Source organism: Ixodes scapularis, unplaced genomic scaffold (assembly GCF_016920785.2).
Source record: "Ixodes scapularis isolate PalLabHiFi unplaced genomic scaffold, ASM1692078v2 PGA_scaffold3__209_contigs__length_174095766, whole genome shotgun sequence".
In the NCBI taxonomy this organism is placed as follows: domain Eukaryota; kingdom Metazoa; phylum Arthropoda; class Arachnida; order Ixodida; family Ixodidae; genus Ixodes; species Ixodes scapularis.
The window spans coordinates 83,961,004-84,033,092 of NW_024609868.1; the positions used below are offsets into that span (position 1 = coordinate 83,961,004).

Below are 72,089 nucleotides of genomic sequence, written 5' to 3' on the forward strand. Positions count from 1 at the left end.
ATTAAATCTATAGATAAATTCAGATTCTTTATTTTTTCGATCTCTTTCGATTTCGATTTCGATTTCGAAAGGATCATTGCCGTCTTTTTTTATGGATATTTAATTGAGATCTTCTAATCGGTACCGCACTGTTTTTTTTTTTTTTTTTCTTCTCGCTTCATCGTTTAATGTGACACGAGCAAATGCGTAACATTGGGCCTCTCATTGGCTTCACATGACACCAGGTATAGTTGGGTTATACCCAACCACATGTCCCAAAAACTGGTTTTTTGATAAGAATGGCAGTAATAATATTATATTTAATTATTTCCATAGTATTTATTGCATTGGTATCGAGATATATTAAACTTTTAAGCGAGAATTTAGTTGAGTAGGCACCCGCTAAACGGTAAGCATTTTTCCAATTAACTTCTTTTTTCCGGCCGTTTTTTCTTTGATTGAAAGAAAAGGAGAACGAAGTCTTCTCACTTGACTGACGAAGAGCCTACCAGGCCCGAAACGTTTCACTGATCACTTTTTTGGCAACCTCCTCGGCTAACTCCTTTAAGAGCTATTATTGTGTTGAGCATATTTCTCTCGAGTGCCGTCTTTTGTTCCCAGGTGCTGTTCCGTATATATATATATATATATATATATATATATATACATCCATATATATATATGGGGAATTTTCAATGCAGTTTGGGCGCGCTGACCATACAAATATGTAGGCGCGACCTGCGTAAATGTGTTAGTTAGAGACCGGAAAACACGGTAATCCGTTGTAGCGTCACTTGTGCAAACGCCTCGCACCCATAACTTTATTAGCAACCTATTGCTAAGATTGTCCGCTCTCATATGGATGTAGCTTGGACATTGCAAATCGACTGCCTTATACCAGCGACGAACTATCGGTACCTTTGGCCGATTACTAGCCCTGTAGAAATAAAGCAGGTGTCAATGAAGCCCCTTGCTCCCACCCCTCTCGGTTGTACGTACGTAAAAACATTCAGAGGCCTGACCCATGCCCTGCGCCGCATATTCAGACTGACGACATCTATTTAACGTTGTCTAGTCGGTGACCCCCAGGCTAAGGATTTAGTTTGTGAATATCGGTTTAATGAGCTCTTGTCCTTTATACGAGAGCGTACACTGTGCATGCTCTACTGGCCGTATGACAGTGGAGACATAATTAATTGCCGCATATTTCGAGCCAGACGAACTTCCAGCTATAAAGCGGCTATTCTCGCTACTTTTTCCAGCTGCTTCTTTTTTGGGGCGAAGCTGCGCAAATCCGTTATGAGGGCGAGTACCCCGGGGTCAAACGAGTCAAAGATTGTGCGCACCACTGCTGTGTTTACGGCAGTGGCGTCACAAGGGGGGGAGGGGGGGGGGGGGAGGCACAGCCCGGGTGCAACCCTCAGGAAATGCAGCTGGGCAGTGACAGGGGGGGGGGGGGGGGGGGGGGTTGCGGTGGGGTACCGCCCCGAGTGCCGCTAACCCTAGTGACGCCACTGGTTTACGGGCATTCGCAAATACGGCAAATGCTCACCCATAGTTATGCCTACATACGTCTATGCCGGCGGCAAACATAAGTGCCGTCGGAAATTCCCCATCAAGCAGCAAGAGTCAGTCAAGCATTCGATGTAAAGTTTGCAGTGATGCCGCTATCTTTGTGGACGGCTAATGGAGAACGGCTTTCGGAAAATTTTCTTCTTCCTTCCTGCCTCGTTGCACATCGTCTATCGTACTTTAGAACGAGACACAGTCCAAGGCGTCCAGCAAGCCGAGTCACTTTCGCCGCTCCGCATGAACCCCCCTCCGGGAGAAAGAACGGACGGCGACGGACGCGCGCCCAAGCCGCACCTCGCGCCGATCCCTAGAGCGCTCGTCTTCGCTCGCTTCCTGGTTGCAGCAGCAGCCCAGCGGCGGCCGTCGCCGCGGCCGCGAATGAAGGTGAAACCCGGCGTAGCGGCTTGCTTGCTGCACGAGCAGCGAGAGTCCGTCTCGGGGCTCACGTTTTTATCCGACACCCAGCCACGCACGCACGCACAGACACGCGCGCTCACTCACTCACGGAGGATCGTCGGCGAGCGAATTTGAACGAGCGGCCGCGTCCATCAGCCTATTTCCCGAGGCGCCTTGGAAACCAGGCCAACGGGGAAGAGCCTCCGCTGGGGCCTCTCCGAAGACGTTGTTCCTCCTCGGACTAGTCTGGCCGTCTCACTGGTCTCACGGCCAAGGTCAGAAGGCAACGACCCTTCGACAGCTCCGCGGCGTGTAAAGCTCTCTCTGGGCGTCCAGGCAGCAACAACGCGGCAGTCGGAGGGGAAAGCCGAACCCGTCCCCCGTCAAATAGTCCTGCAACAGCTCGTTCTGACGCATACGATGGAGCGCAGCAAACAACACGAGCCACCCCAGCCAGTCCAGTGCTACGAACCTGTCACGTGACTACGCTTTCAACGCGTCGCCGCGGTCCTCGTGGAGGGCACGTGACAATCACACGGCACCTTATTGATCCCCGTTGCCCGTAGCGTCCTTTGAGGTTCAGCGTGACGTGAAACAAAGCACAGCGATAACAACGCCAGCAACTTTCGTTCTCAGCTTATTAGTAGTCGTATTTACGGCTGGCGATTTAGATTGTACGCGTCGTGTTCGGTTCTTCGGACTCCCCGGGGAGAGGGCTCCCGTAGTGGCTAGGTGTTTGGGCGCGGTCAAAGGGTGACGACCCCTCTGTCTGTCATGGACTACGGGAACGCCCAGGGACGGCCAAGGGGCCACGGTTTGCCATACTTTCGTTGCTTTTGTGCCGCGCCGTTAGCTGCTCCATGAAGGAGCACTGCTAGGGTGCTTGTTGGAGAGATTCAGCGAGAGTTCACCATGAGGAATCCGATGGCGGTTGGATAAAAGGCACTCTCAGTCTCTCTCTCTCTCTCTCGGGTTACGGAGGCGGTGTGTTAGGACGTTGTATACGGAGAGCGGTTATCAGGTACGGGGATAATCGTTCTAAAAAAAGCCTCTCGCGCGACGCACTACGTTTCGGTACCCTGGGTGCTTACTCTTGTCAACCGAACACGTATTGGGCTCACTTTTTCCTCGATGAAAGGAGATGCGAGGAGGTCTTCAGAGACAATTTGAGCTTTTCTTTCAGAGTCCCTTATCAACTTCTTAAACGAGATCATCTTCACGATAACTTTCAAAACATTGTCACCACGGAGCAAGCTGTGAAGCGGTCATCCAGCATTTTCCCTCATAGGTCTCGCTTCACAGTATCTTTTTCTATTCCTAATCTCGATTTGAACAATGATCACCAAGCTTTATTTTGCCGGAGAGGGTGAAAGCTCTTTTCATATTTTTTCTTTTTTAAATGATAACCGGAAGGCACGCCGAAATGTTTATTTCTTTATTTCCTGACGCTGTGCGATTATCTGGAAAATATTGCCGTTTCTCAAGGTATTCTGACCTAGAAAGTGTAAAAGTCATGGAACGCTGCAGGCCTTCAGAGCGGACTATGTAGGAGATGGTACTATAAAAACAATCACCATATTATGACAGAGCCCCTATGTGTCGGCGCAAAGTTATGCACAAGAAAAAACAACTATTACGGCCCTGTTCCATATGACGGAGACAAGCGAATGCACTGTTTTATTTAAAGGCTCGAATTTATTTACAATCGCCACACTGTCTCTTTCTCTCGAATACAGACGGGAAGACACACGTTACAGAAAAAAGGCGGAGTTCAAAAGCGTTTATGAAACATTTTAAAAGAACTACGATTGTCCCCATCCAAAATGCACCCCGTGAAGGAAAGTTAAGAGAGAGTCCTTGCCTGCCAGACACGAGGTCCCGAGAGCCACGCAGGCGCGAGAAATCCTCGGACAGCACGTCCGCTTCCTCTCACGGTCACCAGGCGAGTCTTCTTCCCAAAACGGGGTAAAACGCAAATACCTCCACTGCCAGCGATCGGTACCGCTTCCGAGAACATACTAGGCTACCGGCTGAGAGGCTGCAGAGCGAGAGGTGGCTCATTTCCGCACGCACGAGTCGTACGCGCGGAGACATTTTTGCGTAATTTTTCACAACTGAAGAGAATAAGTGGTGCTTTTTTTATGTATTTTATTATTTTTCAAAACTTCCGGTTTGAAAAATACTACTACGCTGCTACCGGGTTCAGTCATATGATCCCTTTTTGGCTTCGACACACCTGCCTTCTGTCGTTCTAAATCCATCCTGCGGGTGTGTGTATATATATATAATTATTATTAATAATATTATTAATATTGTTATTATTATTCAAGTTAGGACAAGAGTGAGGTGCATATTTTTGTTTATCTCAGTTTAGCATTAATAATAATTCTTAAAGCGCAACTCTTAGGCCCTCTTTTCCGTGTATAGCGGCGTCGGCGTCGGCGTGGCCTCGGCGTAACCACGCGCTTTGCATTATGAGACGTGACAGACCCATACACCAATTCGATTCCCTCCTAAATTTCGCGAAGAAACAAAATTGGTGTGTATAGGTCTATCCCATAATGCACAATAATGCTCACATCCTAAAATGCTTAACTTAGCGGGGAAACGGAATTGGCGTTGAGGTCACGTGACGTCAATTTTCCAGCTAAATATAACGGGGAAACTCTAACGTCATGTGACGTGACGGGCTACGACTTCACGAAATGCGTCTTCACAAAATGCGACTTAAAATCCGGAGCAACTAGTCAAAGTACGTTTCACGTTAAAACAAACGAACACCGCGCGCGTTGCATTACGGAGCTTCCACCGTACCCTCCTCGCAGTCTCTAACGTATACTCTAAAAAGAAAAATCTAGATATTAGTATCTAAATACTTATCTGTCAAATTCTCTACCACGGTATATCACAAAATCAAAATACCTCAAACTGCGCTCTAATCTCGTATTCTGGACGAAACGCAAACGTTTGTAATTTTTTTTTTATCTCGCATCTTGTTTGTATTCTTCGGTTTTTTATGTTATTTTCCTTCCGAAGAGTGTACAGACTAAATCCTAACGGTTTTTAGAACCATATAATATCTACAAATTGTAGACTTGGTGTTATCGCTAGCATTCCATTCCAATAGCTGTTTAAGCTTTTTACTCTCGAACTTGAATGTGTTAAGTTTTAACAATACATGAATTAAGTTCAAAAATTTGGTCGAGTATCAATACGCTGGCCGACATAAGAAGAAGATATATCAGAATGAACGTTTTCCTCTTATGAAACACCTGAAGATGAACCTCCTGAGTTCAGCTTTGTAAAAAGCTCATGGAGATCAGTTTTTGCTTTGTAATTTATCTTTGAACGAGTACAAGAACAAAGACAGAGATAGGTATACCACGCGTAGGCACATACTATTTGCTTTGACTTCATCTTCGTTCATTTTAGACAGAGTGATTAAAATGTTTTAATCTCCATTTTTGCTACCAGAAACATCAGGTAGGTCTGTCTCCCAAATATACCTTATTATATATATGCTGATTAGGACTTCCTTCGTGTAATCCTTATTCACTTTGACGGCGGGCTTAATGTTTGGAATTTAGATAAAACAGTGAAGATCGTCCTTGTGCAGCACTCAGTGGCTAAGTCGAATATCTGGACGCTAACCTTCCCCGTACGGTAGAAATGTCACAATATTTACGCTCCAAAGTCAGTAGGGAGTTTTGTCCAATTTCACAGCCGTATAATTTGATGCTTTGGGAATCGATCTGGAATTACCGTCACGCTGACAGAATTGACTATTTGAAGCTGGCATTTCTCCCGACTGAGGTATACGACTTGACAAAATCTTGACGCATATTCAGCCGCAACACACCACACGCGAAGCAGGAGCAGTAATCGTGGAGGTGCAAGCTGTTTGGTCTTGTCTCATTGGCAGTATCTAATTTTGTAACCACATTTCAACTGTATGTTATTTCTAGCTTGACTTACTTTCTTTTCAGCTCTTATTGTTGTAATCTTCTCTTGAGCGCCGACAGGAATTTCCGTGGAGTCGTGCATAGTCCGCCGCCAGGAAATCTTTTCTTAATGTTCCTGATCACATCATGCTTGGAAACATCGCTTGGGCACAAACATGAGTTTAACCTACTGGCACAGCACGCGAAGTATGCAGCCAGGCGTGCGTAGGAAACTTGGCCGAAGCACGTTAGTACACCTCATCGCAGCAGCGCTGTGAGGGGGCAAGGTCGACTTTAGTATAAATCCACGTCGAGATGCTTCTTCACAGAGTGAAAACGTTCATTTCGGTATTGGTTTAGAGCGCAGCTCTTAGGCGCCTGTGTCCGGGATCAGAGGCGACGCCGTCGGCGTCGCCGCGCGTTGCATTATGGGATGTCTCCCATAATTGCGTCACGTGTGACGTCACGAGGGCGCAATTTCCACTCAAAACTTGGCGGGAAATATTTCCGCTAGATTTAGCAAGAGAAATTTTCCCGAGTTGAGTGGCGTCACGTGTGACGTCACGAGGGTAAAATTTCCCCTCTCTAGACCGCCACGCGGAGCGGCTCTGTTTACCAACACGGCCGGAAGGCAGCGCATGCGCGGAAGCTATGTGGGCAAAAGCGGCCCGGCTCTCCGTGTTTTCGACATTGCGTTGTGTGGCGTGCGCTCATTGTTGACGTTGTAGGGACGCTTTTAGCTTTATATGTGCGTCGTATTTCCTGACAGCGTACATCGTATGCTATGCCCGACTATTTGAGATCGCTACCCGAGTCTGAACGGCAGCGGTATCGAGACAGACTGTGCGGAACGGCGTTGCCTTCGAGGATCCGTACGCCGTGAAGAAGGCCTGCTGGAGTTCCGTCGTGAAATTGCTGCCACCGACGTCGATGGCTCACGTCGTCGTTTATTTAGTTTTTCCGCCAAACAAGTTCACGGCTGACACGGTGCAGGCGCACAAGTTTCTCGAGGCCTACGATTACTTCGTGTCGGTTTCCGCACTGTTGGCGGGACCAGCAGACGGTGCGTCTGCGGAAGTGTATTTATTAATTGATTAAAAAAATACACACACGTTTTCAAGTCAAGGAATGATATTTTGCCTACCCTCATGACCACAAGGCATGGCAAGCAGTAACGCTTTGTCCGTTCTGCAGTCTTGACGGTAACACGTCACAAGCAACGGCGTTACCAGGAACGTGTTACTTTTTTTCAGTAATGTAGTAACCTACTTGTTACTTTTTCGGCACAGTAACGGGTAACGTTCATACGTCCCTATTTCAAGTAACGTAGTTACGTTACTCGTTACTACTTCCCAAGTAACTTCAATTGTTTCCCTGTTTTTAGGCGTGAAGCCATGTGAATTTTGAGTTTTCTGCGTTTTTTCTCGTGAGTATTTAGGTGAAACCGTAAAAAGAGATAAAGTAATTATGTTCAGTTTCTGCATGAACGTAATGTTACTTGATATATGAGCTTATGCATACCTGTATCGTCAAAACAGTAAAACGTATTAAATCATAATTTAAAAAGCAACGCAGAAGTAACATGCATTTACTTTATATTGGTAGCGCTAACGCGTTCCCTTTATTTTTTGGTAACGTAGCTAGGTAACGCGTACACTTTATTCGCAAGCCGTGTTGTCGGTAACGCGTTACAAGTAACGGCGTTACCGGTAACGCGTTATTTTTTACGGTAACGTAGTACGGTACTCGTTACTTTTTTAAATAGAGTAACGGGTAACGGTACTCAGGTTACTTATTTCGAGTAGCGGGTTACGAAGTTACATTACTTGTTACTTCTTCCCAAGACTTAAAAAAATTACGCTTAATTGTTTTTCATGTTTTTAAAGGTAATGTCCGGTCAAATTTTGTAATCGAGAAAACAATTGAATATTATTGTTATTGCCTCGAGACCCCATCGGACGTGCAATATCTGAATATTTATATGCCCATCTGCATGAGTAATTTAATTTATACTGCTCCAATCGCACTCTAGCGTAAACGCTGTTTTCGGTGGCAACATTGGAGCACTGACGTCACACAACACCCAAAGCGGGCATTTCTGTCTCTTCGTTTACCTGCGAGTGAACGCCTCAGCGTGCTTCGTTTTTGTTGTTGTGTTCGAATTGTTTCGTGGTACGGTGAGATTTTTGTTGCGCGGTTGGGTGCCACAACCACCGGGCAGCACATGCGAGCCAAGACGTGACGTTCCACACTTTTCCGCGAGACGTGTAGTGGCAAACAATGTGGATCGTCGCCGTGCGTAAGGATTGGGTTCCCGTGAAGATCGAGATCCCGCTTGTGCAGCAATCATCTCACAGAACAGAGCTACGAGCTGAGCTCTAAGGGGACAGAAGACTCGTAAGCTGCGGTGTGATGCTGAGCCAACGATATTAAACTACGTCCATTCACTCCTCGCCCAAATCGAATCAACCGATTCAATTACGCAGCGAAACCGAAACTAACAGCTAGACCACCTGGAAACTGTACCAGAAGTTGTATTTAGCACGCGTGCAGTCAAATTCTGTTTGACCCGCATGTGAAAATAGAGCGTGGCTACGATTCACCAAGCTCGTCCAAGTCAAGTGACGACATGCACTTAAACGATTTGCCTTTTGCTTTCGACCCGCGGACATCGCCTCTGAGGGAACGACCGGCAGCCTCATCACCGATCCAGTGGATCCGCCAAAATGTGTACCCAGATGCCGCTTCGTGTACCTAGTTGCCGCTTCAGAGGCGAAATCCGCATCCTTTGCTTTGCAAGCGCTCCTAGTTCGATCGGTGACCGTCGCAATTGTGTTTGCGGGAAACGGCATACGTTTGCTCGAAGCTTAAGGCTCTTTTTGAATAATATCCCGTCAAAAGGCGTGACTTTTTTTGCGCAAGCTTGGTAACCGCATTAGAAGAACCGTACTTCAGTAGGGTACGGCCTAGGAGACTAAATAATTCGAAACAAAATACAAGACATCCATCGTCCAACGCTTGTTATCCCGACCATCCGACAAACGTTTGCGTTTTGTGACGTCACGCAGCAGCTATGGATGTCAGCCATTGACACTGGCGAAATTTGGGGTGCAGTTTCGTGCATACGCTCATGAAAGGTTTAATTAATAACGGGAGATCATATATCAAAATATTAATGACATTTGTATACATGAAGGCTGCCTCAACGTAACGAGCGCAAAAACTTAAGTACTTGCGGTTTCGACCGGACAATCCCTTTAAGCGCCAAGCCATGTAAATTTTTGAGTTTTTTGCGTTTTTGTTTTGCGTTTTTTCTTCTGGCTACTTAGGTGAAACCACAGAAACGGTAAAGTAAATATGTTCAGTTTTTTCATGAACATTATGTCTCTTGAAATATGGCGCTTATGCATATTTGTACCGTTAAAACAGTAAAACGTGTTAATTCATAACTAACAAAAAGCGTAAACATAACGTGCGTTGCTTTTTTTCAGTAACCTGCTCCTTTTATTTTGAGGTAACTTATTTGCAAGTAACGGCAGTGTCGGGCTCAACTGCGCATGTACGGAGCTCCTGACACTGATGGAGCGCGTGGTTGGAGGAGGAAAGGCCATCACGTCGTGCTCAAGCCGCTTGCTCAAGATGTCGCACCCGGCGGCGGAACATCTGGTAACGACGCAACACCGAGCAGCGGAGCAAACCTCGAGGACTGGCGGTGATGACCTCAACCACACACACGCCGGGGAACGCTGGTCTAGTTTTCGGGTTTTCGGAGGTGCTATGTGTATCGTTCTATTATGAGCGCCTACAGATGATGGACTGTACGCCAAGATGAAATAGGAACGACTGACTCGTCGTCGTCTTTTATTTCCGCACCACGAGGCTGTCCTCGTGGTACATTCTCTTTTCTCTGCACTTAAAAAAATGTAAAATTAAAATCACACAAACACGCTAGATTGATGCAATTGCCTCCTGCACGCTGCAGGAGGCAATAGACCGATCTCACCAGCCAGTTTGACTACGCCACCGCTGCCGCAAAGCATCCAGGGAACTTTAGTCTTTCTGCACGTGCGACAACCTCGCTGGATCTCTGCGCTTGAGGAGCACGAGACAGCACGAGCCCTTTCGCGCACTCCCGTTTGCCTCCTGTGAACTAAAGTTATGGTGGCGTCATGCATGCGCCAAACGTTCGGTGAGATCGGTCTATACACCTTTTCCGTCTAATCTCGACCCAGCGCGCAACGTGCATAGCCTCGACTCGGCGACTCGGCGCACAGCGGGAATAGTTCTTCCGGTTCTAACACTTCCGGTATGCGGGAGCAGGCCCAGCCGGCTGGCAAGATGCTGAAGTGGTGCGTGTTAAATCGGTTTTGAAGCCCTTGACAGCGAAGTGAGCTCTAATAAGGTGGGTTAATACGTCGATGTATCATGTCCGCGCATATTTGGTCATCGGGCTGCCACTGCGCAGTCGTTGGCCGCAGCAGCAATTTCCGAAAAAGGAAGATAGCACGCGACAAATTGTGCACCGGACACAAGAAGTCGCAAAGCGAATGCGGCTGTAACGAATACACTTTGCATCGCTTCCCGCTGATATCAGCGGGGAAGCGATGCAATATCGGCACATAAAAAAAGCAAACAGGCAGTATAGAAACGGACATCTACAAGTGCAGTAATAGGCCTCGAAAAGTCAAATGTAGAACGAATTTTGCAGCTTGTGGTGCAAATGTAAGACCCTGGGTGTAATGGTTGTTATTGGCTACTCAAGTTTTGTTTTCCATTCCGTTCATTCCTACGAGGATGTGTACTATAATTGTGTGTGTTGCTCGGTAGCGACGCCTGTTAAAATACGTTAATGAAAACAATACGAAAAGAGGGCGCAAAACCGTCGTCGCCCTCCCCCCTCCCCCTTTCACCCCCATCCCCTGAATAGTTCCGACGCATCTGGGCATCGTACGAAGTGAAGATGTCCCGGTAACTAGCGATCGTACCTCAACGGTGCACCATAACAATAAACCGTTCGGCCCGCGTCGCCAACTCCCATTGTGAGTATTTCTACGATTAAACGATGATACTTCTATGCCCAGGGTCGCCCCCGCTCGCGCATAGAAACCCTCCGTTAGTCATTCGCAGAAGGCTGTCATTTTTCACAAACAACAACACGTGAAGAGTAAACACTGGTAAACGTCCTCAGGAAAAGTGAACATGCCTCCGATTTCGATTACCGGCACGCTGGCGACGAACCTCTCGGCGCTGTTGACGCAACAGCGGGCGCCATGAAAGCGAATAAATACGCCAGAACCAACGTTACTAAAACACTCAGTTGGGAAACTCCCATAGAGACAGCTTTGAAAAAGCGGCCCCAATCTGTCTCCGAGCACCGAGCTAATGACGAACACAACGCCACCATTTCTCCCGCCGCGGCCACTCGAGGAAGTGCACGTGACATCCATTTTGGCTCTAAGAACAGATACAGCGGTGGAGGTTACAGGGGTGCCACCACCGTCGCCCCGGCGGACGCGCCGCGTTCAATTACCGAAGTCAAAATGCACCTAGGGCGGGACGCGCTACCTGAAAGGCCGGCTGAGGCATGGTTGAATAAAAACAATATTAATTGTGCCGCAAAACCCTGCAAACTAAAGATTTTAAAAACATAACGCGCCCCTTTTTTGTACTAAACTCCAATAAATTTTATACAAAAAGAGTCTTTTTTTATTTGTTTTTACGCAAAAACAGCTTTCAAAAAGCTCAAGCTGACCACAGTACCGACAAATGATAAAGAGTGGCGCTGTTGTCGCATTTAGCTCGGTCTCGGTGGACGCCAGCGGCCCAGGTTCCGACGGCGAGTTTCCCAACTGAGTGTTTTAGTAACGTTGGCCAGAACGGAAGAATAATTCACACTTTCAATAACAAACAAATTAGGAACTCACTAAAGGGAAAACAATGAAAACGCGATGCACGGGATCAATGGGGACAACGCGGGAGCTAGGAACAACGCTGCTCTCCGCATACCAAAATGGGCGCACAACAACCGTACGCCAGACGGCGCGGCTGTCGCTGCAACACGCAAGATGGCGACGACTACGCGGAAAAGGTGTATTGCCTCCTGCAGAACGGGATCGCTTGCTGTCGCTGCCTGCAGGCTGCCCAGGGTTTGGCTGCCTACCAGTGTTGAAAACACTGCATTAGCATGCGTTTCGACGCCGGTCGTGTCGTCTTCTGCTTGGAAATCACAGGAAACTCGGGAGAGCGTGTCCGCGCGATCACCATGCTTCTTTCCGGTGACGAACTGTAAATCAAATTCGAACTTAAGCAAACGAAGAAATAGTCTTTGCAACCTTGGTAACAGGTCGCCTAGTTTTTTTTTTTTTTTTTTTTTGCAAGAGCGATCAAAGGCTGACGGTCAGTTTCAACGAATATTTTTCTTCCGAGTATGAATCAGATAAATCTTTCGCAAATCTTTTGCCTGTTGCGTTCGAACAACGGATGGGTATTGACTAGATTTTTCTTAACAGGGGCTTGTCTACTCAACTCTCTCCCCTCCTCCTTTCCACCACCACTTTCCGTCGCCCCTTCCTCTTTCTAACACATCCGACCCTTCTGCCCTTAGGATTTTTAAAAGGTTAATATACCTTGCAGTAAATCCAACTTGCGAAACTACCCTTCTGCCAATTCGAGTGCGTGTATGTGTGTGGAATTCCTCGTGCAGGGGGGAAATACAACACAAAAAGGGGAACTCTGATTATGCGCATAAAAAGAGAACATTATTGGTAAATGTAATGAAAAAATAAGAAAAAATTGTGTTTCTTTTTCTCATAACGCAGGCTCAAGTTATGGCTAAACTGACTTTTCTTATATTGAAAAAAATATATATATCTAAATTATTTTGTGAAAATAAACTAAACTAATACGGTACCAGTTGATAGCACATGTATAGGCCTACAGCTATATAACATGAGGACCAGTCAATCTGCATATCGCAGCTTTTTTCCACGGGTCCCACCATCACAATCGATAGAAATAAATTTATTATTATTATTATTATTAATAATTAAAATGTATAATTATTCCTAAGATATAAGGCTCTAAATATTCCACCAAAACATCAAAGATGCAATGTTTTTTCTATTTTTTTTATTTCTAGAATTAAATATGCTAAAACGGTTTAGTTTAAAAGGAATAAATATGCCACCAATTATACATTTTCAATAAAATTACTGTGAGTGTTTTTTTTCATTTTTAGCTGTTTATAAATAACCTACAGAACTGGGTGGGACAATCAAGCAGCGTAAACGTAGCATTTCACCTTGCTCCACTTCAAAAGTTTTGTGGATAAAAATGTTTTTTTTTTTTAGAAGTCTTAAAAGTGCGCTTGTTCATTACAGAAATGGGTGTTATAATATACATTTTATAGACAAATCAAGATACCCACCCCAACACGCGTGTTCGATTTCAGATAAAACCTTGATACTAATAAAAAAAAGTCCTAGAAGCAGCGCTTCCTCTTAAAAAATGCCGGGTGTGGTTTTTTTCTTTTTTACACTTCTTGCTTCGGAATTTGTTATTCTGCGCTTTTATTGGCAAACACATCGGTCTTTTTCGTGACAACCACGAGTACCAAGAAGGTAAGAAGCTTCTGGAGGCGACGCGACGCCACCACAGGTAAAGCCAGAAGAGCAGAGGGACGCACCCCAACGATGGCCAAAACCACAGCTGTTTTGACCACTCTCTGTTGCACCCGAGAGCGACCAAAACAGCTGTGCATGGTTGTAGTCATCAGTGGGGGCGCGTCCCTCCACACTTTTGGCTTCACCTCTGGTGGAGTCATGTCACCTCAAGGAGCTTCCTACCTCCATTCTGCAATACAGTGAGGGAACTGGGCAAATGACAAGGCTCAGAACACGTTTAAACCTAAGAAGAAAAAAAGGTATTGGCTGTGGCACTGAGCATGATGAAGCTTGATGCTTGGGGGCCACAGCGCAGACTGTTCCTTTTCAGGGTCTGAAGCTCTTTTTTACTCTTGTCATTCGCTTGGCCTCCTGTTTAGCTCACCGTTACTAGATCAACTCAGTTATGGAACTTCCCATAGACGCTGTACATCGGAGGGGGTCCGAAACCGTGTTCTATTTTTTTGCAGCTAGGTGGCGCTGGCGGCGCATTATTCCACGCGTTTTCGTCTGCTGCTGCTCCGCGGCTGCTTGCGAGTCCCGACTCCTCTCGAGTTTCAGCATGGTTTTTGGTTAATTTTTGCCTTTTCGCCAGTAAAAATTACAATTTGAGCTTGAAAAGTGCTACGACCGTTTTGGCATACGCTTTGCATTATTGTAAAATGCTGCTGCCTTAGCTGTGCTGACAGTGCGAAGCGTTTCGAACAACCCAAATTCGTCGGTGATCAGTCAATCAGGGCAAGTGTGTACATAATGTAACAGTAGATGTGTCGATGACACATCTACTGTTACATTTTGAATTTTTGAACAATTTGAAAGTCGTCTGCTACTGTCAGAAAAAGCGCTACGAACATCCGTAAGCTCAGTAAGCCAGATGCAACGAGGTAGAGGGGCTTAGAGCGATAAACCGGGGTTCCGGTCTGCACTCGAAAGTGACCCCCATAAGGCGGCTGCCATTGTACGCAAATTTGACCACACGTCACATGACCAAACCAAATACGTGACGTCACAGGAAAGATGGCAGCGCCCATGCAGCGGCTGGCCCCAGCTGGGCCGGAGCTTGTCGGATGCTTTGTTGGTTGTCGTTCGTCTCGGCGAGTTGATTTCAGACACGGAAGCCGTCATATGAGGCTGGTCGAAAGCGAGTTCAGAGTTCAGCGTGGTGTTTGACGTAGGTATAACGTGAAAATACGGAGGAACGGTGTGCATTTCGCTGGTGACCGTGTGCATTTCGCTGGTGACCGACCGGGATATTGCCACGGAAGAGACAATCTGCCCTATGTTGCTCAAACCTCGGATTGATTCGGATACCGCTAGGATAAAATTTAAGGCGACGTTTCTGTGCTCTCATTGACCATCGGAATGTTCGAGGTTTGCAGTGAAGCGTGTGCAATATATTTGGATACACAGTTTAGCGACGGAAATTGCGTGAGTCGTGCTTGGCAGTGTGCAATCGTGGTGCAGCTTCGATCAAATGACTGAGGGCTCACTTCGTTTGTGCGGCGCACCGGAAGGCTGCCTTGAAGCTGGTAGTTCCCGTGCCGTTCTGAATGATGCTGTGCTGCTTACAGATTGTTCCGGCGTAGAGGTGCACTTTCACGGAGCACAGGTGTGCGGCGCACCGAAGAGCTGCCTTCAAGCTGGTAGTTCCTGTGCCATGCTTTAGGTGATGCTGTGCTGCTTCCGAAATTGTTGCAGTTGGTATTGATCCCACTGGTCTGTCGCACGTTTCGTCAACACAAACGTTTCATCCACACTCGTTACCCGAATTGTAAGCTGTCCGGACATTTCATCGAGCGTGTTACGTACCCAGCTCACGCCGCTTTGTGGCAACAGTCTGCAGTGGCTCATTACCAGAAAAGTGGTCCCACACCCATTTCAGTTCAGTTCGTCCACGGCAGTCGCCGAACCCCGAAGGAGAGGATTTATTCGGACAGAATGCCACTAAAGCAATGCAGCTTCTTCAGTGGTCAGGATAGATTCTCTTCTGCGAGTTTTGTTATACAGTCACGGATCCTTGTTCCAGTCCTATTTTCTATCAATATTCACTATTCTGGGACACTGCAGGTCATGCTCAGCTGTAATCGTATGTTCTGGTGGAGGTGCTGGGCACCCATAGCCCTTCACTCTGTGTGAACCCGGCGGCTCTTCAGCCGAGTTACCCGATAATGGGACACGGCTGGCGGACTATCCTGCGTCTTATACCCCCGTCGAGCCGTAAGCAAAGTCCTGACCCGAGCCTGGCAGAACAACCGCAAGACGACCGAATACCACAAGGAGTAACCTCAGAAATACACCACGAAGCACCTGAAATCCGAGCCAGTTGCTGCTACCAGGAAAAACCACCGGAATTTGGTCTCCTGTCAGAAAATCCGAAGCTGACTAAGCCAACAATGACAAACCTGTAGCAGCAAACCGTGTCCCCTCCCACCATTGTTTGCATGCCCGTCGCAAATCACACTCCGACGCTTTTTCACGCAAGCTGTATGAAGACGTCAAGGACTGGATTGAACAAAATGACAGTGTCGTCCGCCACATTGGGTGGACAGACAACCAGCTCCTCCAGAACCTATACTTCTCGTGTAGGAAACTGCCGGCGCTGGTCTGAGAACCATGGATCCTCCTTAACGTCATGGGAAGTTTGCAAGATCGAGCTGAAGAGCGCACTCGTCAGCCAACATCAACGAGAGAGAGCCGCATTCTTGATTCTGTCCAGGACACTGCCTCAACGAGAGCGCCACCGCACTCGTGGAGGATGTTTTGCGATTGATCGAGCGCCCACGCCCACGCCGACCTTGATGCTTCAGAAGACAAGAACCTAAGAATCCCATGCCCCTCACGTGAGGGACAACACCTTCGGCAGCCTTGTCCGCAACCCCCAACAATAGTCGAAGTGTTCATATCACCGAGGCTTCCAACATGGAATGTGCACTGCATGCCCGAGCCTGCCACTATGAACAACTTCCCGGCGTCTCGACACTCGAGTTGTCCAGCTACTACTTCGACGCCAGCCTGCCAGGCATCCAAGACATCATCCACGACGTTGTCTGGGAGGAGATCAGGAAGCTACTTCCTGCCATCAGTTGCCCGGCTTTTATTTTGATTGCCGAGATTGTTTCGGAACAAGTTTGACAGGTATTTCAACCGAGACTTCTGCGAGCGAAGCGGCATCTGACAAACAAAGGGCAACTTACGCCACAATGGCACGACGACCGCCACCGGCTACCCCTGAGTATTCAATGCCAATTCAATGAGACACTCTAACGCCGAAGCATTCCCGACATCGTGTGTAGGTCTGTGCTCAACAATGTACACCAAGGAAAACTTAGGTGATGCGAATGTGCGACCGAAAACCACTTTGCTACCACTGCATGAAGCTGATCTTTTCTACCAAAGCAGCCCGTACCAATGAATTGGTCTGCGAGGGTTCGTGCCAAACAACCCTCGATTACGTCTCGAGGAGCGACCGCGGGAGATTAAGGATTACCTTCGGCGACCGTTGTACCTGATGCCGAAGGTGCTGAATCGAAGATTCTGAATCCCTGATTACCCCGAAGCTCCTCATGTCCATCACCTCAACAAGAGGTAAGCACGACAAAGCAGGTGAGCGGCGATGCAGTAACAGTGGATTTGGTGTCTCTTGTCGTCCAAGGACAATACCTAAAAATTTGCTGACACCAATTTCCTGTGTCCACTCCACGAAGCACACAATTTCCAACTTTGAGGGAGAATGCCCCTGAGTGACTTGAAGGAATAGAATGGTTGGTTGCTCTCAAAAGTGAACTGCAAGCATCACCAGACTTGGATAGCAAACAAAAATTGTTGCCAGCTATCAAGTCAACGGTATAGCAAAAGGCACAGCCACGTAAGCAATACATGCCCGAGCTTGCTGCATTGATGCCGAAAACTACCAGGAAAATTTTCGGATTAGAAGCTAGCCTTGCAGCTTCAGTGCATCAGACGTCAGTGGCCGCACATGACGTCTGATTACAAGACAGCATCACTCGGTCAAAGTTGCCACTCGACCAAACTGAACACCGACGTGCCAGGAGCGTCATCCGACAACAAGGTCCACAGGTACTACGACTAAATGCCTGACACGAGACTGTCGCAGAAAGAACTCGTTATGGAACCATTTCCTAAGAATCAATAATTATGTAATCAAGTGGAAATAAACATATTTGATACACTAACCAGATAAACATATTTCCGCTTGCCTTCATGCCTTGAGAGTCTACACACCGAGAATTGTGTTCACTGCACGCTCTGGACCTTACGAGGACACTCGCATCTCTGACCCTTCAATATTAATTAAGGGGTCATACCAGACTGGCAGACTTCTTGCAAGGGGCTGCACTAGTTCAACCTTTCCTGAACATGTGGTGCATCCGAAAACCAACTCCAGTGATGTGAAATGTTATTTATTAATTTATTCCTTCCAGGGGCCTTCGTAGGCATTGCAGAGAGGATACTTACAACTACACACATGATAATAGCATTAAAGCACACTGCTGTAACTTGTTAATTGGAAAAACAAACACACCTCTGAGCATATAGTTTAATAGTATGTGTTGATGCATTGTTATATAGCATGACACTTCCTATATGTATGACACAATAGACCCTTTGCAGAACCTTATCAAGCAACACAACTGTCACCATTTTTTTCGGTGTAAAACACACGAATGGGCCCCAGTTCACGTCAAACGCTAATGCAGCATTCGAGTTCAATAGGTGCTGAGCCGAATTCACAGGGATGGCGGACGTAACATTCTTGTCGAACAAATGCCCAAAGTATGAAAGCCTGGGGTAATTACAGTAGTAGCTACTGTAATTTGTTTCATCAGAATTTGGCAGACGGCAAAGGCTACGGTCTCGGTGAGTCAATACACACATTGGAGAGAGGCACATGACAACATATCACCAGAGTGCTCGTCTGCACAGATTTGTCACACACCTTCGCTCCGTCTCTCTGATTCGCTCGAGGGGGCTGTGGCGGTTGGCCTTTTCCAAGTTACGGTGATGCGAAGTATAGACAGCCCACACTTTTAAAAAGAGTCTATTGAAGAGACCGAAAGGAATGGTAGTCAACATTTTTCAACAAGACTGCTCTCCAGGCAAGGGATGAACACAAATATGAATCATCTTATCCAGGTAATTAGAACAATTAAATAATTGACCGACTAATACAATGCACTCTTGATGGAAAAGAGTATAGCTGCAATAAATCCTACAAAACAGAAAAAATGCGCAGTTAATCTATGCATGCACCAAAACAGTTGCTCTTATAGCAAGTCGAATAGCTTTGAAGCAGGTGCCTGCAACGATTTATTCTTCCCCGTACTCAATAAAACGCCATCCTCGTAGCTGAAAATAAGGGTGCACTTCGCACTCACACACACAAAAAAAAGGAAGAAAAGCGATCGAATGTAGAATCGTGGATTAGCACAAACGAATCGCAGGAGCTTCCTCGCTAAAAGTTGCTATGGTTGTTTGGTGACGGAGGGCTGAAACAACTTCCCTTAGGCCCTAACGCGACGTATACATTTCGCGTAGATTCTCAGATATTTCAACGTTCAAACAAAGCTGTCATGTCTCGTTAATACGGACGCCTCCGTTCCCCAGAAAAATCGTCCATAATGTGAATCGTCTATAATAACGAATCAAGGTCAAAAACACAAACATTAGGTAATAATTGTTAAAAAAAGCATTGTTCATTTCGCCAAAGAACGAGGAGATATGAGTTTGCACTGGCGCTTTCGATCCCACTTGAGTGTCCAAAAAGCGCAACACTTCGGCCACTTGAAGTGCACGTTCTCCGTCCCCCTCCTGCTCAAGGTAGGCGATCGCTGTCTCCAAGCCACGGCGAGCTTCACATCGAGTAACGGTTGGTCTCTCTTCTTCATCGGCTGTTTCTGTCGGCGCAAAGTTTTCGACAAGTTGATGGCCCTGTTGAGCGGATTCACCGACAAGCTCCATGATCTGCTCGTCGCTCATAGGCTCCCAGCTGTTAGTCTCTTCGTCTATATCCAAGAATGCCGATGCCTCTTCATCTGGGTTTTTCTCCCCGATCGAGTTGTCGAAGAGCTTCACGAAGGGCCGCAAGCGGAAGTTCATCCATCGGATCCTCCACCTCCATAGCAGAGCTGTTAACAAGAATACCTGCGTGACGCCAGCAGTTCACAATGGTTTGAGGCCTCACCGCGTCCCACGCCCTCTTCAGCTTTTGAAGGCACCACCTCAAGTCAACAGTTTGCGGTTCGTTGTCTTCCGCGCAAGCGATGTAGTGCCGCACAAGTTCACCTCTGTAGTGTGCCTTAACCGCGCGAATAATTCCTGCGTCCAAGGGCTGTATTTTGGCAGTCATTTTGGGTGGAAAGAACTTCAAGGTAAGGTTTTCATAGTCCGCACGAACAGAATGGCATGATGCGTTATCAACCAACAAAACAGCCCTCCTCTTCTCAGCCTTCAAGAAGTGGTCGAATTTTGCCAAGAAGATTTCAAACATCTTTCCTGTCATCCATGCTTTCTTGTTGCAATTTTAAGAGCATGATACATGTTCGGGTCAAATGTCTTTCCAAAACATCGTGGTCGCTCCACTTTTGCCACGACATGGGCTTCCACTTGTGGGTGCCGCTCGCGTTGCACAAGAACCCCACCGTTATTTTCTCTTTGCTTCGCTTGTTTCCAGCCACAGGTTCGGATGCCAGAGTCGAAGATGGGCCCAACTTGTAAAAAAAGCCAGTCTCGTCGAAGTTGTAAATATCATCTGGAGAATACTGAGCAAGAAATTCCGCAAGCTGTTTCCGAGCACTGGCAACAGCGGCTGTATCCACGCTTCCACTCTCTCCATGAATACGGTGGCTTGAAATTCCATGCCTTCTCTTAAACCTGCTGAGCCAACCCCTTGACTAGTTCAGGTCATGAATGTCTGCATAAAGACGTGAAGATTGCAGACATTAAAATAAAACCACTGAAGAGAGAACAGTTATTTTAACGTAGATGCGTAATTGCACAAGAACGAGCAACTAGAAAAATCATTAGAAGAAACAACATTTTTGGGGACGAGTGCGTAACATTTTGAGAAAACATTTTTAACTCAGTGCTTAAAAAGATACGCTCAGAACTCACTTACCCATCGTTGTGCCGAACTCCTTCGCCTTTTCTTGCAGCATCTCGTCGCTGACGGCGGCCCCTCTGGAGCGTACCAGATGTTGACGGCCTCCTCCAACTTCTCAAACTTTGGGGGTCGCTGCCGGCAGGAACTGGAGCTGGCTGTGGGAACGCTCATCCATTTCTTTGATTCTTTTAGAATTGCGTGAACTGTCGATTTTCCGAGATCAACGCCAAGGTTTTTTCCGCTCCACTCTTTCACGTACTGAACAGACGCTGAAGGCGTTTCAATTTTGAATTTGCATATCTCCTTTTTCAGCTGAGCAGAAAGCTCTGTCCGTTTACGCTTAACACCTGTCATCGTCTCTACCTCCGAAATGACAGGAGAAGCGTCCAGCCTTGCCTCTTGCCTCTTATGCACAACGAATGTGATTCATCACGTATGCCAACCCGGAAGGAGATTGCATACGTTTAAGCTTGAAAGACTAGAAACAAAAAAAAAACAAAAAACGACCACCTTCAGGCGCGCAGGTCTTATCTCAAGGGCGGAGGACAATAGTGAATTCCGGGTACAAACTGTGACCTCTACGATTCACTAGCCTTTTCTTCTGTCGGGTATGTGGACTCGCCTTCAAAGTAACCAGACGGGGAACAAAAAGGCAATGGTGAATTCCGAGAAGTACAAACTGGGGTCACTAATATTTTTTTTTTCGTGGACACGTGTCCATATTAACGGGACAAAAATGCCTGTATTTTCCCGTTTCGTCCCCAAAATAGCCGTCCATAGTCCGGACTGCGGGTTTCTGTATTAACGGGACAGAATTGCATGGCGGGAGACCGGTCGCCGAAAATTTCGTCCATATTGCGGGGTGTCCCGATTAACGGGGTTCATATTAACGAGACATGACTGTAATAGAATGCGAAAATTTCATGTTAAAAGCACTCGAAGTTCTATCGGTCCTCGGACACATCCCGGAATCCGAGCACCGGTACGGCGATGCAGAGCTGATGCTGTCTCACAGGCGTTAATATCCAGATGATCCAGAGTGATCTTGCACAAAAAACGGTATAAAGTCTCATTCCTTCCTATTTTCACATTATACCTGCGTCAGCGAGCACGAAGAAGCCCGAAGTCGTCGGAAAGCAGCTGCACATCACGGCTACCGCGCACCGAACAAACTCGCATTCGCCAGCTCTGGGCGCTGCCATCTTACCTGTGACGTCACGGCTCTCGAGAGGTCACGTGACGAGTGGTCACATTTGCGTAAAATATGGCGGCAACCGGGGGGGTGCCACTTCCGAACTTCCGGTTTATCACTCTAAGCTTCTCTACCTCGTTGGCCAGATGCAACGGGGGTAGAGGGGCTTAGAGTGATAAACCGGAAGTTCGGAAGTGGCACCCCCCCGGTTGCCGCCATATTTTACGCAAATGTGACCACTCGTCACGTGACCTCCCAAGAGCCGTGACGTCACAGGTAAGATGGCAGCGCCCAGAGCTGGCGGATGCGAGTTTGTTCTGAGCGCGGTAGCCGTGATGTGCAGCTGCTTTCCGATGACTTCGGGCTTCTTCGTGCTCGCTGACGCAGGTATAATGTGAAAATAGGAAGGAATGAGACTTTATACCGTTTTTGCGCAAGATCGCTCTGGATCATCTGGATATTAACGCCTGTGAGACAGCATCAGCTCTGCATCGCCGTACCGGTGCTTGGATTCCGGGATGTGTCCGAGGATCGATAGAAATTTGAGTGCTTTTAACATGAAATTTTCGCATTCTCTTAGCTTTGTTTGAACGTTGAATTATCTAAGAATCTACGCGAAATGTATACGTGGCGTTAGGGCCTAAGGGAAGTTGTTTCAGCCCTCCGTCACCGAACAACCATAGCAACTTTTAGCGAGGAAGCTCCTGCGATTTTAACCTTTTGTGCTAATCCACGATTCTACATTCGATCGCTTTTCTTCCCCTTTTTTTTGTGTGTGTGTGAGTGCGAAGTGCACCCTTATTTTCAGCTACGAGGTTGGCGTTTTATTGAGTATGGGGAAGAATAAATCGTTGCAGGCACCTGCTTCAAAGCTATTCGACTTGCTATAAGAACAACTGTTTTGGTGCATGCATAGATTAACTGCGCATTTTTTCTGTTTTGTAGGATTTATTGCAGCTATACTCTTTTCCATCAAGAGTGCATTGTATTAGTCGGTCAATTATTTAATTGTTCTAATTACCTGGATAAGATGATTCATATTTGTGTTCATCCCTTGCCTGGAGAGCAGTCTTGTTGAAAAATGTTGACTACCATTCCTTTCGGTCTCTTCAATAGACTCTTTTTAAAAGTGTGGGCTGTCTATACTTCGCATCACCGTAACTTGGAAAAGGCCAACCGCCACAGCCCCCTCGAGCCAATCAGAGAGACGGAGCGAAGGTGTGTGACAAATCTGTGCAGACGAGCACTCTGGTGATATGCTGTCATGTGCCTCTCTCCAATGTGTGTATTGACTCACCGAGACCGTAGCCTTTGCCGTCTGCCAAATTTTGATGAAACAAATTACAGTAGCTACTACTGTAATTACCCCAGGCTTTCATACTTTGGGTATTTGTTCGACAAGAATGTTATGTCCGCCATCCCTGTGAATTCGGCTCAGCACCTATTGGACTCAAATGCTGCATTGGCGTTCGACGTGAACTGGGGCCCATTCGTGTGCTTTGCGCCGAAAAAAACGGTGACGGTTGTGTTGCTTGATAAGGTTCTGCAAAGGGTCTATTGCGTCATACATATAGGAAGTGTCATGCTATATAACAATGCATCAACACATACTATTAAACTATATGCTCAGAGGTGTGTTTGTTTTTCCAGTTAACAAGTTACAGCAGTGTGCTTTAATGCTATTATCATGTGTGTAGTTTTAAGTACCCTCTCTGCAATGCCTACGAAGGCCCCTGGAAGGAGTAAGTTAATAAATAACATTTTCACATCACTGAAGTTTGTTTTCGGATGCACCACATGTTCAGAAAAGCTTGATTGAGTGCAGCCCCTTGCAAGAAGTCTGCCAGTCTGGTATGACCCCTTAATTTATATTGAAGGGTCAGAGAAGCGAGTGTCCTCGTAAGGTCCAGAGCGTGCAATGGACACAATTCTCGGTGTGTCGACTCTCAAGGCACGAAGGCAAGCGGAAATATGTTTATCTGGTTAGTGTATCAAATATGTTTATTTCCACTTGATTACAAAATTATTGATTCTTAGTAAATGGTTCCATAACGAGTTCTTCCTGCGACAGTCTCGTGTCAGGCGTTCAGTCGTAGTACCTGTGGACCTTGTTGTCGGATGACGCTCCTGGCACGTCGGTGTTCAGTTTGGTCGAGTGGCAACTTTGACCGACTGATGCTGTCTTGTAATCATACGTCATGTGCACTGAAGCTGCAGGGCTGGCTTCTAATCCGAAAATTTTCCTGGTAGTTTTCGGCATCAATGTAGCAAGTTCGGGCATGTATTGCTTACGTGGCTGTGCCTTTTGCTGTACCGTTGACTTGAAAGCTGGCAACAATTTTTGTTTGCTATCCAAGTCTGGAGATGCGTGCAGTTCACTTTTGAGAGCAACCAACCATTCTATTCCTTCAAGTCACCCAGGGGCATTCTCCCTCAAAGTTGGAAATTGTGTGCTTCGTGGAGTGGACACAGAAAATTGTTGTCAGCAAATTTTTAGGTATTGTCCTTGGACGACAACCGACACCAAATCCACTGTCAATGCATCGCCGCTCACCTGCTTTGTCGTGCTTACCTCTTGTTGAGGTGATGGACATGAGGAGCTTTGGGGTAATCAGGGATTCAGAATCTTCGATTCAGCACTTTCGGCATCAGGGACAAAGGTCGCCGAAGGTAATCCTTAATCTCCCGTGGTCGCTCCTCGAGACGTAATCGAGGGTCGTTTGGCACGAACCCTCGCCGACCAATTCATTGGTACGGGCTGCTTTGGTAGACATGGTAGGCTTCATGCAGTGGTAGCAAAGTGGTTTTCGGTCGCACATTCGCATCACCTACGTTTTCCTCGGTGTACTTTGTTGAGCACAGTCCTACACACAATGTCGGGAATGCTTCAGCGTTAGAGTGTCTCATTGAATTGGCATTGAATACTAAGGGGCAGCCGGTGGCGGTCGTCGTGCCATTGTGGCGTAAGTTGCCCTTGGTTTGTCAGATGCCGCTTCGCTCGCAGAAGTCTCGGTTGAAATACCTGTCAAGCTTGTTCCGAAACAATCTCGGCAATCAAAATAAAAGCCGGGCAACTGATGGCAGGAAGTAGCTTCCTGATCTCCTCCTAGACAACGTCGTGGGTGATGTCGCGGATGCCTGGGAGGCTGGCGTCGAAGTAGTAGCTGGACAACTCGAGTGTCGAGACGCCGGGAAGCTGTTCATAGTGGCAGGCTCGGGCATGCAGTGCACATTCCATGTTGGAAGCCTCAGTGATATGAACACTTCGACTGTTGTTGGGGGGTTGCGGACAAGGCTGCTGAAGGTGTTGTCCCTCACGTGAGGCGCATGGGATTCTTAGGTTCTTGTCTTCTGTAGCATCAAGGTCGGCGTGGGCGTGGGCGCTCGATCAAGCGCAAAACATCCTCCACGAGTCCGGTGGAGCTCTCAATGGGGCAGTGTCCTGGACAGAATCAAGAATGCGGCTCTCTTTCGTTGATGTTGGCTGACGGATGCGCGCTTCAGCTTGATCTTGCAAATTTCCCATGACGTTAAGGAGGATCCATGGTTCTCAGACCAGCGCCGGCAGTTGCTTCAACGAGAAGTATAGGTTCTGCAGGAGCTGGTTGTCTGTCCACCCAATGTGGCGGGCGACACTGTCATATTGTTCAATCCAGTCCTTGACGTCTTCATACAGCTTGCGTGAAAAAGCGTCGGAGTGTGATTTGCGACGGGCATGCAAACAATGGTGGGAGGGGACACGGTTTGCTGCTACAGGTTTGTCATTGTTGGCTTAGTCAGCTTCGGATTTTCTGACAGGAGACCGAATTCCGGTGGTTTTTCCTGGTAGCAGCAACTGGCTCGGATTTCAGGTGCTTCGTGGTGTATTTCCGAGGTTACTCCTTGTGGTACTCGGTCGTCTTGCGGTTGTTCTGCCAGGCTCGGGTCAGGACTTTGCCTACGGCTCGACAGGGGTATAAGACGCAGAATAGTCCGCCAGCTGTGTCCCATTATCGGGTAACTCGGCTAAAGAGCCGCCGGGTTCACACAGAGTGAAGGGCTACGGGTAAAGTGTCCAGTATTTCCACCTGAACATACGATTACAGCTGAGCATGACCTGCAGTGTCCCAGAATAGTGAATATTGATAGAAGATAAGACTGGAACAAGGATCCGTGACAGTATAACAAAACTAGCAGAAGAGAATCTATCCTGACCACTGAAGAAGCTGCATTGCTTTAGTGGCATTCTGTCCGAATAAATCCTCTCCTCCGGGGTTTGGCGACTGCCGTGGACGAACTGAACTGAAATGGATGTGGGACCACGTTTCTGGTAATGAGCCACTGCAGACTGTTGCCACAAAGCGGTGTGAGCTGGGTACGTAACACGCTCGGTGAAATGTCCGGACAGCTTGCAATTCGCGTAACGAGTGTGGATGAAACGTTTGTGTTGACGAAACGTGCGACAGACCAGCGGGATGAATACCAACTGCAACACCTGTGCTCCGTGAAAGTGCACGTCTACGCCGGAACAATTTCGGAAGCAGCACAGCATCACCTAAAGCATGGCACAGGAACTACCAGCTTGAAGGCAGCTCTTCGGTGAGCCGCACACCTGTGCTCCGTGAAAGTGCACTTCTACGCCGGAACAATTTGTAAGCAGCACAGCATCATTCAGCACGGCACGGGAACTACCAGCTTCAAGGCAGCCTTCCGGTGCGCCGCACAACCGAAGTGAGCCCTCGGTCATTTGATCGAAGCTGCACCGCGATTGTACACCGCCAAGCACGACTCAGGCAATTTCCGTCACTAAACTGTGTATCCAAATATATTGCACACGCTTCACTGCAAACCTCGAAGATTCCGATGGTCAACGAGAGCACAGAAACGTCGCCTTAAATTTTATCCTAGCGGTATCCGAATCAATCCGAGGTCCGAACAACGTGGGTCAGATTGTCTCTTCCGTGGCAATATCCCGGTCGGTCACCAGCGAAATGCACACCATTTCTCCGTATTTTCACATTATACCTACGTCAAACACCACGCTGTACTCTGAACTCGCTTTCGACCGGCCTCATATGACGGCTTCCGCGTCTGAAATCAACTCGCCGAGACGAACGACAACCAACAAAGCATCCGACAAGCTCCGGACCAGCTGGGGCCAGCCGCTGCATGGGCGCTGCCATCTTTCCTGTGACGTCACGTATTTGGTTTGGTCATGTGACGTGTGGTCAAATTTGCGTACTATGGTAGCCTCCTTATGGGGGTCACTTTCGAGTGCAGACCGGAACCCAGGTTTATCGCTCTAAGCCCCTCTACCTCGTTGGCCAGATGCAACGGCCATGTACGATCTCTATGGCAACGGCCACAAGCGCGCTGTCAATGATGATGATAGCGAGTATTAATGCGGAACGCGCGCCCTCTAACAGGCGCCACGCAAAGGGACCCCCCTCCGCAGCGGAGTTCCAAAACTGAGTTGGTTCTAATAACGTTGCTTTAGCTAGCAGCGATTGGCTCTCCCCATGGCTTGCTGGAAAGCAGAGGCTCCATAAAGTTCTCAGAATGTTGTCTGCAGGCGGCAATTGACCGTGGAACATTATTTTAACGGTGGGAATTCGAGGGCAACATTATACACATTAGCAGCATATTGTGCTGGTTAAGTTTATACTTTACATGTCCCTTGTCCGCAGTTTGTTTTGTTCCTTCTGTGCCAGGTAACATTTTACCCTCTGTAACAATTCTCTCTCTCACAAAGCGAACACGAAGAAAATCGACAAGCTGAACTTGCTCCACGTCTATATGACACGGTGGTATTCTCAAAAGCCGAAACTTTGTCTTTGAGTGCGAAGGCCGTCAGTTTGTTCTACGAAAAGCAACTGCCACTGTCGAAGCCTGCTTATGTGCATCACAATATCGGTAACAAGAAGAGGGACAGGGTCATGACAGCTATCTTCGTAAAGCAAGAAAAACATTGCGATCGCTTGTTTGTGCCACTGCCAGCAGTCTCCCGTTGCGTACGTCACATTATTATTTATTTATCTATACTTTGGGCGTTCTTTAAAAGGGGGGCTGCAATGATTTCCGCACTTCGGTCAAAAATTTGTGGAAGTTGTCCTTCGACACTTCTGAAGTAAAGGACAGAAAACCGATTTCGCCTGCGTGTCCTAGCTGTTCTAAAAAAAATAAAGATTGGCATTTCTGGCACCCCTCAACTCACTCCCAGCCTTCAGGCTCACACCTGGTCCGCCTCCTAGTGACTCAGGGTGCCGTGTAGCTTCCCGTGTGCTCCCTCGTAGGGCACTTCCTCTCCCCCTCTCTGCTGACATTAGCGGGCGTTATGCTGCAGCTTAGAGCCGAGTGAGGTCACGTAATCTTTTCGCTGTAGTTCCTTCGGCTGCCACAAGCGGCTGCAGATGGGGGAAAAATCTCGACTTTTGCAGCGAAATTGCGACATTTTTTATTGAAGGAGATGTTTTCTCTATCCTCCGGGACACGATAAACAACGTAAATTTGACGAGATGCAATTTGTTTTAATCCTAAAATCTTTGCACCCCCCCCCCCTTTTTACAGCAGAAGAGGTTTATAAAAAGTTACACAACTGCACCAAACTTGAGACAAACAAAATAAGTTACTGCGCGAAGATAGCACTCCTAAAGACATATGAACTCAGCAAAAGGAAAAGCATATTACAATTTCAACTCGAATTTACACATAAGAACCTAGAAGGCTTGAAAAATTTAAACCGGTAGTGTACTTTGAAATGTTTAATGGCAAGCTTTTTTCTTCTATTAGGATCAGTTCTTTCAATAAAGATTCAAGATGACGCTCGTTGGAGGAGTTTACAGCACACTCTAGAAGCACATTACTTTTTTTAGTTGCTTCAACGAAAAAATTAATGTTTGAATATATGTTTTATTCTTTTGTAGGGTTGAATAATTTATGAAGAGAGGTTATTAATATGGAGAGGAGTTTTATTCGTCGCCAGTCTGCTTTGAACAAGACGAACAAATTACAACAGGAATCCACACAGGGCCAGTAAAAAAAAGAAACAACACCAGACAACACCAGAAGTCACGTGGTCAGGTACCAGAAGTCAAGTGGGTTTTGCTTTGCTCACTATAACAGTGCGCTCAAAGTTTATTTTAATATATATGTGGACTGTTCTTGAGATTTGCGTTTTTAGCGATACAGTTTTTTTCTATGCAGATGTGTCTCAAATGTGGACATATGGAGAGGAGTAGGGAGAATATTTTTTTATATATAAAGTCGCTAATTATTTATGTAAATCAACCAGAAATATTTTACTGTTGAGGGGCAGAGACTACTCAAAATTGTTAAAGGAAAAATGTCCAATTCAAAAACAACAAGATAGTCCAGAATTTGTTGGACGTGCCAACGTGAAGATGAGGGCCTACCTCAGAACAGTTTGAAGGCATTATAAAAGTAGAATTAATTCGAGAATCCGAGATAAAGTAACAAATATGGAAAATATTCTTGTTAATCGCACGGTCGTGGTCCTTGACGGCTTCATCTTAAATTCTCGCGTGTCACTTGAGCTTCAGCCTGCAGACAACGAGAGATAAAAAAAAAAAACACTTTTAAGCTGACGTCAAGTGGTAGCAAGTTAATATGAAACATGCCTCAAGTACAGGGTGATTCAAGGAGAGGCCAGGCTCTTTAGATCGACCGCAATATTCGGTTTCTTAACTTATCGCGCTACGACTTTGTGCAGCGTTGCCCACAGATGGTGCTTTTTTTTGTAAAAATTTGCAAAGAGCAAACTTACCTGAGGAAAAAGTAAAGAAAGAAAAAGGCTTAGCTCCTATGGAAACGCAGCGACGCCACCAGTCTTCAAACAAAACGGCGCTGTTTCGCATGGGAGACAAGAGATGGCGCAACGAACGCCACCAACGAACGAGCATACGGCGCCGAGAGCCAGCGTCTTTAGCAGACGAGCTTTTCGACTCAAAAGCGGCGCGCGTTCCGCAGGCGGCGACGGTTGCAGAAACAAAAACAGGCGCGGTAACAACAAGGAACTGCAGTTCCTTGTCTGCTAAAGACGCCGGCTCTCGGCGTCGTATGCTCGTACGTTGGCGGCAGTTGGCGTCGCTTCCGCTTGCGCCATCTCTTGTCTCCCGTGCGAAATGGCGCCGTGTTGTTTGAAGACCGGTGGCTTCACTGCGTTTCCATAGGAGCTAAGCCTTATTTTTTTCTTTACTTTTTCCTCAGGTAAGTTCGCTCTTTGCAAACTTTACAAAAAAAAATGCACCATCTGTGGGGAACGCTGCACAAAGTCATGGCGCGATAGGTTAAGAAACCGAATTTTGCGGTCAATTTAAAGAGCCTGGCCTCTCCTTGAATCACACCGTATATTCAGGGTACTCTGAGTTAATATACACGGAACCAGTCAAACGCTACGAATGAAAACACTTCAGCTATGAGCTTAGAATATATAAATTGCTGCAAGTAACGCATATTTCTTTTAAATAAAATCATAGATAAAATAGTCCACCTCGACGGTCTAAATAAAATAAGTAATTTATTTTTACAGTTATAAAAATCGCTTTTAAACTTACACAGAATTTTATGCTAAACTAAATAATTCAGTAACAACCATTGAACTGATCTTCATTACATTTTTTATAAAGCCTAATATTATTCAATGGGGACGGTTGGCAATAAGTTATATTTCTGTAAAAGTAATCGTAGCTCAAAGAATGTCTTTTAACAATATTTTTAGGGCACAAGTTTTTAGTAATTTCGCACAAAATATTCTTTCTTGGCAAAACATTTGTGGAAACATGGAATCGCACCTCTAAGTTCAATATCTGCGACATGCATAAATTGTTCAAAAATGTTTCTAGCGCCCATACCAACCTTACCAAAAATCTTGGATTAAAAAAACAAAATATATTTATGCATTCAAAATTGGCATGTTTGATCTCTAGACACATCTACGTTACACACTGGCGGGACAGCCTGTCACGACAATGAATATAAGTAGATAAAAAATTAGCGAAATTTGTACAGATACGTTTAAACGAAGAATTGCGTTTTTTTTTTCCTTCGACATAATTATCAATAGAAAAGGATGGGGCGATTAGGAAGAGACATAGCTTACATCTCAATCCAAGAACAGTTTTGATAGTATTTACTACAACTTGAAATGGTCCACTCAGTTGTCCAAGGTCTCTCAGAATAATGTTCAACAGGCTGCAGACCAGGTCCGTAAGAAGGGATCCGACGTTGTAGGAAAAGACGTTTTCAACCGTGCACTGCTCAAAACATCGTTGAAAAAATACCAACGTGTGTTATTCAAATTCTCGGCAGGGATTTTGTCCCAGCTGACGAGTATCCATTACATTAACCGTTTCTTAATCTAAATATTAAAAGAAATACATTTTCTGCTTTTGATATTTTAATTTCTAAGATAAATTATTCTATGTCTCTTTATTTTAGAAAGTCAGTCAATCAATAGAGTGATGTCATTGCTACCATTGTCACTGTAGCTTAACATATGCTTTTTTACCTCGTTTTTAAGCGAAACGTTTCAATAATGCACCGAAAAAGGTGGATAAAAAAAAGCTTTTTCCAGAAACAAATTGCCAGATACGGCCATCTTCAATGATGGCAAAAGCATAATATTTAGGTAAAAACTAACTGACTTATTTAGCTAATTAGATTTTTTGTGGTTTTTGTTGTCTATTACGCCTAGCAGTCTTTTCCCAGAAGGTTTCTTCTTTTCTTAACCACCCTTTTGTTTTTAGCGATTTTTGAAAATCTTCGCCGAAACAACCTGTGTCTAATACTACGTGTCTTATCAAGGAAACGGGAAGATTATTGGAAGCAGGTTTGGCAAACGATACCCACACTGTTAAGAACATTATTTCATAATGCAACAATTCGTTAGAGGTTTCGGACCGTTGTGATTGTAGTTCAGATATTTAACCATCAAGGCGCAGCGGAACAGTGTTCAAAATACCGGACTATAAAAAAAAAAACGTCCATACTGGTAACGGGATGCTTTTCTTAGTAACGCAGGGGCCTACTTGTGAGATTTATAAATAACTAACGAGTGAAGTATTTTCTTTACTGCTTTTGGTATCTACTATAAAATTACGTTACTCGTTACTTGTAATTCATATTGTCACGAATGACAAATATTGAGACGGCAAATAACTTGGGAAATAAACGTTTAGAGGGCGAACTTGCGCCCAAAATAAAATAGAAGAAGGTTAGCGTCGCAGGCGTTGATGTCGACGTAACAGCAGGATCGAGCGCTGTGGCGAGACGGCCTGCTGCTCGCCACACGGTGCCCCTTATGTAGACGAGTGGGCTTCATGAACAATCCGCTTAGAAGTTTCGGCGCGTAGAACATTCCAATCTCGAATAAGCTACAGTGTTTTCGAATTTACCAGAACGCGACATTACAGAAACAAACAACAGAAAGGTGTATCCGTGGCCGGGCATCGAATTTCGGCTTTTCGCGTGGGAGGCAAGCACGACAACCGTTAGGCCACGGGCACGCTGCCTAGTTGTCCAACTGCGCGCGCGGCAATATTGTTCTTGAATTAGCTTGTAGGTCAGTTACCTTACATTATGTACAATTCGGCGAAAATATTAAACATTTCATTTTCTTCTCCGTGGCATCATTTTTTCAGTTCACTAAGAAAATATTTATATTCTACAAATTTTATTCGGAGATATGATAAACAATGTAAAAAAAAAACATTGTAAAAACAATGTAATAACAATGTAAAAAAAACAATATAAAAACACGCTCATATACACAGCTTATCGTTGTCAAATAAAATCAATTCAAAAGTACCGCAAAGGTGACGTTCGTTAGTTTTGGGGGTAGAGGGTAACGGTATTTCTTTCCTTTTGCCGGGCGGTAACACATCTCAGAAACGTGTTATTTTTGACGTAACGAGTATCGCTTTTTCCATTGGTATTTTTTATAAGGGCACAATGCAGCGGCGGAATTTCTTGTAATTTTGGGGAATTTCTCATTTTATGCGTCTTCATGGGAATTTTCTACTTACTTGTTTATTTGTACTATTAATATTTGTTTTTAACTCCACTTCAAATACCCGACGCTCAAACACTGTTGTTCCAGATAAAACAGCTCTTAAAGGGACACTGCAATGAATTCGTTTTTTTTTTTTTTTTTTTCTAAAAGGTCACGTATATTAAAGAAAACATATTTTACTACAAAATATAAAATCTTCTGAGCAATAATTACGCCGCTTGACGCAGTTTAGGTGCAGAATGCGGAAGTCGCGACCCTCTAAGCCCGTCCCATGCTTACAAGGTGCTCACATCTCTCATTGGTTGGAGAGATGATTGACTTGTAAAGGGTTGATTGGAAATTGTTTTATGTTTGGGAAACAAATACTCTATATAGAGTCATTATTGTTTTCAAAAAATATTGCCTTTTCGCCTCTATTTTAAACAACAACAAAGATGGCTGCCGGCGTTTGCGGACTGCTGAACGAAGCCAGCTCGTTGAACTCGTTAATTTCTATGAGTGCGGGGTGCTTTGAGTTCACAGAAGTGTTTAGAGGAAGATCTCATCAACCGACATAGTTTGCAGCAAACAAGTGTCGCAAGTACACGACGACGGAAGCGCTCTGCGGATGCTTGTTTTCGTAGCGGGACTGGCCTAAGCCTAGCCTCCCACATTCACTATTTTGATCGATCTGGTTTGACTCCTATCTTTGCGGCTGTTGATAATGAATAAAGATGTTGTTTCTCATAAAAGCGGCCTGCAGCTGCTCTGTGAATTGGACAACCGTTGTGATTACGACCATGGTTTCAACACCGAGAAGATACCTACAAGGGTAAGAATTTGCGAGCCATTTGGTTGGAGTCAATCGGGAGTTCGACTTTTATCAAGTTAGTCCAGTTGTGTTCCCGTCATTTCGCTTCTAAATGCAAGTAGCTTTCAAGTTTTGCAGTGCACCTGGCCTGCCAAAGTGAATAATTTTAGGTCACGTTTTACTTGTGCGTCATGGCGTTCTCTCACCTTGCTCGCGGATGAAATGCAAAACAAACATGAAAACATAAAAGCTGAATTGACTGCATATTTATTTTGTTGCTTTTTTAGTTCTCTTAATCGCTTTTTACCGCATATCGACAGACGCTGACAGACGCTGACAGACGCTTGTATTGGACCGTCACTCGCGCAAGATACGCTAGAACGCCGCTCTCATGGTCGAGTCTTGTGAGCGCCGTAAACGTTTTTAGACGGGGGCGGAAGAGCAAACGACGGAAGGCGAAAACGGACGCCGACGGGCAGCGTTTATGTCCGCGTCCTCCGTGCATGGTAGACGACGACAGACGGATGATGCAGGAGGCTGTCGCGCGTCTGCTCGCACAACTAGCACGCGTTGTCAGACGCCAGACTAGACGCGCGGGATATCGGGAAAGGGGGACACCAGGCTTGTTAGCGTGTTCGGCCGAGCAGCCAAGCCAATTCAGTAGTAGTGGGCGGGCAACTGATTTGTGGGCAAGGCTTAGAGTGGGCCGTGACCTTCACCTAACTTGCGTCTAACGGCATAAATATTGTGCGAAATGTTTTTTCTTCTTCTGGAAACATTGCGAAAAAAAACTATGTGCCTATTCTATGATCTTTAACTTCATTGCAGTGCCCTTTTATGGAAAGAAAGTTTGGTTCTTGTCGCGGAATTTGTGACCCTGAAAGCCCGAAGAATCCAGCAGAGAAACTAAACTGACATTCTGTGCAAAGTGTCTGTTTACATTTTTTTAAAGTGCAAAAGAGCCAGACTTAACTTCTTTGCGCGTTTTACTTTGGGTCTAAATCCCCGAGCAAATGCCAGAATTAGGCTTGGCTGTTGGTAGATATGATATCATCTGGCATCTTTGTAATTTGTATGGCAGCTACGGTGGCGCTCATGTGGCAAACCACGCAAAAGTCAAACTTCTGCATGTCCCCGGTTTTCCCAAAGTATCTTGTTTCTAAGAAGTGCCCTGCTCCAAAACTTTCTTAGGCACAACTTTGGCCCCGCAGTTTCCAATACTTGTTGAATTTAAGTTATTTTCTGGCATACTTTCTGGAGTAAACGTTTACAAGAATATTAGCAATTTAAAGGTGTGAAAGCTGGCGTATTTGTACTTACCGTAAGAAAATCGAAAATCGACTTAACCAGAGTGTCCTGAAAGCGAGTTGAAGCATAAAGAGAACGAGAAATTACTCATAGTCATGAATATGTCATAGGAAGAGCAAGTAGAAAATATGAGCTATCGCTTACGGTTGCTGGATTTCCTTCTATGCAGACTTCAGCCATATCGCCTACACACTGCGATAAAATCATGTTAGTACAGAGAAAGCATATTTAGCCGTCAAGGCGATAAATACTACTTCATCTTTATTTGTGTTTATGAATCATCTTTTTGAATCGTTTGTGAAAATTCGATGACGTCAAATTTGTTTTTATTACCACGACGCAATAATGTTATGCTAAAGATCACGAGTCTTGTTTCATGGGAAACGTCTAAAAACGTAAAGGTAGCAATTATTTTACTTCTTGCAAATTGCAAAACATGCCAATTTTTTTTATATATAATTAAACGTCTCTCAAAACAAGGCTAGCACTGATAAATAAATTTTAAAAAACGAGAAGAAAGAATGAATTTAAGTCCTAGCAGCAGCATGTAACAAAGTTGATTGGTGCTATTAGGCCTTGATATATAGTATTTTATAAACAAAACACACTGCTAGCAGGGTATGAAACATATTCGTTTCGTTAAATAGTCTTACTTTTCCGAGTCCAAGAGCTGTTGGAAAATTAAGCACAATCGGCTCTGCGCAAATGGCTTGGTTGTCCAGAGAAAAGCCAGAGCAGTCAAGTAAACTTAGTTTACACAACCCCTGAATCGCATCGGCAAGAAGTCCTGAACAGAAGAAAGCCCATAATTAACGATGATGTTAACATACATTAATGTGAAAGCACTAACTGTCTCATGGAGCGAGCCGACGTCATCAGCTTTGAAACCACGCCAAACAGCTGTTTTTACACCGCTTCGATCCCATTGGCTAGCGCACGTCGACAGCCAACGGCACCTTTTACACCGCTTCGATCCCATTGGCTAGCATGCGTCGACCGGGCTTTCCTTCACCGGAGACGCAGCGCCATAAAGCGGCCGGTCGTTGAAACTAACGCTGCGCGTCAGTTTCAACGACCGGCCACCTTATGGCCCTGCGTGTCCGTCAGCGCTAGGGTTCTTGTATAGGGGGTATTCACTGGACGCCATATCTGTGGGCGCTGTTTAGAGCCCATGCTCAGAACGAGCTCACATTAATGGGCTGCTAAGACCGCTAATCCCGATGGTATGGAATGCATGTTTCGAAATAACTGTGGAAGCTCGCCGTCAGCACGCGCTCGGCAATCGCGCACTCAGCTATGGCTGCCAGTCAATACTTCCTATAGGCTCCGTACGGGAGCCAGAGTTGCGCGGCTGTTTTCCACGTGCCGCCGCGCCGCTTTTCGCCGAGATCCGATCACGTGAGGAGCCGGATCAAAAGTTGGGAGAAAGCAGATGTTGCCCGCGTCTGCGGCTTACGTTCCCTAGTCTTTTCCTGTTTTAAAAGTAGCGCAAAGTGCGTTGATTCACGAGGCACGTGCAACGTGCAGCCCTTGCGAAGATCATGGCGACACAGCGCAGCACTGAGCTAGATTTCAGACGCCATGTTCTTCCAAGAAGTGGCGCACGGCACGTTTCTCGAGCATTTCCACCGCGATGAACGAAGACACTTTTGCCAGGACAGAGGGGCTTCACGTTCCTCTGCTTTGGAGCGCGCCGCGCGCCTCGAATGTGCGGCGCCGCAACTCGCCGAATTCAGTCAAGTGAAGAGCTGTATCAACATGCCCTGCAGGAAACACGGCGCAACAGAGATGAACGCTAAACTCTGGCTCTTGTAGGGTGCCTATACAGGAACTCTAGCCAGCGCTATTCAGCGCGTCAGCTCGCCAACACGCGAAGCACAAGATCGATGTACATGCTTTCGCATTCACAACTCCTAAGAAGTGCTTAGGTGTTCCTCGATCTTTTTTTGTTGCAGTAATAGTCAAGTCACTTGTGGCCGGTTTGGCTTTGTTATATTTTCAATGGGCGGCACGAGTTGGAATTTTCCAAAGAGTGAAGTGGAAAACTCGTTTATCTAAACTACCTAAGACAGATTTTCCTACCTTTTATTGTTTTTGGCACACACTACGACAATAATTTTGACACTGAGTGTAAAATTGTCGTCACACCGAAGATGCATATATTAATTTGACGACCATATTAGTTGATATAGTTGATTAGTTATAATCTAGAAATTCAAAATACAGAGACTGAAAATAGGCGATACATTGCAAGAGAAAAGGGGAAGGAATGATGGAGATTGCACGCAGTGACGAAGTTCAATGTCCTTGGTGAGGGAAGATAGCATCGCCTGTCTTTGCCCAGCTTTTCATCCCTATAATTTGTGTGGAATTCTTTATTCGCACTCTTATTTTAATTTTCTGCGAAAAGGAAGGGGCATATATTTAGTACTTATGAAAAAAATTGCAAACAAATTAATGCAGTATGGAGAAGCTGTTAGCACGTAAGAACGCACTAACAACTTACGCAGAAAGAAAGAAAAGAAAATTGTCAGTAGCAAAAGTGAAGTTCGGTGAGAGTCCCCTGTTCCGAAGTAACTTTCACTGCAATGATATAAAGTATAAAAAATTAGTTTGTTAGTATAATATGGCAAACAGTAGAAATCGTGCCTGCTATCTCTTCACCATTGATGGCTGGGGGCTACTGTAGCTGATTATCAGATGAAGTTCGTGCATGGTTGCGCTTTGATTATCAGATGAAGTTTGCGCAGACAAATCATGTCAGCGCTTATGAGCAACAGAAAAATCACACGCGTGCAGAAATGAGGTTACCGCTAACGTGAAATAACGTACCCAGTCCAGCTCTTTCCAAGAGAAAAGTTAGCGCTCCTTCGATAAGATACAGCTGCGAGCCCAGGTTGAGGTCCGAGATCCCGTTAACAGCGCACTGAATATGAAATCAACACAAGTTTTAAGAAAATTGGTGAAATCCATGCACTGTACATTATTGTGCTATACATATTACTTCATTGCGACACTTCATTTTTAGATGCATCTCATCAGAATATATAACCAAGGAGTAAAAGCTTGAAAATAAGAAGAGGTCTGAAAGTAGTCTCAAATTACAATAGCAGCACTCGAAACCAGTCAAAAAAAGCCTTAGAAGCCCATAGCCTTACAAAATCATATCTTATGAAGACAAACAGACGTAGAATCTTAAATTATATTTAGTGGTAGCGGGCCGATTGTAACAAGAACGCTAAATAATAAAAAAATTGACAGAAAACAATAAGACCACTGAAGTCATGATTTTTCACACAACAGATACAAGACGTATAATGTGTATCCGTACGTATATTTATTGCGTGCTTTAGCAATGAACTTCCAACTTAGAGTTCTTTCTTCAGTTCCTCGTTTATTCTTTCAAAAATACCGAATTAGTAATAACAAACTAAAAAGAAATCTCACACGCTTTACTGAATTCTTGCACGAGACGACCTTGGTTCATTATAACCCAAACTTGAATATTTATCTTTTTCTTCAGTTTTTAAGTTACCTTAATCTAGAATGGTTGTATAAAAGGAACTATTCCTTTGACTAGTTGTCTGTAATAATTGAGTATGCACTACTAGTTTTAGCAAATGAAAACAATAAAAATAAAAAAGATGTTCATTGATCCTCAAATGAATGTTGCAAAGGTAAAGAGTTGTAGTAGCTTAGAAGAATAATGTAAATAGCGTACCGGGTTTGGGGGTATACAATAGTATCAAAACACGATCGCTTATTATCCTGCTCTTAGGGTTTCAGAAAGCGGCTAACACTGGTTGTGGTGTGCATAGTCACAAGATAATACAAGTATAAAATCTCCCATTTAACGCTTTAAACAACAATATTTTCGAGACTTCTCTTTAGAAAGGGGGACCAAGTGGAACATTGTGTGAGTTTAGTACACTTGAAACAGCACCCACACAAACAGTCGCATCATCAAAAAACAGCACTCACCACCAATAACGCACTAACCAGGCCGGCAACGCCATCCTGTGGAAACAACAGTCATTTGAATGTTTATTGAGAAAAAAAAAACATGGGACAAAGGAGGGTAATTGTTGTTGCAAAAAGAAAACTTGCGGTCAATGTATACCGGGTGTTTCAGTGAAGACTAAAAACTGCCAGTCATGACGGACGTCGGGGATATAAACATTCTCATTATTCCGATGATTTGCTGAACTTTACTTATGTACTTTTAATTAGTTAACACTAACATATGGTTCCGACTAGAAACTTGCTGAGCACCAACAAAAACCACTGAATCAAATAAGTTTAGAAATATGCAAGGTGCTTAGATCCTTTTACGACGTTCCAAAAAAAAAAAAAAAAAACGCTCAATTTGAACGCATTTGTAACTTTTAGTTTTCTACCGGAGCGGATCCTTGCTCCAGCCGTCCAGCCCCCACGTGGCCATGGCCTATGGCGCGCAACGCACGTGCGCCACACTTTCTTCCATATTTCGAGGAATGCGAGGTGGTTGCTGCGCGCCTCGGCCACGTGGGGAGCAGGGACGCTGGTGCAAATCAGAGTCAAGGGTGCTACATGTCTGTCTCAGGGTGAGACATCCCTTGTTGCCCTGAATGTGCCAACACGTGACGCTCTGGCGCACTTGGTACGTTACCTGGGCGGTAAAATGGCGTGTATGTATTAGCCAAAGCTACGCGCTCGAGCTGAGTGACACCTGATTGCGCGCACTTCAACATGCATAAAGAAACGATTGGGCTGAAAAATGGCTGAGATGTCACCACTCAAGCAAAAGCGCGCGTGTGTAGGAAGGCACTCTATCAGAGTTATATATAGGGGAAGAGTCTGGCCATCTATTGTCCTCGGTTGCCTTTTGCTGCCTCTTGGCGCCTCCCACAGGAGTGACGCCGCGCCTAGTAACCACCTAGCGACGGCGGGCGCAGTGTGAGCTACACCAATTGGCTACACGCGCCGGTCGGCCATTACCGATCCCGTACTAAACGCGGGGGTGCGCATCCACTATTGGCCCTCTCTTTCCCCCCCCCCCCCCCATCTTATTCGCAACGCTTACACACACACACACACTAAACGCGGGCGCATGCGGGGCCACATGTTACTGTGTACCGCCTTAGATTTTAGGTTTGCGTGTTAGAAAATGGTCGGTTTTTGAGCCTTTGGATTCTCCAAACCTATCCGTCAAGGTTTTTGTTTTTACAGAGACATCTGTTAGTGGCCCGTTCCAGTTTTTCTACGGCGTAAGCGTAAACGCCGTCAGTTCTTTTGCTAAATTTAGCGGAAAAAGCGACACGTGACCTATGCACCAATTCAGTTTCCCCGCTAAATTTGGCGGCAACATTGATGCAACGTGACCTGACCTCATGGCACCCACAAAAAAAAGATCAGGTTCCCCAGTAAATATAGCGGAAAAATTTACGTCACGTGACCTATGCACCAATTCAGTTTGCCCACTAAATATAGCGCAAAAATTGACGCCACGTGACCTAGGCATAATGCACAAATGCAGTTTCCTAGGTAAATTTGGCGGCAACATTGATGCAACGTGACCTGACCTCATGGCACCCACAAAAAAAGATCAGGTTCCCCGGTAAATATAGCGGAAAAATTTACGTCACGTGACCTATGCACCAATTCAGTTTGCCCACTAAATATAGCGGAAAAATTGACGCCACGTGACCTATGCATAATGCACAAATGCAGTTTCTTAGGTAAATTTGGCGGCAACATTGATGCAGCGTGACCTGACCTCACGGGACCCACAGAAAAATTCAGTTTCCCAGCAAAATATAGCGGAAATATTTACATCATGTGACCTATGCACCAATTCAGTTTGCCCACTAAATTTGGCGGAAAAATTGTTATCAGGTGCTGACGTGATGGGACCCACACACAAATGCAGGTTCGTCACTAAATTTAGCGAAAAAATTGACGTCACATGACCCATGCACGCACCAATGCAGTTTCCCGGCTAAAGTTAGCAGATAAAATAACGTCACATGATCTGGGTATTCATTCAGTTTCCCCGCTAAATTTAGCGAAAAAATTGATGTCACGTGACCTCAAGTCAAGGGACGTACAAAAATATCTGGTTCCCCGCTAAAATTAGGATAAAAATTTACGTCACGTGACCTATGCACCAATTCAGATTCCCGCTAAATTTGGCGGGAAAATTGATGTCACGTGATTTGATGTCACGGGACCTACAGAAGATGTCAAGTTCCCGGATAAAATTAGAATAAAAATTGACGTCACGTGACCTATGCATCAATTCAGTTTCCCCGCTAAATTTAGCGAACAAATTAACGTCATGTGACCTATGCATCGATTCAGTTTCCCCGCTAACTTTAGCGAGAAAATTGATGTCACGTTACCTGAAGTCACGGAACGTAAAAAAATAGGTTCCCCGCATAAATTAGCATAAAAATTGACGTCACGTGACCTATGCACCAATTAAGTTTCTCTCGTAAATTTAGCGATAAAATTGATGTCACGTGACCTCAAGTCACGGGACGTAAAAAAATATCAGGTTCCCCGCATAAATTAGCATAAAAATTGGCGTCACGCGACCTATGCACCGATTAGGTTTCTCTCGTAAATTTAGCGAGAAAATTGATGTCACGTGACCTCACGTCACGGGACGTAAAAAATATCCGGTTCCCCGCATAAATTAGCATAAAAATTGACGTCACGCGACCTATGCACCAATTAAGTTTTTCTCGTAAATTTAGCGAGAAAATTGATGTCACGTGACCTCAAGTCACAGGACGTAAAAAAATATCAGGTTCCCCGCATAAATTAGCATAAAAATTGACGTCACGCGACCTATGCACCAATTAAGTTTCTCTCGTAAATTTAGCGAGAAAATTGATGTCACGTGACCTCAAGTCACGGGACGTAAAAAAATATCAGGTTTCCCGCATAAATTAGCATAAAAATTGACGTTACGCGACCTATGCACCAATTAAGTTTCTCTCGTAAATTTAGCGAGAAAATTGATGTCACGTGACCTCAAGTCACGGGACGTATAAAAAATATCAGGTTTCCCGCTAAAAGTAGGATAAAAATTTACGTCACGTGACCTATGCACCAATTCATTTTCCCCCTGAATTTGGTGGGAAGCTTGATGTCACGTGATCTGACGACACGGGACCTACAGAAAATGTTAGCCTCCCCTCTAAATCTAGCATACAAATTTACGTCACGTGACCTATGCACCAATTCAGTTTCCCCGTAAATTTAATGGGAAGATTGATGTCACGTGATCTGACGACATGGGACCTACAGAAAATGTTAGGCTCCCCTCTAAATCTAGCATAGAAATTTACGTCCTGTGACCTATGCAGCAATTCAGTTTCCCCCGTAAATTTGGTGGGAAGCTTGATGTCACGTGATCTGACGACATGGGACCTAGAGAAAATTTCAGGTTCCCCTCTAAATTTAGCATAAAAATTTATGTCACGCGACCTATGCACCAATTCAGTTTCCCCCGTAAATTTGGTGGGAAGCTTGATGTCACGTGATCTGACGACACGGGACCTACAGAAAATGTTAGGCTCCCCTCTAAATCTGGCATAGAGATTTACGTCCTGTGACCTATGCACCAATTCAGTTTCCCCCGTAAATTTGATGGGAATCTTGATGTCACGTGATCTGACGACACGGGACCTAAAGAAAATATTAGGCTCCCCTCTAAATCTAGCATAGAAATTTACGTCCTGTGACCTATGCACCAATTCAGTTTCCCCCCGAAAATTTGGTGTGAAGCTTGATGTCACGTGATCTGACGACATGGGACCTACAGAAAATTTCAGGTTCCGCTCTAAATTTAGCATAAAAACTTGTCACGCGACCTATGCACCAATTCAGTTTCCCCCGTAAATTTGGTGGGAAGCTTGATGTCACGTGATCTGACGACACGGGACCTACAGAAAATGTTAGGCTCCCCTCTAAATCTAGCATAGAAATTTACGTCCTGTGACCTATGCACCAATTCAGTTTCCCCCGTAAATTTGGTGGGAAGCTTGATGTCACGTGATCTGACGACACGGGACCTACAGAAAATGTTAGGCTCCCCTCTAAATTTAGCATAGAAATTTACGTCCTGTGACCTATGCACCAATTCAGTTTCCCCCGTAAATTTGGTGGGAAGCTTGATGTCACGTGATCTGACGACACGGGACCTACAGAAAATGTTAGGCTCCCCTCTAAATCTAGCATAGAAATTTACGTCCTGTGACCTATGCAGCAATTCAGTTTCCCCCGTAAATTTGGTGGGAAGCTTGATGTCACGTGATCTGACGACATGGAACCTAGAGATAATTTCAGGTTCCCCTCTAAATTTAGCATAAAAATTTATGTCACGCGACCTATGCACCAATTCAGTTTCCCCCGTAAATTTGGTGGGAAGCTTGATGTCACGTGATCTGACGACACGGGACCTAAAGAAAATGTTAGGCTCCCCTCTCAGTCTAGCATAGAAATTTACGTCCTGTGACCTATGCACCAATTCTGTTTCCCCCGTAAATTTGGTGGGAGGCTTGATGTCACGTGATCTGACGACACGGGACCTACAGAACATGTTAGGCTCCCCTCTAAATCAAGCACAGAAATTTACGTCCTGTGACCTATGCAGCAATTCAGTTTCCCCCGTAAATTTGGTGGGAAGCTTGATGTCACGTGATCTGACGACGTGGGACCAAGAGAAAATTTCAGGTTCCCCTCCAAATTTAGCATAAAAATTTACGTCACGGGACCTATGCACCAATTCATTTTCCCTCCTAAATTCGGTGGGAAGCTTGATGTCACGTGATCTGACGACACGGGACCTACAGAAAATGTTAGGCTCCCCTCTAAATCTAGCATAAAAATTTACGTCCTGTGACCTATGCAGCAATTCAGTTTCCCCCGTAAATTTGGTGGGAAGCTTGATGTCACGTGATCTGACGACACGGGACCTACAAAATGTCAGGTTCCCCCCTAAATTTAGCAAAAAAATTGACGTCACGTGACCTAGGCACCAATTCAGATTCCCCGCTATATTTGGGAAGAAAAGAGGTCACGACCTTAAAATCGTTTATTCATGAACAACGTATCGACGCCAAGTCAACGCACCGTCATTTCAATATCAGATCACCGTTTGACGCACGATTGGCGCAATGTCAATCGATCGTCGCCGTCATATCGTCGACTAAGCAGCACAGCTGTTGCTTCCTAAATGCATCACGTCGTGTGATCGTTGCGTAATTTTTATGACTCTAAAAGACAAAAAAGAAACGTTAAAATATACAGGGTGTTTCAGAGAACGCAGGCCAAATCGCTCCTGCGAAAACTACTCATCGCAACGGAAAAAGGCTTGTGGCGTTTTGGTGCTGGGCCAGGGGCCCATTTAGGAAAATTATTAAAGTCCGGAATAATTAAGTTGCTAATTATTTTTGCGTAATTAAATTGTTATAATATTGTGTTTAATGGCATGGTTTAAATTAGAAAATTGCTGACCATCATGAAAAAACACTAAATCAACAAAATGCAGAACGATAGAAGGCATTCGAAGCATTTTACGACTTTCTGAAAAACCGCACAAATTCGACGGGTTTTTAAGTTTCGGTTTGCTATCAGAGCGCATCTCGGCCCCGGCGGCACTGCGCCCCGCGGAGACATAGTGCAACCAGGCTCTGCTGCGTCACGCGATGACAGCGCAGCAGAGGCTGGTTGCACTATCTCTCCACGGGGCACGGTTCCGCCGGGGCCGAGATGCGCTCTGATAGCAAACCGAAACTTAAAAACCCGTCGAATTCGCGCGGTTTTTCAGAAAGCCGTAAAATGCTTCGCGTGCCTTCTACCGTTCTGCAATTTGTTGATTTAGTGTTTTTTGAGAATGCTGAGCAATTTTCTAATTTAAACCATGCCCATAAACACAATATGAAAAAAGTTAATTACGCAAAAATAATTAACAACTTAATTATCCCGGACTTTAATCATTTTCCTAAATGGGCCCCTGGCCCAGGACCAAAACGACACAAGCTTTTTTCGTTACGATGAGTATTTTGCAGCAGCGATTTGACCTGCGTTCTCTGAAACACCCTGTATAGTTGATGATAATGAGGTGGAAGCCAACATCAGGTTCGCGACATTGAAAGGTACTAATTAGGCTGGGGGTCGATTAAAATTGTACTCCGATTGTTCACTACCCTTAAATCAAATAAATAATCGATTAATCTGTCTCATTCACTCACATTCAAATTATTCTTAACAAGTAAAAAAAAAAACTTCTTTGTTCCTTTCTGGTTGTGTTTAATATGTGATAAACGGCGCATTATAGAATTTTGATCATGAATCAACCTCGATGTGTAGTTGAGAACAGTTCAAAGACACTCAGACTCGCAGATTATTACTTCTGCTGCACTCGCACGGCATTAAAGTGGCTGGGACGCGTGTAACTTTCTGCACTTGTCGGGAGTTACAAATATCACCCCTACATCAGGTTAAAATTTTACCTAAAGTTTACCCTTCATGAAGGTGTACACGTCCACATCTGCGAAGTGAAAATGTTAATTTTTACTTTACTTTGGTTCGTGAGAATTCGACAGATTAACCGGCAAAAAAATTATTCGCGATTAAAGCATTAGTTGATTAATAGGTAGGTTAATCGATCAATTGTCCAGCCTAAGCAAAAATGCTTGTTTTAACTGTAAACTTTTACTTACAGTATCTATATATATGCCAAAATTATGTTCATATATCCTTGCGGGTATCTAAATAATGGTCAATGGCTTCGATCTCGTGACGCATGCTCTTGAACTATACTTCGTCTCACCCTACGATGGACTAAAGGCAAAAGCTACGGACCACCAGATCTAACAACGAACTATTTAGAAATTGCGTGGTATTTCGCTTCGATGCACGTATCGGTGCCCGCGTCTCGGATCACTCATGTGGATGGGAGGAGAGTGCTTCGAATCGAATAGCACTGAGTGACTCATCAATTTTACATTGCAAAGAATGCCACGACATGCAGGTTCTCTGCAGTGTCGCCCCTATAAAAAATTACGCAGCGCATTTATGTCCGGAGCATTATTCGTCCATCCCTAAATCAATGTTAAGCATGTCATATTTTAGCGTGGAACGTGCTGGGACCTGGCGGCCCGTGGCATTGGGCGTTAGTCCATCGTAGGATGAGAGAAAGTATTGCTGCTTGCTCATTCAGTTATGATGCTGATCCTGCCGCAATCAAGACCTTAATGCGACCATTTGCTGCAAAAGACAAGGCTGTCCTATGCTACACGCCGTGTAGCTTATTTTTCCTGTCTTTCTTTATAAATTCTAAAGTGAATAAATGGAAATTTTAATGGATGACTCCCAATAAATGTTATTTCATGTATAAAAAAGCAAGTTTGTCGGGATTTTTTTTTTATCTCGGAGTAATTTTTATGTACTGATACGATTATGCGTGCTGTAGTTTTAGTACAGTAAGAACGGTCAATCAATTGAATTTAAATCTATTATTTTTAACGGGCTAGCTGACCATTCGTGGTTGGTTGTCTACTGCTGAGTCACTCCGATTCTAATTCATAACGTTTCGGCTTCCTCGCATATGTTTGAATCAGGGATGGGCAGTATTTCAAATACAAGTATTTGAAATACGTATTTCAAATACTTTGTGTAATTTGCATTTGTATTGAATTACAAATTGGGTAATGTATTTGACGTGTGTACTTAAATACTAAAATGTAGATATTTTAAGTACAATTGTAATTAATTACAATTTTGTGGGCGAAAATACATCCTCAAATTTATTGTCACTGTCCAGAGCAAGAAGAAAATTACGTTCTGCACCGAATGCAATGTCTCTCAAGCTAGCACAAGCGTTTAGTGACTTTGTGATTACGGTGCTAGTCCAGGGCAAGAATAGTGACGAAATCGACGTTCACATGCAGACTGCCTAAATAAGTGCCTGTGACAACTTGTGATGCTTTCCAGCCTGATTTCCATCCATATTTTTGCCTGGAACATTCTGAATGCGCGGGTCGTCCAGATTTTCGTAACTGGTGCGAGTTGCAACAATAGAAAAATCTCTAGCTAGTGCTGCGCGTCTTGGTCGTCTCGGTTCTTTATTTGTCTATACCAAAATGTAATCGACAAAAAAAACCGCTTGAAGCTCTGTACTTTTTTTACATATTACGTCCAAGCGGATTACATTTTTTTTGTGTGTGATTATATTTCTATTACGTTACTAGGCCTCGAACACTAACTCCCGAGTGTGCGATGCAAAATTAGAATAAGATACCCAGAAACCCGTTGCAGGTGCCCTGAAGTCGCTGACGCAAATTTTGAGGAATGTATTTGGAAAAGTATTTGGAGGATATAAAATACATTTGGTTGTATTTGTATCTTGTACTTCAATGTTTTTTTTAGAAATGTAATTAGATTTGTAATTAAATACATTTTTGGCAAAGTATTTTGTATTTGTATTTCAATACACATTTGCATGTATTTTGCCCATCCCTGGTTCGAATACCAAGGTTGCTGTGTCACTGATGAAAGTGTTCGCTTGAGGTTCGCTCGCGGTGCATTGGCGGCCCGATCACCATATATACCTGGAGTATCACCTCAAGCAATCCATCTCATGTGACACGTTGGCGTATGATGAAGGGGAAATGCCATTAAGAAAATTACAAGGTTCTGTAAAACTAACTTCTCGGACGAATGACTTTCGCTCATTTTATATTATGACGGCCATTCTTAGAGAACACGGGTGTACTCTAAAAGATCTCGTCTGACGATGGCATTCGGTAAAGCGTCTATGCTAGCTCACCCGAACATTTTACCGAAAGCTCGTCGACTGCGAATTAGAAGGTATTGTCGTCGTGCCCCGCTAAAAAACAAGATAAGAAATTAATAAAAAAAATGAAAGCCGTTTACAAATCCCTGTAACGCCGAATTGGAGCGCAGCTCTTGAGGAGGAGTAGGGAAGGGTACTGAGGGGGGTCACGTCACCTGCAGGTAGTCATGTGACCCCGGGGAGGTCACGTGATCTCGGGGGGGGGGGGGGATCACGTGACTTCCGGGGGCCATGTGATCTCGGGGGGGGGGGGGTCACGTGACCCCCCCCCCCCCCCGGTTACGTTGACGGCGACGCCGACGCCGACGCCGACGCCGACGCCGCTCAGGCTGGAAACGGGCCCCTAAGAGCTGCGCTCTAAAACGGAAAAGGTATCCATTTGCTCGACGCACCGAGCGTACGCGATGCGTTAGAACGGGTTGGTGTCACCGCGTGTACGGTGGGGGAGAAGGGGGGGGGGGCAGATTTGACAGAATTACCGGAAACGAGCTTACTGTAGTTTCTGAATAAACAGCAGACACCATAAATGCTGCTAGCGGCTGTCTCGAAACAAGATATTGAGGAAACCGAGAGCCAAGCATACAAGTGAAGAGCCCCGGCGGCGGTTGGGCTCGAAGATGGCGTACGGGGGCGTGGCCATGGTGTTCGTGTGACGTGTCACTGACGTATGCGATGCGCTGTCTAACAGGCCACGCCTGTTAGCCGAACTCTCCCCCATCTACGGCTCTGGTGAAAATGTGCGCTCCGACAGGAAACCGAACCCTATATTCTTCAGACGTCGCAGCCAATGCTACGATCTGATGAGACCAACCAGAGAGCGTCAAAAGCGCGCCATCATGGTGTTCGTCATGTTTCTGTGCGTGGTCTATCATCGCTGAACCAATTAGAAACAGAAATGGACCAGTGATTAGCGCTTTTAAAGCTGCTTTATTAATCATATTAGCTCGTAGCATCGGCTGCGTCATGGACTTAAGTTGAAACGAAGTACAGAAACACTTTCAAAGTTAGCTTTTCTTTTTTAACTTCGTAAATAATTCCGCAGGTTTTATATATATTCAAAACGGATTGATTTAGTGGTGTTCAGTTATGCTCAGAATTTTTTTTTTAATTTGAACCCCCTTCACTGTATACAAATATAATTAGCAACTTTTAGTCAATTATTTAGCTAATTAGCGTGTGTTAGCAATCCCTGACCCAGGGGCGGATCTAAAGGGGGGGTGGGGCGACGGGGGCGGCCGCTTCCCCCCCCCCCCCCCCAAACGAAGTCGACCTCCCCCCTCCCCCCTCCCCCCTTCTCGGAGGGCAATTTGACATGGGTGGACCCCCCGCTGCACACGAAAGAATGGGTGAATAGTATCCATATAAATTTTCCCCCCCTTCTCCCCCCCAAAACGGAGTTTTGGATCCGCCCCTGCCCTGACCTCCAGCGTAAACGGTAGATCGTTCACAAAAAAAAAAAAAAGTTTTTTCTACCACTCTTTTTTAGCGATATTTTGAAGTCTTCGCTGAAACACTTCATATATAACACCGTTAAATTATTAGTATTCGCTATTGATTTAAATTGAACACAAGCTTGCCGAGGCCCTGAATTTGTCAACAACACCACGTTACTTTTGCAGGTGCACCGCTGTGTCGTCACGTGGTCAACATCTTCGGTGCATCACCCATGGGCATGGTGACGTCATCGAAGTGTCATGTGGCTGTACAAGTTCTGGTTACTAAGGGAATGTCAGCGCATCCCAACAACAGTGGTCACATCAACCCAGTCGGCACTGTGTCACCTGACGTACCTTTCTTCATGACGGATAGTGCTGGACAAAATGGCTTTCGCAGCAACTGCACCTTCTTCATTGTATTCCCATGTCCACGTGTTATCCTTCAATGCATAAATGACTGTTTTTTAGTGATAAGCTATTTTCTTAAACTATCTGGTGATGCAGAGGAGAACCCCGGACCGATTACACAAGAAATGTTTAAAGAAATGATCCAGACACATGAGAAATCCTTTCAAAGCTTACTGAAATTCCAGCAAAACAAGCTTTTGCTGAAGCCGGTAGGCTTGCAATGCGAAATAGGCTTCAGGCTATCGAAACTAAACTCCAAGGTGTAGATGAAACTCGAATCAGACTTCCTCAGCTCGAAAATGTTCTTAGTGGTCGCGATAGTGATATGGATAATTTTGCTCGACAACTGGATGATCTGGAAAATCGTTCTCGACGTAACAACCTTATTATGAGAGGGTTAGAAGAAGAGGGACATGAAAATGGACAGGTACTGATGAGGAAGGTAAACGATAAAGCATTTGGGGCTTTGCTAAAAGAGAAAATCACCTCTATTGAGCGAATACACCGACTGGGAAGAAAGATAGTCGGTGGAGATAGACCGGTCATACTCAAGGTGGCGGACTTCAAGGATAAAATGACACTCCTAAGAATTTGTTTCCGGCTTAAAGGTACGCAAATTAGCATCAATTAAGAAGTTTCTAAAAGGGTTGTTGAAATTAGGAAAAAAACTGTGGAATTCAACTGTGGAGGAGAGGAAAAGGGCGCTAAAGCCAAAGAAGTATTTGATAAGCTATGGTTAGATAATGTCCTGTACGCCTGGAATGAAGCCACGAATCAGATGTACAAATCTTATGAATCTCAGAAAAGCGCCACTTCATGACTTCCTCAAAACGAACCAGTGGGCTTAAAAATTTTGAATATAAATGCTAGAAGTATGTTAGACAAAGTTTTCCTTATAGAAAGCATAATCTTGGAACATGAACCTCATATTGTAGTATTTACTGAGACAGGGCTGCATAAAGACGTTCTCAAATTTGAAGTTACGCCTCCTAACTATACCCTTGGAAGAAAAGAACGAAACGGGAAAAGTGGCACTGCAGTTATGTTTAAAAATAACATAGTATTTTTTGTTCTTATGTACGTGAGGGGTGTTGAAGCAGTGTGGATCAAGGCTAAACTGAATAACTGTGGAGTCTTTGTCAGTGGGGTTTATAGACCCCCCAATTCCCAGTTAATGTATTTGAACGTTTACGAAGCTATATGGGCTCCAATTTAGGACATCGTGACAACGTCCTGTTATCGTGGGATTTTAATTTGCCTGGTATAAATTGACTTTCCTGTTTTCCTGGAACGATAGAAGTTCCTAGCAGCGAACAGTTATTAGAGCTTGCTTTCTGTCATAACCTCATTCAGGTTATAAAAGATTACACTAGAACCTATACAACAACGTCATCCATTCTGTATCTGGTCTTTGTTTCTGAGCGTATGAAACTGTTAATTTCCTGTGGTACAACTGAAGGAGGTATTTCCGACCATAACATAGTGATTGTGTTTTTCGATATGACTCCATTAGTTTCAGAGTGGGCTTCCCATAAAGTGGTTTTGAACTTTGGTGACGCTGATGACATTGGTGTGCTTGATTGCCTTGAGCAATCATTTTATGATTTTTTGTTTCTTTGCGATTCTGCTTCCTGCGTGAATGCGTTGTGGGACTTCTTTTCAAGCTCGGCAATACGGTGTGTTGAACGATTTATACCAAAGCGCGTTAAGAAATATGGTAACGAAAATCCATGGATAACAAGAAACATAATACATACTAAACGACAGCTAAAGCGGAGGCGAAGAGCCTGCTCACATGATTCTATTATTGAAAATAAACTAACATTCAGAGACTTAGTCAAAAATTAAAATAGATGGTGAAAGAAGCTAAAGAGAAGTTATACAATGGGTAGTGCTTACAAACTTTCTTCTTAATGCGCCCTGCAAATTTTGGCGATACGTTATCTCATCCTCTAAAATACAGCACGTTGGTGAAGAGATGCCTAACCAGGAGACTGCTGAGAATTATAATTCTCTCTTTTTGTCTGTGTTTACGCGTAACAACGGAATTTCGCCCACCTTTAATGGTTCCCAGATAACCCTCCCATTGAAGATATAGAAATAAATGAGCAAGGCGTCTGTAATCTCTTACTTCATATTGACACAAAAAAAAATCCAGGGCCACACGAAATTCTTCATGAATCTTAAAAATGTGGGTAGTGTGGGTATCTAAATATCTTGCCATAATATTTCGGTCATCTCTAAATACCGACATTTTTTCCAGCGCACGGAAACGAGCGAAGATAATACCTATTCATAAAAGTGGCAGCGTTTCAGACGTCAGCAACTATCGACCAATTTCCTTTACAAGTTCTTGTTTCCAAAATTTTTTAACATACTCTGTCTAAACAGATGTTAGCATAACTTGACAATTATACTGTCTTATCACAATATCAGCATGGTTTCCGCAGAAGGCTTTTCAAAACAACACAATTGGTTGAAACTGTTAACGATCTAGCCCACACAATAAATCACTGCGGTCAAACTGATATCGTATTCCTGGACTTTGCGAAAGTGTTTCATAAGGAATCGCATTCAAAGTTGTTGTTGAAGTACTTGCAGTTGGGCTAGTTGGTGAACGTTGGAAATCATGGTGTAAGGCGCCTGTATGTCCGTTCTCTCTTGTGTCCGTTTTTTTTTTTGTGCTTTACATCATAATGTTCAAACGTTTTGCATAAAATAGACGTCATTTTTCAAAAGCCAAATATGACGAAGTGGTTTTCCTCTTACTTTTCCTTTAGAGAGCAATACTTGGAGACAGGAGAGTATCAATCTAGCCTCTTACCGGTTTCGTGTGGAGTGCCGCAGGGAAATGTTTTGGGTCCCCTTTTATTTTTTTATTTTTATACACAATTTGCCCGATGACATTACAGTACCTATATGACTCTTCGCAGACGACTGCGTTATATACAGTAAGATAAACACACCGGAACATCAGGTGGAGTTAAACAATACCTTACAAAAAATAACTAACTGATGTGAAACGTGGCAGATGGCGTTAAACCGGAAAAAAATTGTTTTCTTATAACCAGAAAGAAAAACGTTTTAAGCTATGACTATAGCATAGATAATCAACAACCTTCTAGAGTCATGGAATATAAGTATCTAGTTTTGACATTTACCTCTAACCTACGATGGAATAGACGCACTAACAATATGTGCGTCAAAGCTAATAGAGCGCTATGGAACCTCAGACGAAACTTCTTGAGTGCATCACCTAAAATAAAAGCTCTGAGTATGCAAAAATCGTGTGGGACCCACATATTTTGACAAATAGTGCTAAATTGGACAAAATTCAGCGACTAGCCACCAGATTCGTATTTAACAAATATAGCCGTGCTTATATTCTCCCACTGAACTATGTGAACTCGCAAAGCTCCCAACTTTTGAATCTAAAACAAAATATGACCGAATAAATTTTTTTTGCAGATTATTAATAATTAAGTGAAATAAATTATTCAGACTACTTCGAAATTCTCTCCAATGAATCATCAAGGCACCATCACACCATGCATGTTCCAAGTCCGTCTGTGCGAAATGATTGCTTTAAATTCAGATTTTTCCTAGAGCCATAATCAAATGGAACATGCTACCGAATGCCACTGTTTCCTCAGCGTCACTAAGTCAATTTGTTTTTAATATTGAAACGACTGTTTTATGTGCTACTCATTATATTTAATATATTTAACTACACTTAGTATCATAGCAACTTCTGGAGATGTGTTTCTTTGATTCACCCTGATCTTTGAGTGATGTACATTTAGAGTGTAATTTATGTATACTTGTTTTTGTTTGTTGTTTTGTATTATATTATATTGTATTTTTTGTTACCAGAAAATTCTTATCTCGTACCAGCGATCTGTATGTGTCCATTATGTATTTTTATTTCACCCTGTAAAAGCCCTGTATAGGACTGACAGTATTAATAAATGAAATGAACAAGTAGAAGCCCTTCACCGCATTAGCTTTACTATTAAAAGAAAGACTACTCACGGTATCCTCAGTGCAGACGTTGCCAGCAGTTCCCAAACACTTGACATGTGAAACAAAAAATATGTATTAATTAAGTAGTGTATATATACTATGCGGTTAATATATATGTTGTAAAAATGCTTCTCTTATACTTCCCATTTTATATTATTACTTATCTTCACTTTCTGGAAAGGAATATGAAAATGCCCCGTCACGTAGTATATATGGAAACTGTTACACCATTCCTTTTTTTCTAAATGTAGACAAGAGAACGCCCTCATAAATGTACCTTTTGTAGCACTTAGTATATTTTAGCAAAGTAGAGGAGTTCGAGATTTTTTAGCTGCCGAAACACGCGGAGAGTAGATCACACTAAAACACGAAAGATGAAACACTACGAGGCCAGAAACAGCGTATTTTTAATGCGAAACCTTTAACTGTCCCATGGAGCGAGCGTACATCATCAGCTTTGAAGCCGCGCTAAACGGCTCCTTAAATCCTTTCTCCAAGTGAAGCCAGCTCCCAGCTATGAAACCACGCGAAAAGCCTAGCCAAACGGCACCCAGTTTCCTCGATCACAAAGGAGCGGAGTAAAGCTGATGGATTTCGGCTTCGGTCCCATTGGCTGGCGTGCGTCGATAAGGCTCCCATTGACCACAGCGCCTCAGTTTCAACGACTGCCACCCCATGGCGTTGCGTGTCCGCCAGGCAATGGCTCCGCCGCTCCACGCCCAAGGTCAGCTCGCCGAGGACAGCGTACGCGCTCGACTGTCGACGCAAGTACGCCGCAGACGAAAGAGTGCTGAAGAGCGGCGTACATGCTTTCGCATTCACAACTCATAAGAAGTGCTTAAGTGTACCTCGAGCCTTTTTTTTCGCATAGTTTTCTCTTGTCTTCACATTTCTTGATTATATCAAGATATAATTTATATTGATATAAAATATCAATGTATTTGTATTATATCAAAAGTTAGTCTCTAAATGCAAATGTGCCTATTCATGATACAAGATTATGACAGGGCAAGAAAACTAAACCTCATTGCGGTCTCTATATACAGGGTGTCTTTTAAACTTTAAGACTTAAAGGGGCACTGACACATCAAAATCATATTTTTTTTTTATTATCCGAAACGATTGAAAACGATGCCGGGACATTACCCTCAAAATTTGAGATTTGGGAATTCAGTATTCGTGAAGTAAAAAAACAATTTCCAAGTGCCGAATTCGAAGTTCCCGCGCGATCGGCACCGGTGCCTTGACGTCAAAAATTTAGGAGACCTGAGAGTCCACTTTCCTGTCACCACACCCTGCTGTTGCCATGGCGACCCAAAGCGAGGAGGATAGGAGCGAGCGCCGGCTAGCGCCGGCGTTGCGGCGGACCGGTTTTGAGCGGTGTCGCCTGTTTTCCGTTGGAGGATACAAATCCAGGAGACGGCACCACAACGAACTCCCGATTTTTGGTATTTCAAAAAGAAGGGCCGTAGTGCGTTCGCAATTGCGTTAAAAAACATGTTTTAAGATTGCCGTAATTAAATGTTATAGAGATGTCGCCTACAAAGCTTCTAAATTTCCTGATTTTTGACGTCACCGATCAAAAGAAGCGAGGAGGCGAGAGGCGGGAAAATCAAACGCCAAAAATAAAAAGGCGCGCGCGCGCGCGGGAAAACTTTTTTTCGCGATGCGGTTTTTTTTGCGTGTCTATGACTACAACTTGCATTGTTTTAGACAATAAAAATAAATACGACCTTTGGGGTGTCAGTGCCCCTTTAAACAAAAAGTCGTGAAAGCTATACACTGTTACACGATCCGTACAGGTAAGTTATACGGCAAAGTGGGCATAATTTTGGAGGCCAATAACGATGAGTCGAGTAATTATGTAAAATTTGGTCAATTGTTTTTTAATCAGGGGAAAGAAAGATATGGCTCCAGCTAGAAACTTGCTTAGTGTCATCGGAAACCACCAACCAACTAAATTTTAGAAAGGGCCCGTGAGAAGCTCGGTGTTGCGCCAAATTTACGACTCATGCAACGGGTGAAAAACGGTTACTGCAAAAGCGCGCCCGAGCTGCTTTTCCGTCTTTCATCATTCGCGTTTCTGCACCGCCAGCCTTGCGCCTACTGCACGAGTGGTAACTTTGGTAGCGCTAACTTCCTCATGTGCGAGATTTTTTTATTTGGCTAGAAGCGATTGAAAGTACTCCCTAGAATTGTAAATGGGGCAGAGACCTCGTTATGCATCACGACCTTAGTCTCTGCCCTCCTCCCGGTCAGTATGGGAATAAATAAATAAATAAATAAAAGTACACATAAATAAAAAAAATAAAAACAAGAAAGTCTTGTGTGCGCCGTGCCCTGTATGGCTTATACTGTGGTTCCATTCACGTGGCTTTTTCATAAAAACACAAATACATATTAGACATTCATGTTGAGAAAGCCTCAGGTAAATCAGTATTTGAGGAACTGTGACACTGGTTTACATTGTAGATGAAAAATTTAGCCAGTCCAGTACGACTGCTAGAGCCTTGGGCCTTTAACTTGTATCGCGCAGTAGCGATACTAGTAGTATTAGCAATAGCAAAATAACCGTAATAGCTTTAGATAGATGTGTTCGAAAAGCCACGATATTGTTTGGTGCCGTTTCCGGAATAACCACGAAAGTACACCGTGATGAAAGCAGCCTTAACTTTTGTTCCCTAAGAGCTTAGATATGTAAGCGGTTGAAAAAAACATCGAAACTTTCGGGGGAAAACAGTTTTTTTTTTTTTTGTTCTTTCAACCAGGGTAAAATTTAAAACAAAAAAATACAAAGCTCACAAACTGTGAAACGTTGCCGCGCGCCAGCGGCGGCGACGTCCGCCTCTCGCTGGACGTCGCGAAATAACGTCGCAGAATACAGAACCTCCAAGGGGATTTGGTCAAAAGAAGGAGCCTCTCGCGTACTGTAGATTCCCCCTTCTTCTGCGGCATGTGAAAGAAACTGGTCTGAGTATGGAAATGAGTACACCAAGCTAAGCAACGGGCTCGCAGGGAATCTTGTGCAAAACTTGTGTACGCGCACTCCAACCTGAATGTCCGGAAGGCTTCGTCAGCTACACAGCGAAGCATTGACACGCCAAGCGAAAAGCAATCGGCATAATCGGACGCGGATCGATATAAATGTCGGTCTTGACGCTTTGAGAGGAAATCAATGCCTTGACGTGAAATCGTGCCTAGATTTAGAAACCGGAAGCTCTGCTGGAGCCTGGGACTTTTGGGGTGCAGTAATTTAACAATTAAATTCTTTTCAGTGTTAAGAAAATAAGTAAACATGGAAAGACCTGTTTTTTTTCACGCCCCTCAAAATTTTATTAAATTTTACATCTATGCTTAGAGGCACACTTAAATTCGGATATTTAGTGGAACGAACTCACCTCGCCGATTCCCAGAACGTTTGAAATGGTGAGGTTAAAACAGCTGGCTGTAGGGGTAGGAATTGAACATGTAAAAAGTTTACCACCTTGTTCGCATGTTTTATGGTATTTGTAACGAAGCAAAACATCGCAAGTTCGATGTCTTCGGATTGCGTTACATCGCAAGTTCGATGTCTTCGGATTGCGTTAAGACATATTGCGACTCAGAGCAATAAGATGCAAATATGTGCCTTTCGTATAGACCGACACGCTGTTTACAAACAAGCCCGCGTTTGCCCACACCAGGTGTGGGCACTGCGCGTGCGCAGACACCGAATTCGCGTGGAGTGAAGCGTCTGCGCATGTGCAGTGCCGTCGACAGCGCCACCGCAGCTGCGTGACGTCAGGGCCGCGTGCTGGTCTATATCTCGCATTTTGCCTTTGGTGAATGACGTGTCTTCTTTATGAGTGTCGGTGGCTGAGTCAAGTTGCGGTTAACTGTGTTTATTCGCAAGAGAAACAAGCGTCTAGTCAAAACCAGCAGAGAGCATCTTCTGCGCGCCGGGGAGCCGCTGTGATCCTCCGCTGCTTATGTTTCAGCCAGAAGAGAGAGACCGGAGAAAGAAACCCCGGCGGGGGCCTCGCTTGTAAAACCGGGGGTGTCGCGTTGCTCTCTGTCGGTCGGGGAACATGGCACGTACCGCTGGCTCTTACGTCGCTTACGTAGCAGTGAATACACTAGGTTGTCTCATGCCATGCTTTTTTTTATCATTAACAACAAAAAATCTCACGTCAGGCAAACAGTGTCACTTCAAGGGAAAAGCTTGAACGAATTTTCGAAGGGCACGTCTATGAAAGCTTTCAAATAGGCACACGTCTTATGTACATGTCAAATGTGTTTGAAAAGTACTCTACTTCGAGGTTATGCTCAGCAATCTTAGAAAACTCGAGATTCATAGCTCATAAATTCCTAAACAAAAACAAAAACTAATACCCGGAATCCTCGTGAGAAGTGACAAATTCCTTCTCAAGCTAACATAAAGCTTTTTTTGGCGGTCATTAGATGCGCTCGATCGATCATATCAAAGGATCAAGTGGGAAAATGCACTGCGACACCGTTTGATTTATACGCATTAGAATTAAAAGGTGGGCTAGAGGTGCATTTCTACAAAAAAAAAAAAAACGCGCCAGAGAATGGGACAAGAAAGGCGAGACAAACAAAACGCTTTGTTTGTGTCACCTTTCTAGTCCCATTCTAGTCTCTGGCGCTTTTATTTTCCTATTTATATTTAACTGCATTTGAATAATCGCTATTTTCGCCTGTTTCACTGATGTTGGCTCTTTTATGTTCATGTAGGGCTTTATTATGAAAATTATGTAAGGATACAAAATGCGCATTGACAAACCTCCTGTTCTGTCTTGAACGCTCGTTTTCAAGTAGGTCACGAAAGTTAGGTTTGAATTTGCATGGTTCTAATAGAGGTTTAAAATTGTAACATCTAGACCTTGTCACATTTAAAGTAGTTAGTGCATAATTCTGAATGTCCTTGCCACACCACGTTGTATATCTTTCGAGACATCGCGAATCGGCAAGAACCGCTCTGAATGATGTTAATACAATGTTACTTACTGTCAGTTGCCGAGGTCGACTCAAGAAAAAATGAAGCTCCAAGTATGAAGACAGCGATGAACGTCATAGTGCACTAAGAAAGCGATCTATTCTGGGAGAGAGCCTGCCAAACTACACTAATATACTTTTCGTATATACTTTATGCTCCATAAACAAAAAGACCGAGTAATGCGTGCACCTGTTTCCGGGGCTAAAACAGTTCCCGGGTACGCCGTTATCCGTAAGCCACCAACGAGCTCAGGAACCCCAGATCAACTAACATAGGGTAGCGTTAAAACCTGCGTATTTTCCAAACCACACGTGCGTACAACTCTATTGAAAGCGACATTTTAAGCGGAAATTGCTTTGCTACAACGTAATATGTTTTTCAAAAACATTCACCAAACGGAGACTAATATTCATCAAGTACTTTATGAAGAAGTGTTTGTTACAAGCGCCACCTGAAAATTGGAGTGTGTTGTGTTTATGCTTAGAAAGCAGGAAATTATTCACCCTTTATGTGCGTTTGGTGTCTCCACTCTAGAAGAAACATTTCGACAGTTGCGGTATTACTGCACTACTGAGGTCTTTAACTGGAAACTAGACCGTTTGAGATGTGTTCCAAGTTCAACTGGTCACACATGTGCCATATTACTGTGTAAAGCGCGAGGTATATATGTGGGTCAACACTCCTTCGGATCCGACGCACAAACCGTCAAAACAAATCACAAATCAGGCCAGATTTGTTTTTTTTTCTTGGTTGGACGTTTTGCATGCGATTGACGCGCCGGATATTTTTTGCTCGGAGTCCAACTGTAGGACGACCGCGGCCAATGGCGTTTCAAGCGTGTACGCTTTGATCAAATAACGACGCACTGACTTCAAAAGCGCACGAGAAATCGCGCCGGTCGGAAAGCCATCCGCCGGCTAGTGGGATACCGTTATGTGTACTCCCTGGTGGGTTGCTGTCTCGTGGAATATTGAAAGCGGCCTGTATCTAAAAAGTTGTATTATAAATAAATGGCGAAATTTGAATAGCGATCGATTAAACTTATATAGAAGACATTAAACGTTATTTTGTTTCTGAAAGTGGAAACCTAGATTTTTATCTATTTCGTCTCTAAATTTACAGGGGAAGCTGAGGTTGCATAGGTGCACATTACAGTCATTTTCCCAACATATTTCGCGGAAAAATTAAATTGGTGTATCGGTTAAGTGAGATCAGGTCACGTGACGTCAATTCTCCTGCTAAATTAAGAAAGAAAACAGGTTTGGTGTATAGGTGACTTGACATCAGTTCCTCCGCCAAATATATGGTCGGTGATAGGCTAAGAGTGAAGTGGAAGCTTCTCCCACCTTTTTACGCATTAACAAAGCGAACGTTGGAAAGGAGGCAATCCTCCTCTACTGCGCTCACTCTGCCAAAGTGGACAGAGGTAGGAGGAGCTTCCACTTTATTCTTAACCTCTCACCGACTGCAGGAGGGAAACAATTGGTGTATGGGTCCCCTGACGCCAGGTCACGTGACAGGAATTTTACCGCCAAGTTTTACGGAAAAACTGAATTCATGTATTAGATCCCGTGACGTCAGGTTACGTGACACCAATTCTCCAGCTAAATATAGCGGGAAAATTGAACTGGTGTGTAAGGGAGTGACGTTCAGGTTTTCCACTCAATGTAGCGTGGAGACTCAATTGTCATATGGGTCACTTCACGTCTAGGACACGTGGCGTGAATCTTCGCGCTAAATTTTCCCTCCATTTCATAAAATCTTGCATTGTGCAGTGGTTCACTAACCAGAACTCTAGAGGCTTGAACAATAAACCAGATTTCCAAAATCTGGTTGCGCATTTTATCACCTGGCGGCACTGTCGCAAACAAGTGTAACCTGTTTTCTGTGCACCATAGTCAAGGCAATTTCGCTGTTAATGAGCACATAATACTAACTGGTGATGATAATAGTTGTGATGATGCTTATGATTAGGGTTCTGCGTTTCCGGTTTCTATTTTTTCAAAATTCGGCGTACTTTTTTCGGTGTTTATTTTAAAATTCAATTTTCGGTTTTTTTTGGCGTATATTTATGCCCGCAAAAATTTATCGGCTTTTTTCGGTGAATATAAAATAAACACCAACGGACACCGGATCAGATGATCCTTGTACGTAGCTCTGATATTTGTGATCACTCAAAGAATAACGGAACAGATACATTGAAAAAGAAATGGACACTTCATTTGGCAGATGTGTGCAACTGTAAAAGGAACAAGAAAAAAACGCAGAAGTACAAACAAGCCAAATATGAAGCCACATGGAACCTCACCTTCTGTACATCAGGAATACGTGATCTCATTATAGTACACACAAACATGTACTTCCCCAGGTTCTCCTTCTTGATCCACACTATTTCCTTCCTGTTAATATATGCCCTGAGCTTCGGGAACGCCCTCTCAACGCTAACACTGGACGCTGGCAAACTGAGGAGATGACGCGCTGCCTGAGCCAAAATCGCCGAAAGAGACACGGTGCGACGTTTTGAAGCACAATACAACATGCAGAGCTGGCATCCAGTCAGTCTTCCTCACAACGAGTTTGAAAACACGCTCGCCACGGCTCTGCGGTACGATGGGACGGTCAAAGTGACCTTTTCCGGTTAAAACTGAATTTTAAAAAATGAATTCGACAAAATTTTATCGGTTTATATCGGTTTAAATCGAAACTGCCGAACTTAAAAACTGACCTTCTCCGGTTAAAATCGAATTTCCAAAAATGGATTCGGCGTACTTTTACCGGTTTTTATCGGTTTAAACCGAAAACTCCGAACCCTACTTATGATGCTAATAATGCTGATGATGATAATAATTATGCTGCCGCTGCGGCTTCTACTGATGATGCTGATGATTCTGCTGATCACAATGATTGTCTCGAACAGTCGTGTGCTGAGACTCGGAGAAGCCATCTTCCCATCGTATCATACATCGAATAAGATAGTAGCTTAGAAGCTTGGATTAATTGGCCTACTCGATCATTTCTTGTGACCAATGGGTTTGTCAGTATCATTTATAAAAACTGTATCTTCGGATAGCCCTGTTTCAATAAAACGTCCTGTCTGGAGTGTGGGCTTAAAACGCTAGTCGAGCCAGTCGTTGCTATCTTGGTTTGGTAGAATCCCGTAGAATCCTGCCTTCTCGTTAATATATGTATGCAGGGTTGTGAAGAGAAGCCGCAACGAAAGAGGAAAGGTGACGCGATTCGTTATCGCGCGTTTCCTGCATGCCCGATCTATCAAAGAACGTGGATATGTGACGTAAATAGGGAAAGCGAGGCGATGTCGGATCACAACCATCCCTACGAGAAGCACCTTCGCGTACAGACATGTCATATATAATCATATCAAGAGTTCAGAAAATAAAGCTTGTTTGGCCATATATAGAATATGGCTTTAGTATATGACCTTACTTGTCCATTTCTCGATATGGCCATTCATGGCATTTATATACGGCAATTGCTAGGACTTTATTTGCGTAGAATTGTCGTACGATTTATTTTTATTGTTCCAGAACGACTGCGGGAATACGACAGTCATTTTTCTGGGGTAATTATTTGGGGGTGATTTTAATTACCTGGGCATTAACTGGGACTCTTGTGAACTACTACCTGACTAGAGAAATGCTTCTGAGTGTTCTTGAATGTTTTCCACACACACTGCCTCAATTAAGTAGGTTGTTCTTGAGATTACTGCAGCTCATTTTATTGTAGACTTATTTTAAACGACTTTCCCTGAAATATTTAGCGCGTAAATGTTCTTGGGAAAATCAGTGATCATAAAATAGTTTTAAATAAATCAAATATCGTTATTTAGTAAGCCCATAACCAGTGTAGAGCAATCCTCAACTTTTCCAGCGCTAAAACTTGCGAAATTTGCACAGCCATGAGCAATTTTTCTGATGACTACAAGAGGTCTTGCCATTTATGGTCCGTCGAAGAAGATTGAATAGCCTTTAAAGATCTATTAATTTCGATCCTCAACAATTTTGTACAAATTACACAAATACCGAAGAACCCTCAACGCCCGTGGTTTGCAAACAATTTAAGTATTTTCTTAAACAAAAAAAAAAGAACGGTTTCGGAAGGGGACGTTGAAGCGTCGTGAAATTTGTATTATTCCTATTCAGTAATATGCGCCCTTGAAAGAAAAAAAAAGAAAAAAAGGAGGCGAAATTTATAAAGATGACTTAAACGGCCTCTTGAAGTCAAACACCGAAAATGTTTTGGGATTGCATAAACCTACCAATATCAAAGTAGCTATGGCTGTACAGATGCTGAAAGAAATGCGTATCACACAGACCTTGAAATTGCTCACAATTTTAATACTTTTTAGTGAGGTTTTTACGAACGCATCCTTTTCCATACCCTCTTGTGAATTGACCCTCGACCACGATTTCTTGGAAGCGATAACGGTATGTTCACGTGGCTTAAATACATTAAACGAAGGCCTACCATATCGCTCCTCGCCCGGTACCACTAAACTGTTAAAACTCACCGAAATTTTCTCCAGTGACGTTATGGCTTTCTCTCGATGAAGCAGTCTCCCGATGACGCAAATTTACCGAGGGAGTGGAAGAATTCGAACGTGACTCCCGTTCACAAATCTGGGGCCACGTCATGTTCAAAATATAACTACCGACCGATCTCGCTTACGAGTGTCCCATGCAAAATTCTAGAACTTGTCACTTATGGCCACATAATTAATTCTCTTTTGGATAGCTCTAGTCTTTTTGAATGACAACACGGTTTCAGGAAAGATAAATTGTGTGAAACCCAACCTTTCGAACTAGTGTCAAATCCTTACGACAATCTTCATTCATTTTATCAGACCGACATTGTATTTTTGAACTTTTCAAAGGTCTTCGACTGCATTCTCAATGGACGGCTATTACAAAAGCTTGAATAGCTGAACACTGACCCTTCGGTTGTAGATTGAATTTGAAAGTTTTTATCTAATAGAAAACAATATGTTGCAGTTTCAGACCATTTGTTAACGAGTGCGGATGTAAGGTTCGGCGCGATAGGGCTTTGTGTTAGGCCCCCTACTCTTTCTTATTTATATAAATGACCTTCCGGTTGGAACATCTTCCTTGAGTCGGCTTTTAGGAAATGATACGTCTTAAAAAAAATAATCCAAATAAAGATGAACTAGTAAGCGTTTCGCCGACGTTTTCGGTCGCACACGTCGCTAATGAAACAAGCAAGTGTCAGCAAGATTTTCGTTAATATTATTTTTTTATATATAGAACTGATAGACTGTTGTCAAATCCACGAGTCTGGTGGGAGGTGTTTTCTTGTGGAACCCACTTGGGCGATAAAGAATGCTGCTCAAAAATACCTTTTTAAATAAAAAATTTGAGGAAACAAAGTAATGTTGACATCATAATCTAAGCCCTGAGATCTGGATTAATAAAATAACGGACAAGATTTTGCATCTTCTTGTCCGTTATTTTAAGTCTCCGTGTCTCAGAGCTTAGATTATGATGTTTCCTAACCTGTTTACTTGCCTTTTTTTTTCTGATGTTTAGTTCGCATTAAAAGTGTCATTTATTGTACATTTGAGAAGTTTTTTTGTTTTTTTACCGCTTTCTTGAGGGATTGTTGCTTGATTGTAGGTCGTTTGAGTTTGGACCGAGTGTTCTTCAGAGCCGTTCTTTTAGAAGACCTCACTTTTTATTCGAGTGTAACACTTGAGTGTAACAAAGCGTCCATGATGAAATATCGACGCTTTTCTTCGCGTTTTATACAGAATCGTTTGTGCTAAATCTCCAAACTCTGATAACCTCACATGCGCACATTCCTCTAAATTCACGTTACTTTTATTGCATACTTTAACTACATGATAAATTTGAAAAACACTCGGTCAACGCGCGATAAAACTAACTGTGCAAACTGGCCACTACAGGAATATTCTTGAGCAAATCTGGGTCAATATTTTTTTATGACGGCATTGCAATGCACTGGCGTTTTATACAACAAATTTAAAATCATTATTTTTAGTGCGAGTAATGTTGTAGTCAAACATAATTGGGCGCTTGGTTTGAGTATTGTGGGACAGTTACCTAAATGTCAGTATTTCTTTTATTGAGGTGCGGTGAAATCCCGTTTTTTTTAAATTTTATCTTGCAACTTGGGTGCCTTTTAGCGGTCCAGAGTGTCTATAAGACGAAAGGAAAATTGCCTACGGTGAATTTCAATTGCGGCAGTGAAGGCCGCAAGGACAACACCGATGGTGGATCCTCCTCCCTGAACGCTGTCGAGCTGCTTCAGCATGAAGCAAATCAGGCTGTTGTGGGCTCCGTTCGGATCTGCGCTACCCACAATATTCACAAGATGCTGCGTTAATATCAAAATAAAAAAACGTCACACTTTTCACTCAGACTGCTCGAGAAAGAGGCGTAAGCCTTAAATCCTTTTATTACCTTTCCTTATTAATTATTCTTAAACTGCTCAGAAGACAATCTTTTTGGAAAAATAAGATTGTTAAACTTCTCAACTGGCGGAGTTTTTACGCAATCAGTACAATCAAGTTTCTCAGATTATTCTACTGCAATTATAGTTTTTTAGGTTGTTTAAAAGAATATAAAGATAATTAACAATAAAAGGAATTTATTGCTTTTAATTGAAATGTTTTTTTTCACAGTCATGTGACTAAAGTACACAATATAGCATTTGAACATAATATAGAGATCGCTTGAGCTTTTGAATTTTTCATAATCCTTGTTGCTCACATCCTCTACATGCGCAGTAGCTCTCTCTCCATCCTAGTCCTGGCCAGTATTTGCACATATCTGAATTTAGGCCACCTTCTGTAAGCATCACAGTTTACGCGTACATTTTCAATACACAACAATATCACTTGAGTTCAACAGAAACAATGTATCTGCTGCTTTCTTCGAAAAAGTGCTTTGAGTATTTTTAAATCCTTCCTATTTTTGTGCTGGTATAGAGTGAAATAAAGGAAGGGCAAAAGAAATCTTCACAATAGATGTAAAAGCGACATTTTGAGGTTCGATATATAGTTGTTGCAGTTCAGTGAAGTCAGCATAACCTATGGTCGTTTCAGAAGTCTGAAGCTCGCGCATTTGTTTTTACCAACCCCATGCTTCCTATAAAATATTTTCGGAGCAAATTAATTTGGAAAAAGGTAGGATTTAATCTCCAAAGTCGAAAAAAAAAACGATTTTATACTAATTTTTAGGAAATATGGTGGTGGTGAAAATATTGAGAAATATCGGGATTTACCTGAAAGTAAAGAACCCAAATTATATATCCCGTTACTCAGTTATTTCGGCTAAAAAACAACAGTTTATAAAAAAGAACACGACCCTTACTGTGTCATCCACAAAACCTTTCTTACTTCAGCCACCGACATGCCGGAACGAGAAATGTTGACATTCCTGAGTGGACAAAGAGATTATACTCGTTTATAAGTCCACACCGGTGGACACGTGGAAGAGAAGTATCCTATGCGTCCACCAATGTGTACACACTTTTCGTCCCCTCTAAAGTTGCGTCAACTTAAGCTGCTAGTTGAGATTATAGATTATTGTGTCTTTCGTGCTCCAACGTGCAGACGGGCCTTCTAGACAAATGAAAGGAATGGCTATACTTCTCAGAAAAAAAAACCTACCAGGCGGAGGACAAAGAAGACAATGAAGAAATTGACCACAAGAACCGATAAAACGTCAGAAAGAAATATCATTCATGCGGATAAAAATAAGGAATCATAACCGGCTGTGGGAGGGGGAAAGCGCAAGCCTTGACTGCTAGGTAGGATAGAGTCAATCCATAACAGCAGGTGTATACCAAATGCCACACGTGCCTCCGTTTAGAAAAAGCAACTACAGGCTTAATATATACATTTTTTGTTTCCTCTCGTCCGCAGCCACCTGGTAGGCACATCCGGTATGGGCAGCGAAAAACATGATAAAACATTTGGGCGTGCAAATAGTAAAAAAACAATAGAGGGGAAGCAAAACGAGATTGTGTGACGTATACACTTATATCACGAATGTATTCTATTGGCGTGGCGATGGACGAATTTTTTCGGGCTATAATACTCACCCGGTGTATAGTGCGCATAAACAAATCTGGGTCAAGAAATAAAAGTTTTTGCTTATATAATTGGGTGCCGGTTCATAGTCCGCACGCCGTAAAAACTCCGCACCCTGTGCTTAGTCGACACGAAAATCTTCTCATACACGGCACACCTTGACAAATGTCTGCTTTCTTAGCTCACCAAGACGCTTGTATTATACATAAATCATCATAAATATACTGTTTCATTCACAAAATCCGTCACGTCTCGTTGTAATTAACGACCTTGAAAAACAAGTCCTAAATAGTCCGCTCGCGTAGATAGACCGCAGAACCTAAAATTTCAACTTTTAAGCATGTATACTCCACGGGCTATAGCCCGGAAAATACGCTACAGAGCAATGTTTTCGTCCATACTGAAAGTGACGACATTCAAGATGGCGGTGCCCTTGTGGAAAAGGTCTATAAGTTCATTCTTGGCAGAGTTGCACACGTTAGTGAAAAAGTAAGGATTTGCGTTTACAATTAACCCATGGCTAAATTGTAACTAATTACACGCACAATTACACTTTCATAAATGTAAGTGGCCGTAACTTCGAAGGGTAATCCGTCAATTTAGCGGCATTACTTTTAACCTTACTGTCCTAGGGTAAAACGGAAAACATGGGTGTTATGGAAACGTTTATTGTTACCGCCACTCACACATTTTTCGACATTGAGCAAGTTCTGGCTCTCAAAAGTCAAATCGGACATCTTGCCTCCTTTCAATTTGAAGATGTCGTCCGTCGCGCTGAACACTTTTTCAATCCATCTTTTCCATATAGTGGCTGCCATCTGGACGCGCGACTGGGCTCAACATTGAGTGGCTAGAAAAACCTCGCGCTCGCGAAGCCCTTCCTTCTCATTTCGATACCCAAGTGCGGCTTCCCCAAACATCACTTTTGTCCCCAGAGTGGATTATCATCGTCCCTAAAGCTAATACAAAAAAAAAAAATCTCTCTTTCTTGGACAGCAGGAATCAAAAAAGAGTGAAGGGACAGAAAGAAAAGGCGCGCACCGATCCGCTACACCAGCTCGTGTGCAGTTTGGACCGTTTTGTTTTGTTTTTTCGTTAAAATCTAACACTTTTACTTTAGGAGTTTGCCTAATATTGTTTGCACGAAGAGTCCAGTTCTTTATTTCCATGTGATTTTTCCCTTTTGTTGTGGGCGAGCAAGGTGACGAGTTACAATTCGCAAAAAAAGACAGATTACAAAAAAAATATGAGTCGGTGTTTTAGGTTATGTAAATAAAGGCTTTGAGCGACTTAATAATGCCAGCCTTGCGTTTTGTAAGTGCAGGTGACAGTGTGATTTCAGTAGAAATCACCCTTACAAAACATGTTTAATGATTTTTTTTTTTCAATACTCGAATTTGCCGCTTTTTCCTCTGAAGGAAAACCAAAATGGAACGGATTACGATCTCATCATTACTTAAAAAGCAAGGAAATTACTTTACATCTACCTTTTCAGATTGGTAAGTATTCCCTTACAAAATTACTGATAAATGTAAGGGATTAAAGTAATTTTGTTGATGGTAACGGATGTGGTGTGGATGGCATACATGTCTGATTCTGGAAATCGCACCTGTCAGTCTGTTTCGTCGTTAGTTGGAAAGTCCATAATGAGGTCACATGACAGGTTATCTTCAATACACAAAAACATATGTGTGAGGTTATTTTGACATGCAAACCAGCGTGCAAGCGCCTGCATGTACTCTGGGATGAGGCTCAATTTTAAGGTGCAAGTTTTCAACCCGTGCGATTTTCAATTGCTGTATGATATTTCATATTTTTCATTTACTATAGACCTTTTCCGCCTCCGTCGCATGGGCGCTGCCATTTCGGAATCACGTGACCCGGCCGCCATAGGGGGGCTTCAACTTTTCGCTCTGCTCTCCCCGACGCGCCCTGGCGAAGGCGTTGCATTCGTGTTTTTCGTCGCGTTTCACCGCGTTTCTCGCCTTATTGTGTAAAGTGGCGCCCGATGCTTACACTTAAAGCTTAATTGCGTGCCATCATTATGTGCACGGCGACACCTGCACTTACTTTTGTAACACATTTTGACAATTTTCACCATCGTCGTGGCCAGGGCTGGGCATTTGATCGACCGATTAATTGATTAATGCTTTATTCCCGGTTAATTTTTAACCGGTTAATTGGTAAAATGTTACAAACAAAAAGAAAGTAAATATTCAACGCTTTCACCACGCAGGTGTGAACGAGTATACCTGTATGAAGGCAAACTTTAGGTGAAATTTTGACCTAAAGTAAACTGCAGGGGCGAGGTTTGTGACTAAACAAAGTTATACACCACCGCCACCATGCCGGTTGTATATATACGTATTTATATATGCTTATAAGTATAGATACACAAATACACATATACAGATACTACATTTGAAGTGCTCATATATTAGAGTTAACAGTTAACAGCTACTGTTAACAGGCTAGTAAAGATTACAAATACATAATACAGGTTTTACAACAGAAAATAATACTCAAGAAACGCAATCGCACAACAGATGCAAACAGGTTTTAATGTAGAAAGAGATGTCTAATTGAACAAAAATCTAGTATTTCAATATCTATCAAAGTATTCTTCTTACGTTTATTTCGAAAAAGCGGCAGATTATGCCTTAGCATTTGGGACCCGTAATTTGTGCAATTTAATGGCATTTTGAAACGTTCTCTTTCAGAAACGTCATATACATCCTGAAGTTATGAGTGTTATGAGTAAATTTCTTCAAGGAATGCCCCAATAGAACGGAGTGTTGATCTATATCGTGTCAGTAGAGTATACTCATACAGGTCGGATACAGGTATTAGACGGAACTCTTAAAATAGTGGGGGAGTATATCTGTGAAAAGGAATATTGAGTGTCATACGAACGGCCTTATTTTCAAGATGTAATCTGTTGATCATAGTGAAAAAAAAACCTGGAAACAAGGAACAAAAAAAAAGGGACAACCACAACACCGTCTCTAAGCACAGCTGAAAAATGTATTTCCACACAACCCTTTTTATAGAGTATCCAAAACTTTTTTTTCGTTCCTTGTCTAGAGGTTGTTTTCACTATGATCGTTCACCAGCTCGCCTGCACAATAACTCTCATTTCATTAATCTGCTGATGTTTGACATAGTCGTGGTACCTCACGTTAAGTTCCAGTAAATCAGATGGGGTTGAAAAAGCGCGTTATATAAAGCATTTTTATGTGACGAGGTAATAAATGTTTGAATTGGCATAGTTTTCCAAGCACACTTGATAACTTTTCTTAAAAACACTATCAACGCGGAAATCTCAGGACATTTATTTATTAAACTAGACGCTAAGTGGTTTAACGTTTGGGACCATTTCTACAATTGAGGGGCCCAGGATAATATAGACAGGAATTGAAACACGCCGTTCTTAGGCTTAAAATGAAGAACTTCACTTTTGCGTGTGTTTATTACTAATGAGCTAGCTTCATTCCTGTGTACAGCTCATGTAGTGAAACATTTGTTTTATTCACTAACTATTCTATTTCGGTGTCTGGAAATAAATTAACTAGCGTCGTCGGTGTGAACAATAATATTTATATATAAATTAAATAACAAAGGACCTAAAATGCTACGTTACGGTATTCCAGCTTTAATGGACTGAACAGGGTAATTGTGCTCATTTATTATATTGCTGACGAAATTTAAGATCCAATTCTAGTTGAACTGATGGTATACAACGGATTCTATAGTACTCTAGCTTTTTTTATTAGGGTAGTGTGGTTAATACGGTCGAAAGCCTTCGAAAAGTCGATGAAGAGCTCTATAATTAACTGATTCTTTTCAAACAACCTTAAGATTAATTTCTTCTGCTCTAGCAAGGCGATCTCTGTTGATCGACCTTTACGAAAACCATAGTGTGAGACTGTGATTAATTCGAATTTTGTACAAAGACTTGTTACTCTATTGTAAACCATTTTCTTCAATGCATTTCAAAAACAAAATCAACAGAAAATGATTTTGTTGACTTAGTGTCTCGAGCATTTGTTGTGTGCTGGTGGTGTCGAGGCCAACCCGGGTCCTGACAACGTTGGGAAAAACCTGTGTGCTGACGACCGCCTGGACCAGATCCGTAAGACACTCCAGGACGTGATTGCATGTAACACCACGCACCGGAATGAAACGTCTGCCAAACTAGATCAAATTAACTTGAGAGTAAACAACATCTCACAGCGTGCATCAAAGCTGGAAGAGAAGTTCTGCGAGGTTACCCAGCTCTCAGGGCAGGTTAAGTCCCTCGGATTGACAGTTAACAGTCTGAAGAGTGAGATTAACAGTTTCACTGAAAAGCAACATGAAAGGGAGGGTCTGGCCGATGTAGTTGACGACTTAAACTATCGCCTCTGCAGGAATAATCTTATAGTGAAATGTCTGCCCGAACAAGAGCCTGAAACATTGAATTACACAGAGAAGAAGGTACAAAGGGTTTTCTTTACACACTCAAGGCCCGTTCACACTCTTGCGACCGACTTCGACCGAGAGAGACCAGACCGGTTTTTAAGCTTTTTGGGACTTCTTAGGACCGGATGCGATGCAGCGGAGCTGGTCCTAAGAAGTCGCAAGAGGCTTAAAAACCGGTCTGGTCTCTCTCGGTCGAACTCAGTCGCAAGAGTGTGAACGGACCTTTAAACGTAAGTGTCGGAAAAACTGAGCGCGCTGACCGGCTTCAACCCCGTAGACCCGGATTTAACCAACCGATAAATATGAAATTCCTGAGCTAAAAAAGCAAGAGTGAGGTTCTGCGTGGTGTGTACAAGCTAAAAAAAACCTGACATCGCCTAAAGTATGTGTCGAAGACGACTTCTCACCTAAAATGCAACTCATCCGTAAACAGCTGAGGGACTTCGCAAGGGCGAATCAAGGCGAAAGCAGATACCGGCTCTTCTACGACAAACTTTTTCTTAACAATGCGGTTTACAAATATGACCCTACCAACGGACAGGTCGTGCCCTGTCAAAGTCGTCCCTCTTCCAATGTAAGCAATTGGCAGCCTTTTCAAATCGGGTCCCATCGAGAATGTTGGTCAGCTTCGTTTCTTGTCACCAACTTTCGCAGCTCTAATACTGAAACAGGATGACTTGCTCTCTTTTATTGATACATGTTCCGCTGATGTCATTTTGGGAACTGACACATGGTTCAGTTCAAACCAGTCTTGTACACGTTACTAAAAAAAAGTAATCGATTACTTTACTCTTGGCTAAAAAGCATTCGATTATATTACTTGATTACTCGACAGCAAAAGTAATTGGGCATTACTTTAAGA

General features: G+C 43.7%; 1 protein-coding gene across 1 annotated transcript; it reads right to left on the reverse strand.

Moving 5' to 3' along the window:
- Window positions 1-29,342: 29,342 nt before the first annotated feature.
- LOC8028235 lies at window positions 29,343-58,869 on the reverse strand. Its single transcript, XM_040207177.3, has 10 exons — window positions 58,689-58,869; window positions 57,080-57,126; window positions 53,691-53,729; window positions 38,949-38,984; window positions 37,800-37,893; window positions 35,621-35,754; window positions 35,112-35,159; window positions 34,980-35,015; window positions 30,959-31,112; window positions 29,343-29,400 (listed from the first exon to the last, which is right to left on the reverse strand). Exons 1-10 carry the CDS (start codon window positions 58,753-58,755, stop codon window positions 29,396-29,398), a joined length of 660 nt encoding a protein of 219 aa, XP_040063111.1. The 5' UTR covers window positions 58,756-58,869; the 3' UTR covers window positions 29,343-29,395.
- Window positions 58,870-72,089: the final 13,220 nt, after the last annotated feature.

Bases quoted from the DNA above. Each gene is read 5' to 3' on its own strand.
- LOC8028235 (XM_040207177.3), bottom strand. From the start codon at position 58,755: ATGACGTTCATCGCTGTCTTCATACTTGGAGCTTCATTTTTTCTTGAG. The intron at 57,127-58,688 runs GTAAGTAACATT...CTACCCCTACAG, and splicing joins GTCGACCTCGGCAACTGACA to CCAGCTGTTTTAACCTCACC. The intron at 53,730-57,079 runs GTGAGTTCGTTC...TCACATGTCAAG, and splicing joins ACGTTCTGGGAATCGGCGAG to TGTTTGGGAACTGCTGGCAA.